The following is a 72,089-nucleotide window of genomic DNA, read 5'->3' as shown; positions in this document are numbered from 1 at the left end:
TTGTATAGTCTAATAAGGCATTATGGAATGATTGTATAGTCTAATAAGGCATTATGGAATGCTTGTATAGTCTAATAAGGCATTATGGAATGATTGTATAGTCTAATAAGGCATTATGGAATGATTGTATAGTCTAATAAGGCATTATGGAATGATTGTATAGTCTAACAAGGCATTATGGAATGACTGTATAGTCTAATAGGGCATTATGGAATGATTGTATAGTCTAACAAGGCATTATGGAATGATTGTATAGTCTAATAAGGCATTATGGAATGATTGTATAGTCTAATAAGGCATTATGGAATGATTGTATAGTCTAACAAGGCATTATGGAATGATTGTATAGTCTAATAAGGCATTATGGAATGCTTGTATAGTCTAATAAGGCATTATGGAATGCTTGTATAGTCTAATAAGGCATTATGGAATGATTGTATAGTCTAATAAAGCATTATGGAATGATTGTATAGTCTAATAAGGCATTATGGAATGATTGTATAGTCTAATAAGGCATTATGGAATGCTTGTATAGTCTAATAAGGCATTATGGAATGATTGTATAGTCTAATAAGGCATTATGGAATGATTGTATAGTCTAATAAGGCATTATGGAATGATTGTATAGTCTAATAAGGCATTATGGAATGATTGTATAGTCTAATAAGGCATTATGGAATGATTGTATAGTCTAATAAGGCATTATGGAATGATTGTATAGTCTAATAAGGCATTATGGAATGATTGTAGTCTAATAAGGCATTATGGAATGATTGTAATCTAACAAGGCATTATGGAATGATTGTATAGTCTAATAAGGCATTATGGAATGATTGTATAGTCTAATAAGGCATTATGGAATGATTGTATAGTCTAATAAGGCATTATGGAATGATTGTATAGTCTAATAAGGCATTATGGAATGCTTGTATAGTCTAATAAGGCATTATGGAATGATTGTATAGTATAATAAGTCATTATGGAATGCTTGTATAGTCTAATAAGGCATTATGGAATGCTTGTATAGTCTAATAAGGCATTATGGAATGATTGTATAGTCTAATAAGGCATTATGGAATGCTTGTATAGTCTAATAAGGCATTATGGAATGCTTGTATAGTCTAATAAGGCATTATGGAATGATTGTATAGTCTAATAAGGCATTATGGAATGCTTGTATAGTCTAATAAGGCATTATGGAATGCTTGTATAGTCTAATAAGGCATTATGGAATGCTTGTATAGTCTAATAAGGCATTATGGAATGATTGTATAGTCTAATAAGGCATTATGGAATGATTGTATAGTCTAATAAGGCATTATGGAATGCTTGTATAGTCTAATAAGGCATTATGGAATGCTTGTATAGTCTAATAGGGCATTATGGAATGATTGTATAGTCTAATAAGGCATTATGGAATGATTGTATAGTCTAATAAGGCATTATGGAATGCTTGTATAGTCTAATAAGGCATTATGGAATGATTGTATAGTCTAATAAGGCATTATGGAATGCTTGTATAGTCTAATAAGACATTATGGAATGCTTGTATAGTCTAATAAGGCATTATGGAATGCTTGTATAGTCTAATAAGGCATTATGGAATGCTTGTATAGTCTAATAGGGCATTATGGAATGATTGTATAGTCTAATAAGGCATTATGGAATGATTGTATAGTCTAATAAGGCATTATGGAATGCTTGTATAGTCTAATAAGGCATTATGGAATGCTTGTTTAGTCTAATAAGGCATTATGGAATGATTGTATAGTCTAATAAGGCATTATGGAATGCTTGTATAGTCTAATAAGGCATTATGGAATGATTGTATAGTCTAATAAGGCATTATGGAATGCTTGTATAGTCTAATAAGGCATTATGGAATGCTTGTATAGTCTAATAAGGCATTATGGAATGATTGTATAGTCTAATAAGGCATTATGGAATGATTGTATAGTCTAATAAGGCATTATGGAATGATTGTATAGTCTAATAAGGCATTATGGAATGCTTGTATAGTCTAATAAGGCATTATGGAATGCTTGTATAGTCTAATAAGGCATTATGGAATGCTTGTATAGTCTAATAAGGCATTATGGAATGATTGTATAGTCTAATAAGGCATTATGGAATGCTTGTATAGTCTAATAGGGCATTATGGAATGATTGAATAGTCTAATAAGGCATTATGGAATGATTGTATAGTCTAATAAGGCATTATGGAATGATTGTATAGTCTAATAAGGCATTATGGAATGATTGTATAGTCTAATAAGGCATTATGGAATGATTGTATAGTCTAATAAGGCATTATGGAATGCTTGTATAGTCTAATAAGGCATTATGGAATGCTTGTATAGTCTAATAAGGCATTATGGAATGCTTGTATAGTCTAATAAGGCATTATGGAATGATTGTATAGTCTAATAAGGCATTATGGAATGCTTGTATAGTCTAATAAGGCATTATGGAATGCTTGTATAGTCTAATAAGGCATTATTGAATGATTGTATAGTCTAATAAGGCATTATGGAATGCTTGTATAGTCTAATAAGGCATTATGGAATGATTGTATAGTCTAATAAGGCATTATGGAATGCTTGTATAGTCTAATAAGGCATTATGGAATGCTTGTATAGTCTAATAAGGCATTATGGAATGATTGTATAGTCTAATAAGGCATTATGGAATGATTGTATAGTCTAATAAGGCATTATGGAATGATTGTATAGTCTAATAAGGCATTATGGAATGCTTGTATAGTCTAATAAGGCATTATGGAATGCTTGTATAGTCTAATAAGGCATTATGGAATGATTGTATAGTCTAATAAGGCATTATGGAATGATTGTATAGTCTAATAAGGCATTATGGAATGATTGTATAGTCTAATAAGGCATTATGGAATGATTGTATAGTCTAATAAGGCATTATGGAATGATTGTATAGTCTAATAAGGCATTATGGAATGATTGTATAGTCTAATAAGGCATTATGGAATGATTGTATAGTCTAATAAGGCATTATGGAATGATTGTATAGTCTAATAAGGCATTATGGAATGATTGTATAGTCTAATAAGGCATTATGGAATGATTGTATAGTCTAATAAGGCATTATGGAATGATTGTATAGTCTAATAAGGCATTATGGAATGATTGTATAGTCTAATAAGGCATTATGGAATGATTGTATAGTCTAATAAGGCATTATGGAATGATTGTATAGTCTAATAAGGCATTATGGAATGATTGTATAGTCTAATAAGGCATTATGGAATGATTGTAGTCTAATAAGGCATTATGGAATGATTGTAGTCTAACAAGGCATTATGGAATGATTGTATAGTCTAATAAGGCATTATGGAATGATTGTATAGTCTAACAAGGCATTATGGAATGATTGTATAGTCTAATAAGGCATTATGGAATGATTGTATAGTCTAATAAGGCATTATGGAATGCTTGTATAGTCTAATAAGGCATTATGGAATGCTTGTATAGTCTAATAAGGCATTATGGAATGATTGTATAGTCTAACAAGGCATTATGGAATGATTGTATAGTCTAATAAGGCATTATGGAATGATTGTATAGTCTAATAAGGCATTATGGAATGATTGTATAGTCTAATAAGGCATTATGGAATGATTGTATAGTCTAATAAGGCATTATGGAATGCTTGTATAGTCTAATAAGGCATTATGGAATGATTGTATAGTCTAATAAGGCATTATGGAATGCTTGTATAGTCTAATAAGGCATTATGGAATGCTTGTATAGTCTAATAAGGCATTATGGAATGCTTGTATAGTCTAATAAGGCATTATGGAATGCTTGTATAGTCTAATAAGGCATTATGGAATGCTTGTATAGTCTAATAAGGCATTATGGAATGCTTGTATAGTCTAATAAGGCATTATGGAATGCTTGTATAGTCTAATAAGGCATTATGGAATGATTGTATAGTCTAATAAGGCATTATGGAATGACTGTATAGTCTAATAGGCATTATGGAATGATTGTATAGTCTAACAAGGCATTATGGAATGATTGTATAGTCTAATAAGGCATTATGGAATGATTGTATAGTCTAATAAGGCATTATGGAATGATTGTATAGTCTAACAAGGCATTATGGAATGATTGTATAGTCTAATAAGGCATTATGGAATGCTTGTATAGTCTAATAAGGCATTATGGAATGCTTGTATAGTCTAATAAGGCATTATGGAATGATTGTATAGTCTAATAAGGCATTATGGAATGACTGTATAGTCTAATAAGGCATTATGGAATGATTGTATAGTCTAATAAGGCATTATGGAATGCTTGTATAGTCTAATAAGGCATTATGGAATGATTGTATAGTCTAATAAGGCATTATGGAATGATTGTATAGTCTAATAAGGCATTATGGAATGATTGTATAGTCTAATAAGGCATTATGGAATGCTTGTATAGTCTAATAAGTCATTATGGAATGCTTGTATAGTCTAATAAGGCATTATGGAATGCTTGTATAGTCTAATAAGGCATTATGGAATGATTGTATAGTCTAACAAGGCATTATGGAATGATTGTATAGTCTAATAAGGCATTATGGAATGATTGTATAGTCTAATAAGGCATTATGGAATGATTGTATAGTCTAATAAGGCATTATGGAATGATTGTATAGTCTAATAAGGCATTATGGAATGCTTGTATAGTCTAATAAGGCATTATGGAATGATTGTATAGTCTAATAAGGCATTATGGAATGCTTGTATAGTCTAATAAGGCATTATGGAATGCTTGTATAGTCTAATAAGGCATTATGGAATGATTGTATAGTCTAATAAGGCATTATGGAATGCTTGTATAGTCTAATAAGGCATTATGGAATGCTTGTATAGTCTAACAAGGCATTATGGAATGATTGTATAGTCTAATAAGGCATTATGGAATGATTGTATAGTCTAATAAGGCATTATGGAATGATTGTATAGTCTAATAAGGCATTATGGAATGCTTGTATAGTCTAATAAGGCATTATGGAATGCTTGTATAGTCTAATAAGGCATTATGGAATGCTTGTATAGTCTAATAAGGCATTATGGAATGCTTGTATAGTCTAATAAGGCATTATGGAATGATTGTATAGTCTAATAAGGCATTATGGAATGCTTGTATAGTCTAATAAGGCATTATGGAATGATTGTATAGTCTAATAAGGCATTATGGAATGATTGTATAGTCTAATAAGGCATTATGGAATGATTGTATAGTCTAATAAGGCATTATGGAATGCTTGTATAGTCTAATAAGGCATTATGGAATGATTGTATAGTCTAATAAGGCATTATGGAATGCTTGTATAGTCTAATAAGGCATTATGGAATGATTGTATAGTCTAATAAGGCATTATGGAATGATTGTATAGTCTAATAAGGCATTATGGAATGATTGTATAGTCTAACAAGGCATTATGGAATGACTGTATAGTCTAATAGGGCATTATGGAATGATTGTATAGTCTAATAAGGCATTATGGAATGATTGTATAGTCTAATAAGGCATTATGGAATGATTGTATAGTCTAATAAGGCATTATGGAATGATTGTATAGTCTAATAAGGCATTATGGAATGATTGTATAGTCTAATAAGGCATTATGGAATGCTTGTATAGTCTAATAAGGCATTATGGAATGCTTGTATAGTCTAATAAGGCATTATGGAATGATTGTATAGTCTAATAAGGCATTATGGAACGATTGTATAGTCTAATAAGGCATTATGGAATGATTGTATAGTCTAATAAGGCATTATGGAATGCTTGTATAGTCTAATAAGGCATTATGGAATGATTGTATAGTCTAATAAGGCATTATGGAATGCTTGTATAGTCTAATAAGGCATTATGGAATGATTGTATAGTCTAATAAGGCATTATGGAATGCTTGTATAGTCTAATAAGGCATTATGGAATGATTGTATAGTCTAATAAGGCATTATGGAATGATTGTATAGTCTAATAAGGCATTATGGAATGATTGTAAGTCTAATAAGGCATTATGGAATGATTGTATAGTCTAACAAGGCATTATGGAATGATTGTATAGTCTAATAAGGCATTATGGAATGCTTGTATAGTCTAATAAGGCATTATGGAACGATTGTATAGTCTAATAAGGCATTGTGGAATGATTGTATAGTCTAATAAGGCATTATGGAATGCTTGTATAGTCTAATAAGGCATTATGGAATGATTGTATAGTCTAATAAGGCATTATGGAATGCTTTGTATAGTCTAATAAGGCATTATGGAATGCTTGTATAGTCTAATAAGGCATTATGGAATGCTTGTATAGTCTAATAAGGCATTATGGAATGCTTGTATAGTCTAATAAGGCATTATGGAATGCTTGTATAGTCTAATAAGGCATTATGGAATGATTGTATAGTCTAATAAGGCATTATGGAATGATTGTATAGTCTAATAAGGCATTATGGAATGCTTGTATAGTCTAATAAGGCATTATGGAATGCTTGTATAGTCTAATAAGGCATTATGGAATGATTGTATAGTCTAATAAGGCATTATGGAATGCTTGTATAGTCTAATAAGGCATTATGGAATGATTGTATAGTCTAATAAGGCATTATGGAATGCTTGTATAGTCTAATAAGGCATTATGGAATGATTGTATAGTCTAATAAGGCATTATGGAATGATTGTATAGTCTAATAAGGCATTATGGAATGCTTGTATAGTCTAATAAGGCATTATGGAATGATTGTATAGTCTAATAAGGCATTATGGAATGCTTGTATAGTCTAATAAGGCATTATGGAATGCTTGTATAGTCTAATAAGGCATTATGGAATGCTTGTATAGTCTAATAAGGCATTATGGAATGCTTGTATAGTCTAATAAGGCATTATGGAATGATTGTATAGTCTAATAAGGCATTATGGAATGATTGTATAGTCTAATAAGGCATTATGGAATGCTTGTATAGTCTAATAAGGCATTATGGAATGCTTGTTTAGTCTAATAAGGCATTATGGAATGATTGTATAGTCTAATAAGGCATTATGGAATGCTTGTATAGTCTAATAAGGCATTATGGAATGATTGTATAGTCTAATAAGGCATTATGGAATGCTTGTATAGTCTAATAAGGCATTATGGAATGCTTGTATAGTCTAATAAGGCATTATGGAATGATTGTATAGTCTAATAAGGCATTATGGAATGCTTGTATAGTCTAATAAGGCATTATGGAATGATTGTATAGTCTAATAAGGCATTATGGAATGATTGTATAGTCTAATAAGGCATTATGGAATGATTGTATAGTCTAATAAGGCATTATGGAATGCTTGTATAGTCTAATAAGGCATTATGGAATGCTTGTATAGTCTAATAAGGCATTATGGAATGATTGTATAGTCTAATAAGGCATTATGGAATGATTGTATAGTCTAATAAGGCATTATGGAATGATTGTATAGTCTAATAAGGCATTATGGAATGATTGTATAGTCTAATAAGGCATTATGGAATGATTGTATAGTCTAATAAGGCATTATGGAATGATTGTATAGTCTAATAAGGCATTATGGAATGATTGTATAGTCTAATAAGGCATTATGGAATGCTTGTATAGTCTAATAAGGCATTATGGAATGCTTGTATAGTCTAATAAGGCATTATGGAATGATTGTATAGTCTAACAAGGCATTATGGAATGATTGTATAGTCTAATAAGGCATTATGGAATGATTGTATAGTCTAATAAGGCATTATGGAATGATTGTATAGTCTAATAAGGCATTATGGAATGCTTGTATAGTCTAATAAGGCATTATGGAATGCTTGTATAGTCTAATAAGGCATTATGGAATGATTGTATAGTCTAACAAGGCATTATGGAATGATTGTATAGTCTAATAAGGCATTATGGAATGATTGTATAGTCTAATAAGGCATTATGGAATGATTGTATAGTCTAATAAGGCATTATGGAATGCTTGTATAGTCTAATAAGGCATTATGGAATGCTTGTATAGTCTAATAAGGCATTATGGAATGATTGTATAGTCTAATAAGGCATTATGGAATGCTTGTATAGTCTAATAAGGCATTATGGAATGCTTGTATAGTCTAATAAGGCATTATGGAATGCTTGTATAGTCTAATAAGGCATTATGGAATGCTTGTATAGTCTAATAAGGCATTATGGAATGCTTGTATAGTCTAATAAGGCATTATGGAATGCTTGTATAGTCTAATAAGGCATTATGGAATGATTGTATAGTCTAATAAGGCATTATGGAATGATTGTATAGTCTAATAAGGCATTATGGAATGATTGTATAGTCTAATAAGGCATTATGGAATGCTTGTATAGTCTAATAAGGCATTATGGAATGCTTGTATAGTCTAATAAGGCATTATGGAATGCTTGTATAGTCTAATAAGGCATTATGGAATGATTGTATAGTCTAATAAGGCATTATGGAATGATTGTATAGTCTAATAAGGCATTATGGAATGATTGTATAGTCTAATAAGGCATTATGGAATGCTTGTATAGTCTAATAAGGCATTATGGAATGCTTGTATAGTCTAATAAGGCATTATGGAATGCTTGTATAGTCTAATAAGGCATTATGGAATGATTGTATAGTCTAATAAGGCATTATGGAATGCTTGTATAGTCTAATAAGGCATTATGGAATGATTGTATAGTCTAATAAGGCATTATGGAATGATTGTATAGTCTAATAAGGCATTATGGAATGATTGTATAGTCTAATAAGGCATTATGGAATGATTGTATAGTCTAATAAGGCATTATGGAATGATTGTATAGTCTAATAAGGCATTATGGAATGCTTGTATAGTCTAATAAGGCATTATGGAATGCTTGTATAGTCTAATAAGGCATTATGGAATGCTTGTATAGTCTAATAAGGCATTATGGAATGCTTGTATAGTCTAATAAGGCATTATGGAATGCTTGTATAGTCTAATAAGGCATTATGGAATGATTGTATAGTCTAATAAGGCATTATGGAATGATTGTATAGTCTAATAAGGCATTATGGAATGCTTGTATAGTCTAATAAGGCATTATGGAATGCTTGTATAGTCTAATAAGGCATTATGGAATGATTGTATAGTCTAATAAGGCATTATGGAATGCTTGTATAGTCTAATAAGGCATTATGGAATGCTTGTATAGTCTAATAAGGCATTATGGAATGCTTGTATAGTCTAATAAGGCATTATGGAATGATTGTATAGTCTAATAAGGCATTATGGAATGATTGTATAGTCTAATAAGGCATTATGGAATGATTGTATAGTCTAATAAGGCATTATGGAATGATTGTATAGTCTAATAAGGCATTATGGAATGCTTGTATAGTCTAATAAGGCATTATGGAATGATTGTATAGTCTAATAAGGCATTATGGACCATGATTGTATAGTCTAATAAGGCATTATGGAATGATTGTATAGTCTAATAAGGCATTATGGAATGATTGTATAGTCTAATAAGGCATTATGGAATGCTTGTATAGTCTAATAAGGCATTATGGAATGATTGTATAGTCTAATAAGGCATTATGGAATGATTGTATAGTCTAATAAGGCATTATGGAATGCTTGTATAGTCTAATAAGGCATTATGGAATGATTGTATAGTCTAATAAGGCATTATGGAATGCTTGTATAGTCTAATAAGGCATTATGGAATGATTGTATAGTCTAATAAGGCATTATGGAATGATTGTATAGTCTAATAAGGCATTATGGAATGATTGTATAGTCTAATAAGGCATTATGGAATGCTTGTATAGTCTAATAAGGCATTATGGAATGCTTGTATAGTCTAATAAGGCATTATGGAATGCTTGTATAGTCTAATAAGGCATTATGGAATGATTGTATAGTCTAATAAGGCATTATGGAATGCTTGTATAGTCTAATAAGGCATTATGGAATGCTTGTATAGTCTAATAAGGCATTATGGAATGATTGTATAGTCTAATAAGGCATTATGGAATGCTTGTATAGTCTAATAAGGCATTATGGAATGCTTGTATAGTCTAATAAGGCATTATGGAATGCTTGTATAGTCTAATAAGGCATTATGGAATGCTTGTATAGTCTAATAAGGCATTATGGAATGATTGTATAGTCTAATAAGGCATTATGGAATGCTTGTATAGTCTAATAAGGCATTATGGAATGATTGTATAGTCTAATAAGGCATTATGGAATGATTGTATAGTCTAATAAGGCATTATGGAATGATTGTATAGTCTAATAAGGCATTATGGAATGATTGTATAGTCTAATAAGGCATTATGGAATGATTGTATAGTCTAATAAGGCATTATGGAATGATTGTATAGTCTAATAAGGCATTATGGAATGATTGTATAGTCTAATAAGGCATTATGGAATGATTGTATAGTCTAATACAATATGTATAGTCTAATTTATGACGTCTAAAAGGCATTATGAATGATTGTATAGTCTAATAAGGCATTATGGAATGATTGTATAGTCTAATAAGGCATTATGGAATGATTGTATAGTCTAATAAGGCATTATGGAATGATTGTATAGTCTAATAAGGCATTATGGAATGCTTGTATAGTCTAATAAGGCATTATGGAATGATTGTATAGTCTAACAAGGCATTATGGAATGATTGTATAGTCTAATAAGGCATTATGGAATGATTGTATAGTCTAATAAGGCATTATGGAATGATTGTATAGTCTAATAAGGCATTATGGAATGATTGTATAGTCTAATAAGGCATTATGGAATGCTTGTATAGTCTAATAAGGCATTATGGAATGATTGTATAGTCTAATAACGCATTATGGAATGCTTGTATAGTCTAATAAGGCATTATGGAATGCTTGTATAGTCTAATAAGGCATTATGGAATGCTTGTATAGTCTAATAAGGCATTATGGAATGCTTGTATAGTCTAATAAGGCATTATGGAATGCTTGTATAGTCTAATAAGGCATTATGGAATGCTTGTATAATCTAATAAGGCATTATGGAATGCTTGTATAGTCTAATAAGGCATTATGGAATGATTGTATAGTCTAATAAGGCATTATGGAATGATTGTATAGTCTAATAAGGCATTATGGAATGATTGTATAGTCTAATAAGGCATTATGGAATGCTTGTATAGTCTAATAAGGCATTATGGAATGCTTGTATAGTCTAATAAGGCATTATGGAATGCTTGTATAGTCTAATAAGGCATTATGGAATGATTGTATAGTCTAATAAGGCATTATGGAATGATTGTATAGTCTAATAAGGCATTATGGAATGATTGTATAGTCTAATAAGGCATTATGGAATGCTTGTATAGTCTAATAAGGCATTATGGAATGCTTGTATAGTCTAATAAGGCATTATGGAATGCTTGTATAGTCTAATAAGGCATTATGGAATGATTGTATAGTCTAATAAGGCATTATGGAATGCTTGTATAGTCTAATAGGCATTATGGAATGATTGTATAGTCTAATAAGGCATTATGGAATGATTGTATAGTCTAATAAGGCATTATGGAATGATTGTATAGTCTAATAAGGCATTATGGAATGATTGTATAGTCTAATAAGGCATTATGGAATGATTGTATAGTCTAATAAGGCATTATGGAATGCTTGTATAGTCTAATAAGGCATTATGGAATGCTTGTATAGTCTAATAAGGCATTATGGAATGCTTGTATAGTCTAATAAGGCATTATGGAATGATTGTATAGTCTAATAAGGCATTATGGAATGCTTGTATAGTCTAATAAGGCATTATGGAATGCTTGTATAGTCTAATAAGGCATTATTGAATGATTGTATAGTCTAATAAGGCATTATGGAATGCTTGTATAGTCTAATAAGGCATTATGGAATGATTGTATAGTCTAATAAGGCATTATGGAATGCTTGTATAGTCTAATAAGGCATTATGGAATGCTTCTATAGTCTAATAAGGCATTATGGAATGATTGTATAGTCTAATAAGGCATTATGGAATGATTGTATAGTCTAATAAGGCATTATGGAATGATTGTATAGTCTAATAAGGCATTATGGAATGCTTGTATAGTCTAATAAGGCATTATGGAATGCTTGTATAGTCTAATAAGGCATTATGGAATGATTGTATAGTCTAATAAGGCATTATGGAATGATTGTATAGTCTAATAAGGCATTATGGAATGATTGTATAGTCTAATAAGGCATTATGGAATGATTGTATAGTCTAATAAGGCATTATGGAATGATTGTATAGTCTAATAAGGCATTATGGAATGATTGTATAGTCTAATAAGGCATTATGGAATGATTGTATAGTCTAATAAGGCATTATGGAATGCTTGTATAGTCTAATAAGGCATTATGGAATGCTTGTATAGTCTAATAAGGCATTATGGAATGATTGTATAGTCTAACAAGGCATTATGGAATGATTGTATAGTCTAATAAGGCATTATGGAATGATTGTATAGTCTAATAAGGCATTATGGAATGATTGTATAGTCTAATAAGGCATTATGGAATGCTTGTATAGTCTAATAAGGCATTATGGAATGCTTGTATAGTCTAATAAGGCATTATGGAATGATTGTATAGTCTAACAAGGCATTATGGAATGATTGTATAGTCTAATAAGGCATTATGGAATGATTGTATAGTCTAATAAGGCATTATGGAATGATTGTATAGTCTAATAAGGCATTATGGAATGATTGTATAGTCTAATAAGGCATTATGGAATGCTTGTATAGTCTAATAAGGCATTATGGAATGATTGTATAGTCTAATAAGGCATTATGGAATGCTTGTATAGTCTAATAAGGCATTATGGAATGCTTGTATAGTCTAAAAAGGCATTATGGAATGCTTGTATAGTCTAATAAGGCATTATGGAATGCTTGTATAGTCTAATAAGGCATTATGGAATGCTTGTATAGTCTAATAAGGCATTATGGAATGCTTGTATAATCTAATAAGGCATTATGGAATGCTTGTATAGTCTAATAAGGCATTATGGAATGATTGTATAGTCTAATAAGGCATTATGGAATGATTGTATAGTCTAATAAGGCATTATGGAATGATTGTATAGTCTAATAAGGCATTATGGAATGCTTGTATAGTCTAATAAGGCATTATGGAATGCTTGTATAGTCTAATAAGGCATTATGGAATGCTTGTATAGTCTAATAAGGCATTATGGAATGATTGTATAGTCTAATAAGGCATTATGGAATGCTTGTATAGTCTAATAGGGCATTATGGAATGATTGTATAGTCTAATAAGGCATTATGGAATGATTGTATAGTCTAATAAGGCATTATGGAATGATTGTATAGTCTAATAAGGCATTATGGAATGATTGTATAGTCTAATAAGGCATTATGGAATGATTGTATAGTCTAATAAGGCATTATGGAATGCTTGTATAGTCTAATAAGGCATTATGGAATGCTTGTATAGTCTAATAAGGCATTATGGAACGATTGTATAGTCTAACAAGGCATTATGGAATGATTGTATAGTCTAATAAGGCATTATGGAATGATTGTATAGTCTAATAAGGCATTATGGAATGATTGTATAGTCTAATAAGTTATTATGGAATGCTTGTATAGTCTAATAAGGCATTATGGAATGCTTGTATAGTCTAATAAGGCATTATGGAATGATTGTATAGTCTAACAAGGCATTATGGAATGATTGTATAGTCTAATAAGGCATTATGGAATGATTGTATAGTCTAATAAGGCATTATGGAATGATTGTAGTCTAATAAGGCATTATGATTTAAGGCATTTTCCATTTCATTATTATTAAATTCTAAGTCTTTAAAAAATAAATAACAATAATTCTCTACAGCCTAAATGCTACAGTCATATGCATGATATTGCTGAGTGCTCCTGACAGCCTGTAACTGTCCCAATGGATTTCTTAAATGGCTACAGCCTTGAAATAATAATATTATACAGTGGGGAAAAAAGGATTTGATCCCCTGCTGATTTTGTACGTTTGCCCACTGACAAAGAAATGATCAGTCTAATTTTAATGGTAGGTTTATTTGAACAGTGAGAGACAGAATAACAACAAAAAAATCCAGAAAAACGCATGTCAAAAATGTTATAAATTGATTTGCATTTTATTGGGGGAAATAATTATTTGACCCCTGTAGTCTACAATCATCTCCTTTGTCTTGATCACGTTGAGGGAGAGGTTGTTGTCCTGGTACCACACTGCCAGGTCTCTGACCTCCTCCCTGTAGGCTGTCTCATCGTTGAGGGAGAGGTTGTTGTCCTGGCAACACACTGCCAGGTCTCTGACCTCCTCCCTGTAGGCTGTCTCATCGTTGAGGGAGAGGTTGTTGTCCTGGCACCACACTGCCAGGTCTCTGACCTCCTCCCTGTAGGCTGTCTCATCGTTGAGGGAGAGGTTGTTGTCCTGGCAACACACTGCCAGTTCTCTGACCTCCTCCCTGTAGGCTGTCTCATCGTTGAGGGAGAGGTTGTTGTCCTGGCACCACACTGCCAGGTCTCTGACCTCCTCCCTGTAGGCTGTCTCATCGTTGAGGGAGAGGTTGTTGTCCTGGCACCACACTGCCAGGTCTCTGACCTCCTCCCTGTAGGCTGTCTCATCGTTGAGGGAGAGGTTGTTAATAATAATAATAATAATAAGCCATTTAGCAGACGCTTTTATCCAAAGCGACTTACAGTCATGTGCGCATACATGTTTACGTATGGGTGGTCCCGGGGATCGAACCCACTACCCTGGCGTTACAAGCGCCATGCTCTACCAATTGAGCTACAGAGGACCATCCTGGCACCACACGGCCAGGTCTCTGACCTCCTCCCTATAGGCTGTCTCATCGTTGTCGGTGATCAGGCCTACCACCGTTGTGTCGTCAGCAAACTTAATGATGGTGTTGGAGTCGTGCCTGGCCACGCAGTCGTGGGTGAACAGGGAGTACAGGAGGGGACTGAGCACGCACCCCTGAGGGGCCCCTGTGTTGAGGATCAGCGTGCCGGATGTGTTGTTGCCTACCCTTACCACCTGGGGGCGGCCCGTCAGGAAGTACAGGATCCAGTCGCGGACCGTTTTAAACTAATTCTGGGTCTCTAATTATTGCTTTGATAACAATACGTTGTTCAGTCATGTTACCTAGCTAGCTAACATCCTGGTAACTTCACAGTAGGTTTAGGCACATCTGATTGGCTCAGGAATAAAGGACAAGGGTCTGCTACTCATGTGCTTCAAAGGTAGGATTCATACGTAAGTCTAAACATCTCTTTCTGGTGGTCTTTAAATTCTGTCTGGTGCCTAATGTTTTAAAAGTTGGGAGCAGTGTGTGTATGTGGGAGAGAGAGTGTGTGTTTATGAGAGTAAGGGAGACAGAGAATGTGTGAGGAAGAGAGAGGGACCCTAACTGAAGAGTAAATATTTCATGTAGTGTTTTCCCCACAAAAGTCAAAGGTTTGGACACACCTACTTATTCAAGGGTTTTTCTTTATTTTTACATTGTAGAATAATAGTGAAGACATCAAACTATGAAATAACACATGTAATCATGTAGTTTGCATTCTGGCGATGCAAGACTTCAACCACTAGAAACTGACGCAAGAGGACAAGGACATTCTCATGAAGTTCAGTTTTTATAATTGCTATTTCTTGCGTAGAAACTGGCACATGCATATTTTGTGCATATGCAACGTTTATAAAGGAGGCTCTGGTTCTGAACGTGAACACAGCCAACCCCTACCAGTGTGTGAGGGGAGGGGGGAGACGCAGGGGGAACCCCAGCCGTACCCCGACCACCCGGACCTCTTCACCCGCTGGGCCCAGGTGCTGTGTGGAGGGGGTCTGTCTGAGCAGACTGGGTTTGGGGCTCCAGAGTGGCGCAGTGGTCTAAGGCGCTGCATCGCAGTGCTAGCTGTGCCATTAGAGATCCTGGTTCGAATCCAGGCTCTGTCGCAGCCGGCCGCGACCGGGAGACCCATGGGGCGGCGCACAATGGGAGGGGCGGCCAGGAAGGGGTGTCTATAAGGGGCATAGCAGAGGTAGGGCTTTCCCCTCTCTGGGCTTTTACTAGTCCTGTATTAGTGGACTGATATAGCCGTCTGTAGTGCAACAACAACAAAATTCTGCCACTACCACCCCAAACATCTTCCCACGGCTGTATAGAGGTCTGCTACAGAGACATGAGACGGCAACAGTAAGATGGGACACGATCCCCGGTCCTAGACTGGTCCCCAATCCCCGGTCCTAGACTGGTCCCCAATCCCCGGTCCTAGACTGGTCCCCAATCCCCGGTCCTAGACTGGTCCCCAATCCCCGGTCCTAGACTGGTCCCCAATCCCCGGTCCTAGACTGGTCCCCAATCCCCGGTCCTAGACTGGTCCCCAATCCCCGGTCCTAGACTGGTCCCCAATCCCCGGTCCTAGACTGGTCCCCAATCCCCGGTCCTAGACTGGTCCCCAATCCCCGGTCCTAGACTGGTCCCCCTCCGGCTGCTATGTGCACCATGCTGAGAACAGCTGAACCGTCCCCAGGTCCAACTGGGTAGGAGTTTACCTGGACCACCAAGCACAGAGCCTGGCCTTCTCCTCAGACCCGCTTTACCCTGGTTCTGGGTCGGACTGGGGTCCACACTCTGTCATCACCAACCATCTGACTGAATGGTTCACTCTAGCGCTTTGTGTCAATGACTTTAACATATACATTTGATATTAATACGATTAAGCTTTGTGTCTTGTTCATGTTATACCATTCAATACACTGGAATGCATTTGACAAATTTATTTAAAGTGGATTTCACTAGACTGATCATTTTCCTGGTGGAAGCATGATTGAGGATACATTAGAAGAGAAAAATACATAAAAAAATATACTGTACATGTTTCCCTCCATTCAGACAAACAGACAGACAGGTGTTTGTGCTTAAAGCTCTATGTTTTATTAGTAACCGTGCAAGCAGAGAGCACCAGCAACACTTTGGATGACTGGAGAGGAGAAGGGAGGAGGGGAAGGGGAGGGTGAGGTAGAGGAGGAGAAGGGAGGAAGGGGAGGGTGAGGTAGAGGAGAGGAGAAGGGAGGAAGGGGAGGGTGAGGTAGAGGAGAGGCTTAGATCTTGTTGAAGGCAGCCACGTCGACACTCTGGACCTGAAATAGAAGAGCCATGCTCAGATCAGGGTAACTTCACTAACATGTCCTAAGACGACTATAATAAACTCAGCAGAAATAGAAACGTCCCCTTTTCAGGACCCTGTCTTTCAAAGATAATTCGTAAAAATCCAAATAACTTCACAGATCTTCATTGTAAAGGGTTTAAACACTGTTTCCCATGCTTGTTCAATGAACCATAAACAATTAATGAACATGCACCTGTGGAACGGTCGTTAAGACACTAACAGCTTACAGACGGTAGGCAATTAAGGTCACAGTTATGAAAACTTAGGACACTAAAGAGGCCTTTCTACTGACTCTGAAAAACACCAAAAGAAAGATGCCCAGGGTCCCTGCTCATCTGCGTGAACGTGCCTTAGGCATGCTGCAAGGAGGCATGAGGACTGCAGATGTGGCCAGGACAATACATTGCAATGTCCGTACTGTGAGACACCTAAGACAGCGCTACAGGGAGACAGGACGGACAGCTGATCGTCCTCGCAGTGGCAGACCACGTGTAACAACACCTGCACAGGATCGGTACATCCGAACATCACACCTGTGGGACAGGTACAGGATGGCAACAACAACTGCCTGAGTTACACCAGGAACGCACAATCCCTCCATCAGTGCTCAGACTGTCCGCACAGGCTGAGAGAGAGGCTGGACTGAGGGCTTGTAGGCCTGTTGTAAGGCAGGTCCTCACCAGACATCACCGGCAACAACGTCGCCTATGGGCACAAACCCAACGTTGCTGGACCAGACAGGAAGTGCTCTTCACTGACGAGTCGCGGTTTTGTCTCACCAGGGGTGATGGTCGGATTCGCGTTTATCGTCAAAGGAATGAGCGTTACACCGAGGCCTGTACTCTGGAGTGGGATCGATTTGGAGGTGGAGGGTCCGTCATGGTCTGGGGCGGTGTGTCACAGCATCATCGGACTGAGCTTGTTGTCATTGCAGGCGATCTCAACGCTGTGCGTTACAGGGAAGACATCCTCCTCCCTCATGTGGTACCCTTCCTGCTGGCTCATCCTGACATGACCCTCCAGCATGACAATGCCACCACGCACAGAACGAGCAGTATGGCTGATTCCTGCAAGACAGGAATGTCAGTGTTCTGCCATGGCCAGGGAAGAGCCCGGATCTCAATCCCATTGAGCACGTCTGGGACCTGTTGGATCGGAGGGTGAGGGCTAGGGCCATTCCCCCCAGAAATGTCAGGGAACTTGCAGGTGCCTTGGTGGAAGAGTAAAGTAACCTTTCACAGCAAGAACTGGCAAATCTGGTGCAGTCCATGAGGAGGAGATGCACTGCAGTACTTAATGCAGCTGGTGGCCACATCAGATACTGACTGTTACTTTTGACCCCCCCTTTGTTCAGGGACACATTATTCCATTTCTGTTAGTCACATGTCTGTGGAACTTGTTCAGTTTATGTCTCAGTTGTTGAATCTTATGTTCATACAAATATTTACATGTTAAGTTTGCTGAAAATGAACGCAGTTGACAGTGAGAGGACGTTTGTTTTTTTGCTGAGTTTATTATTCGTTCTCTCTAGGGTTAACGGGGTTCATGATTGTGTTTTAAGCAGTGAGTTATCTACAGTGTGTAATGGGTTCTAAGCAGTGAGTTATCTACAGTGTGTAATGGGTTCTAAGCAGTGAGTTATCTACAGTGTGTAATGGGTTCTAAGCAGTGAGTTATCTACAGTGTGTAATGGGTTCTAAGCAGTGAGTTATCTACAGTGTGTAATGGGTTCTAAGCAGTGAGTTATCTACAGTGTGTAATGGGTTCTAAGCAGTGAGTTATCTACAGTGTGTAATGGGTTCTAAGCAGTGAGTTATCTACAGTGTGTAATGGGTTCTAAGCAGTGAGTTATCTACAGTGTGTAATGGGTTCTAAGCAGTGAGTTATCTACAGTGTGTAATGGGTTCTAAGCAGTGAGTTATCTACAGTGTGTAATGGGTTCTAAGCAGTGAGTTATCTACAGTGTGTAATGGGTTCTAAGCAGTGAGTTATCTACAGTGTGTAATGGGTTCTAAGCAGTGAGTTATCTACAGTGTGTAATGGGTTCTAAGCAGTGAGTTATCTACAGTGTGTAATGGGTTCTAAGCAGTGAGTTATCTACAGTGTGTAATGGGTTCTAAGCAGTGAGTTATCTACAGTGTGTAATGGGTTCTAAGCAGTGAGTTATCTACAGTGTGTAATGGGTTCTAAGCAGTGAGTTATCTACAGTGTGTAATGGGTTCTAAGCAGTGAGTTATCTACAGTGTGTAATGGGTTCTAAGCAGTGAGTTATCTACAGTGTGTAATGGGTTCTAAGCAGTGAGTTATCTACAGTGTGTAATGGGTTCTAAGCAGTGAGTTATCTACAGTGTGTAATGGGTTCTAAGCAGTGAGTTATCTACAGTGTGTAATGGGTTCTAAGCAGTGAGTTATCTACAGTGTGTAATGGGTTCTAAGCAGTGAGTTATCTACAGTGTGTAATGGGTTCTAAGCAGTGAGTTATCTACAGTGTGTAATGGGTTCTAAGCAGTGAGTTATCTACAGTGTGTAATGGGTTCTAAGCAGTGAGTTATCTACAGTGTGTAATGGGTTCTAAGCAGTGAGTTATCTACAGTGTGTAATGGGTTCTAAGCAGTGAGTTATCTACAGTGTGTAATGGGTTCTAAGCAGTGAGTTATCTACAGTGTGTAATGGGTTCTAAGCAGTGAGTTATCTACAGTGTGTAATGGGTTCTAAGCAGTGAGTTATCTACAGTGTGTAATGGGTTCTAAGCAGTGAGTTATCTACAGTGTGTAATGGGTTCTAAGCAGTGAGTTATCTACAGTGTGTAATGGGTTCTAAGCAGTGAGTTATCTACAGTGTGTAATGGGTTCTAAGCAGTGAGTTATCTACAGTGTGTAATGGGTTCTAAGCAGTGAGTTATCTACAGTGTGTAATGGGTTCTAAGCAGTGAGTTATCTACAGTGTGTAATGGGTTCTAAGCAGTGAGTTATCTACAGTGTGTAATGGGTTTTAAGCAGTGAGTTATCTACAGTGTGTAATGGGTTCTAAGCAGTGAGTTATCTACAGTGTGTAATGGGTTTTAAGCAGTGAGTTATCTACAGTGTGTAATGGGTTCTAAGCAGTGAGTTATCTACAGTGTGTAACCCTAACCCTAATACTCACATAGTCCTCAAACTTGGTGATCTCTTCCTCCAGTAGGTCTGTTCCCACCTTGTCGTCCTCGACAACACACCCGATCTGGAGCTTCTTTATGCCGTAACCCACGGGAACCAGCTTGGACTGACCCCACAGCAGACCGTCAGCTACAACAGACCTCACACACTCCTCCAACTTTGCCATGTCGGTCTCATCATCCCACTGAGAGAGAGAGAGGGGAGGTGGTAGGGAGAGAGAGTTGATGGAAGGAGGGAGAGTTGGTCAGAAAGCATTAGATACACCTTCTGCCTTTCAACATGTTTCAACTATTGACATACAGGTTTGACATCCAGCGGGATAGAGAGAGAGAGACAGAGAGAGAGAGAGAGAGAGAGAGAGAGAGAGAGAGAGAGAGAGAGAGAGAGAGAGAGAGAGAGAGAGAGAGAGAGAGAGAGAGAGAGAGAGACAGAGAGAGACAGAGAGAGACAGAGAGAGACAGAGAGAGAGACAGAGAGAGAGAGACAGAGAGAGAGAGAGAGACAGAGAGAGAGAGAGAGACAGAGAGAGAGAGAGAGACAGAGAGAGAGAGAGAGACAGAGAGAGGAGAGAGAGAGAGAGACAGAGAGAGAGAGAGACAGAGAGAGACAGAGAGACAGAGAGAGAGAGAGAGACAGAGAGAGAGAGAGACAGAGAGAGAGAGAGAGAGAGAGAGAGAGACAGAGAGACAGAGAGAGAGAGAGACAGAGAGAGAGAGAGACAGAGAGAGACAGAGAGAGAGAGAGAGAGAGAGAGAGAGAGAGAGAGAGAGAGAGAGAGAGAGAGAGACAGAGAGAGAGAGAGAGACAGAGAGACAGAGAGAGAGAGAGACAGAGAGAGAGAGAGACAGAGAGAGAGAGAGAGGACAGGGGAGAGAGGGGACAGAGACAGAGAGAGAGGGACAGAGACATGGAACAGAGAGGGACAACGTACTGGTTTGACGTCGAGCAGGATAGATGACTTGGCGATGAGCGCTGGTTTCTTGGACTTCTTGGCAGCGTAAGCAGCGATTCTCTCCTCCTTCAGCCTCTCTGCCTCTTCATCCTCCTCCTCATCACTCCCGAAGAGGTCCATGTCATCATCATCACCACCATTCTCCACCTTCACAGACTGAACAGTCACCACCTGGGAGGAGAGGGGGAGGAGGGAGAAATAATAAACATCTACAAAATATCATTCATAGACCACTGAACAAAATATAACGCAACATGCAACAATTTGAAATATTTTACTGAGTTACAGTTCATATAAGGAAAATCAGTCAATTGAAATAAATTCATTAGGCCCCAGAGATGCATCTGTTGGTCACAGATAGCAACAACAACAAAAAAGGTAGGGGTGTGGATTATAAAACCAGTCAGTATCTGGTGTGACCAGCATTTGCCTCATGCAGCGCGACACATCTCCTTCACATAGAGTTGATCAGGCTGTTGATTACGGCCTGTGGAATGTTGTTCCACTCCTCTTCAATGGCTGTGCGAAGTTGCTGGATATTGGCGGGAACTGGAACACGTCGATCCAGAGCATCCCAAACATGCTCAATGGATGACATGTCTGGTAGGTATGCAGGCCATGGAAGAACTGGGACGTTTCCAGCTTCCAGGAATTTTGTACAGATCCTTGCAACATGGGGCTGTGCATTATCATGCTGAAACATGAGGTGATCCTGGTGAGGACGACGAGCACGCAGATGAGCATCCTTGAGACTGTTTCTGACAGTTTGTGCAGAAATTCTTCGGTTGTGCAAACCCACAGTTTATTCAGCTGTCTGGTTGGCTGGTCTCAGATGGTCCTGCAGGTGAAGAAGCCGGATGTGGAGCTCCTGGGCTGGCGTGGTTACATGTGGTCTGCGGTTGTGAGGCCAGTTGGATGTACTGCCAAATTCTCTAAAATGACATTGGAGGCGGCTTATAGTAGAGAAATTAATATTCAATTCACTGGCAACAGCTCTGGTGGACATTCCTGCAGTCAACATGCCAATTGGACGCTCCCTCAAAAACTGCACATTTTAGAGTGGCCTTTTATTGTCCCCAGCACAAGGTGCACCTGTGTAATGATCATGCTGTTTAATCAGCTTCTTGATATGCCACACCTGTCAGGTGGATGGATTATCTTGGCAAAGGAGAAATGCTCACTAACAGGGATGTAAATCATAATAAATAAAATATTTTTGAGAAATAAGCTTTTTGTGCACATGGACAATTTCTGGGATCTTTTATTTCAGCACATGAAACATGGGACCAACAATTATGTTTTTGTTCAGTGTAGTTATAATGCCTAAATATCGTTCATAGACCACACCATTCTTGGTACAGAAAAATCCAAATGTACACCTTCAAGCTTCAACTGAATGTCCGCTCCAGTCTGCACAGAGTGCGGCGTCCACATCAGCGCATGCAGATGTGACGGACGTTTGAAATAGAATCATTTAGTTCGAACGGACTTCCTCTCTAAACCCACCTTGGTACAGGAAACAGCTGCAGCTGGGCTTCTCTCCAGAACCTGGACTCTAGACTCCAGCGTGAACAAGGCTGCTCTCAGATCCTCCACCACTACACACACACACACACACACACACACACACACACACACACACACACACACACACACACACACACACACACAAGCAAGTCATCATTATCGTCATAATCATTGTTTCTGTTGCCTGTGTATAATGGATCAATAAAGATCTATTCTACATCAGTATAGATCAGAATATGATCATTAACAAATGAAAGCCAGTCGTACCTTTGTGCAGTCCCTGGTTCTCCAACTCCAGACTCTTCATACGAGACACCAACTCCTGCTCCCCACTGGCTGAGGAAGACTACACACCCCCCCGGTGGTCAGAGGCTGCTGCATGGTAACATTAGCAGGCTGGCAGCGACACGCAGGTGTGGAAACCAGTATATCCAGTCTACCTCTACGTGTTCAGGTGTGGAAACCAGTATATCCAGTCTACCTCTACGTGTTCAGGTGTGTAAACCAGTATATTCAGTCTACCTCTACGTGTTCAGGTGTGGAAACCAGTATATCCAGTCTACCTCTAGGTGTTCAGGTGTGTAAACCAGTATATCCAGTCTACCTCTACGTGTTCAGGTGTGGAAACCAGTATATTCAGTCTACCTCTACGTGTTCAGGTGTGGAAACCAGTATATTCAGTCTACCTCTAGGTGTTCAGGTGTGTAAACCAGTATATTCAGTCTACCTCTACGTGTTCAGGTGTGGAAACCAGTATATTCAGTCTACCTCTACGTGTTCAGGTGTGGAAACCAGTATATTCAGTCTACCTCTAGGTGTTCAGGTGTGTAAACCAGTATATTCAGTCTACCTCTACGTGTTCAGGTGTGGAAACCAGTATATTCAGTCTACCTTCTACGTGTTCAGGTGTGGAAACCAGTATATCCAGTCTACCTCTAGGTGTTCAGGTGTGTAAACCAGTATATCCAGTCTACCTCTACGTGTTCAGGTGTGGAAACCAGTATATTCAGTCTACCTCTACGTGTTCAGGTGTGGAAACCAGTATATTCAGTCTACCTCTAGGTGTTCAGGTGTGTAAACCAGTATATTCAGTCTACCTCTACGTGTTCAGGTGTGGAAACCAGTATATTCAGTCTACCTCTAGGTGTTCAGGTGTGGAAACCAGTATATTCAGTCTACCTCTAGGTGTTCAGGTGTGTAAACCAGTATATTCAGTCTACCTCTACGTGTTCAGGTGTGGAAACCAGTATATTCAGTCTACCTTCTAGGTGTTCAGGTGTGGAAACCAGTATATTCAGTCTACCTCTAGGTGTTCAGGTGTGTAAACCAGTATATCCAGTCTACCTCTACGTGTTCAGGTGTGGAAACCAGTATATTCAGTCTACCTCTACGTGTTCAGGTGTGGAAACCAGTATATCCAGTCTACCTTCTAGGTGTTCAGGTGTGGAAACCAGTATATTCAGTCTACCTCTAGGTGTTCAGGTGTGTAAACCAGTATATCCAGTCTACCTTCTAGGTGTTCAGGTGTGGAAACCAGTATATCCAGTCTACCTCTACGTGTTCAGGTGTGGAAACCAGTATATCCAGTCTACCTCTACGTGTTCAGGTGTGGAAACCAGTATATTCAGTCTACCTCTACGTGTTCAGGTGTGGAAACCAGTATATCCAGTCTACCTCTACGTGTTCAGGTGTGGAAACCAGTATATCCAGTCTACCTCTACGTGTTCAGGTGTGGAAACCAGTATATCCAGTCTACCTTCTAGGTGTTCAGGTGTGGAAACCAGTATATTCAGTCTACCTCTACGTGTTCAGGTGTGGAAACCAGTATATCCAGTCTACCTCTACGTGTTCAGGTGTGGAAACCAGTATATCCAGTCTACCTTCTAGGTGTTCAGGTGTGGAAACCAGTATATCCAGTCTACCTCTACGTGTTCAGGTGTGACAGACAGGTGAGGTAGTGATATACAGGTCAGACAGACAATAGGTTGGTATCCCACCTAACTAACAGGTCAGACAGACAGACAATAGGTTGGTATCCCACCTAACTAACAGGACAGACAGACAGACAGACCAGATATTTAACTATAGGGTAGTCAGGGTTCCCCCCAAGTATTCTGAGCAAATTATTACTATTTTGGGGAATTTTCATTGTTGGACACAAGACTGTAAAAACACCAGGAAATCAGCTCCAAGTGATTTTAATTTTATAAATATGTTCAAGTATTCCCACACATAATAGAGAGACATGTGATCGTACACAAATGTAAGCAATGTTTGAAATGATCTTTTTGGGATTCTTGCGGTCAAATTGCAGTCTACAAATGATTTGTAATTATGTTCTGGCCGCCAACCTTCCGGTCAAGAAACAAATTGGTCCTTAGCTGAATCTAGTTGATGATCCATGGAGTAGAGGGCAGAGGACAGAGGGCAGAGGACAGAGTACAGAGAGGACAGAGAGGACAGAGGGCAGAAGACAGAGTACAGAGAGGACAGAGGGCTGAGAGGACAGAGTACAGAGAGGACAGAGTACAGAGAGGACAGAGAGGACAGAGAGGACAGAGGGCAGAGTACAGAGAGGACAGAGTACAGAGAGGACAGAGTACAGAGTACAGAGAGGACAGGGGACAGAGAGGACAGAGTACAGAGAGGACAGAGTACAGAGAGGACAGAGGGCAGAGGACAGAGTACAGAGAGGACAGAGTACAGAGAGGACAGGGGACACAGAGGACAGGGGACACAGAGGGCTGAGAGGACAGAGGGCTGAGAGGACAGAGGGCTGAGAGGACAGAGGGCTGAGAGGACAGAGGGCTGAGAGGACAGAGGGCTGAGAGGACAGAGGGCTGAGAGGACAGAGGGGGCTGAGAGGACAGGGGGCTGAGAGGACAGAGGGGGCTGAGAGGACAGAGGGGGCTGAGAGGACAGAGGGGGCTGAGAGGACAGAGGGGCTGAGAGGACAGAGGGGGCTGAGAGGACAGAGGGGGCTGAGAGGACAGAGGGGGCTGAGAGGACAGAGGGGGCTGAGAGGACAGAGGGGGCTGAGAGGACAGAGGGGGCTGAGAGGACAGAGGGGGCTGAGAGGACAGAGGGGGCTGAGAGGACAGAGGGCAGAGGGCTGAGAGGACAGAGGGGGCTGAGAGGACAGAGGGGACAGAGGGCTGAGAGGGCAGAGGGCTGAGAGGACAGAGGGCTGAGAGGACAGAGGGCTGAGAGGGCAGAGGGCTGAGAGGGCAGAGGGCTGAGAGGACAGAGGGCTGAGAGGACAGAGGGCTGAGAGGGCAGAGGGCTGAGAGGGCAGAGGGCTGAGAGGGCTGAGAGGACAGAGGGCTGAGAGGACAGAGGGGACAGAGGGCTGAGAGGACAGAGGGCAGAGAGAGAGGGCTGAGAGGACAGAAGCTGAGAGGACAGAGGGGACAGAGGGCTGAGAGGACAGAGGGCTGAGAGGACAGAGGGCTGAGAGGACAGAGGGCTGAGAGGACAGAGGGCTGAGAGGACAGAGGGCAGAGAGGACAGAGGGCAGAGAGGACAGAGGGCAGAGAGGACAGAGGGCAGAGAGGACAGAGGGCAGAGAGGACAGAGGGGGCAGAGGGCTGAGAGGACAGAGGGCTGAGAGGACAGAGAGGACAGAGGGCAGAGAGGACAGAGGGCAGAGAGGACAGAGGGCAGAGAGGACAGAGGGCTGAGAGGACAGAGGGCTGAGAGGACAGAGGGCTGAGAGGACAGAGGGGACAGAGGGCTGAGAGGACAGAGGGCAGAGAGAGAGGGCTGAGAGGACAGAGGGCAGAGAGGACAGAGGGCAGAGAGGACAGAGGGCAGAGAGGACAGAGGGCAGAGAGGACAGAGGGCTGAGAGGACAGAGGGCTGAGAGGGCAGAGAGGACAGAGGGCAGAGAGGACAGAGGGCAGAGAGGACAGAGGGCTGAGAGGACAGAGGGCTGAGAGGACAGAGGGCTGAGAGGACAGAGGGCTGAGAGGACAGAGAGGACAGAGGGCAGAGAGGACAGAGGGCAGAGAGGACAGAGGGCAGAGAGGACAGAGGGCAGAGAGGACAGAGGGCTGAGAGGACAGAGGGCTGAGAGGGCTGAGAGGACAGAGGGCTGAGAGGACAGAGGGCTGAGAGGACAGAGGGCTGAGAGGACAGAGGGCTGAGAGGACAGAGGGCTGAGAGGACAGAGGGCTGAGAGGACAGAGGGCTGAGAGGACAGAGGGCTGAGAGGACAGAGGGCTGAGAGGACAGAGGGCTGAGAGGACAGAGGGCTGAGAGGACAGAGGGCTGAGAGGACAGAGGGCTGAGAGGACAGAGGGCTGAGAGGACAGAGGGCTGAGAGGACAGAGGGCTGAGAGGACAGAGGGCTGAGAGGGCAGAGAGGACAGAGGGCTGAGAGGGCAGAGAGGACAGAGGGCTGAGAGGACAGAGGGCTGAGAGGACAGAGGGCTGAGAGGACAGAGGGCTGAGAGGACAGAGGGCTGAGAGGACAGAGGGCTGAGAGGACAGAGGGCTGAGAGGACAGAGGGCTGAGAGGACAGAGGGCTGAGAGGACAGAGGGCTGAGAGGACAGAGGGCTGAGAGGACAGAGGGCTGAGAGGACAGAGGGCTGAGAGGACAGAGGGCTGAGAGGACAGAGGGCTGAGAGGACAGAGGGCTGAGAGGACAGAGGGCTGAGAGGACAGAGGGCTGAGAGGACAGAGGGGGCTGAGAGGACAGAGGGGGCTGAGAGGACAGAGGGGGCTGAGAGGACAGAGGGCAGAGAGGACAGAGGACAGAGAGGACTGAGAGGGTAGAATTAGAGAGTGGGGGGGTTGAGGATTGGGTCAATGTGTCTGTGTTGTACACTCCATGCACCTCTCAGCCCTGGACAAGGCCCTCATAATGGGGACTTACATTCCTGTGCTGGCGCTTCTGGGGACGAGATCGTCCTCTACCTTGATGGAGGGCTGACTTTACCTGGTTAACATGGAGCGGGAGGACAGGAGAGAGACGGAGGACAGGACAGCGAAACAGCCATGAAGGACAGGAGGACAGTACAAAGGAGCAGAAAGAGAAAGATTGTAGGTCAGAAACAGATAGAGACTACAGACGAATACTACAGGAACAGACGTCAGGAAATAAGGGACTTGAAAACAGGAAAGATCTAAAGAATAGATTGTCAACCACATAATTTCAACTCCATTGTCTCTGTGACCTACACCGCTGATACATTACAGACAGTAACATCTGTTCCCAACACCAGATCACAGACAGGGCACGGTGATATCACCGTTATCAGGGCACGGCGATATCACCGATATCAGGGCACGGCGATATCACCGATATCAGGGCACGGCGATATCACCGATATCAGGGCACGGCGATATCACCGATATCAGGGCACGGCGATATCACCGATATCAGGGCACGGCGATATCACCGATATCAGGGCACGGTGATATAACCGATATCAGGGCACGGAGATATAACTTATCAGGGCACGGTGATATAACTTATCAGGGCACGGTGATATACAGTGGGGAAAAAAAGTATTTAGTCAGCCACCAATTGTGCAAGTTCTCCCACTTAAAAAGATGAGAGAGGCCTGTCATTTTCATCATAGGTACACGTCAACTATGAAAGACAAATTGAGAAAAAAAAATCCAGAAAATCCCATTGTAGGATTTTTAATGAATTTATTTGCAAATTATGGTGGAAAATAAGTATTTGGTCACCTACAAACAAGCAAGATTTCTGGCTCTCACAGACCTGTAACTTCTTCTTTAAGAGGCTCCTCTGTCCTCCACTCGTTACCTGTATTAATGGCACCTGTTTGAACTTATTATCAGTATAAAAGACACCTGTCCACAACCTCAAACAGTCACACTCCAAACTTCACAATGGCCAAGACCAAAGAGCTGTCAAAGGACACCAAAAACAAAATTGTAGACCTGCACCAGGCTGGGAAGACTGAATCTGCAATAGGTAAGCAGCTTGGTTTGAAGAAATCAACTGTGGGAGCAATTATTAGGAAATGGAAGACATACAAGACCACTGATAATCTCCCTCGATCTGGGGCTCCACGCAAGATCTCACCCCGTGGGGTCAAAATGATCACAAGAACGGTGAGCAAAAAATCCCAGAACCACACGGGGGACCTAGTGAATGACCTGCAGAGAGCTGGGACCAAAGTAACAAAGCCAACCATCAGTAACACACTACGCCGCCAGGGACTCAAATCCTGCAGTGCGAGACGTGTCCCCCCTGCTTAAGCCAGTACATGTCCAGGCCCGTCTGAAGTGCATTTGGATGATCCAGAAGAGGATTGGGAGAATGTCATATGGTCAGATGAAACCAAAATATAACTTTTTGGTAAAAACTCAACTCGTCATGTTTGGAGGACAAAGAATGCTGAGTTGCATCCAAAGAACACCATACCTACTGTGAAGCATGGGGTTGGAAACATCATGCTTTGGGGCTGTTTTTCTGCAAAGGGACCAGGACGACTGATCCGTGTAAAGGAAAGAATGAATGGGGCCATGTATCGTGAGATTTTGAGTGAAACCCTCCTTCCATCAGCAAGGGCATTGAAGATGAAACGTGGCTGGGTCTTTCAGCATGACAATGATCCCAAACACACCGCCCGGGCAACGAAGGAGTGGCTTCGTAAGAAGCATTTCAAGGTCCTGGAATGGCCTAGCCAGTCTCCAGATCTCAACCCCATAGAAAATCTTTGGAGGGAGTTGAAAGTCTGTGTTGCCCAGCGACAGCCCCAAAACATCACTGCTCTAGAGGAGATCTGCATGGAGGAATGGGCCAAAATACCAGCAACAGTGTGTGAAAACCTTGTGAAGACTTACAGAAAACGTTTGACCTGTGTCATTGCCAACAAAGGGTATATAACAAAGTATTGAGAAACTTCTGTTATTGACCAAATACTTATTTTCCACCATCATATGCCAATAAATTCATTAAAAATCCTACAATGTGATTTTCTGGAATTTTTTTTCTCATTTTGTCTGTCATAGTTGACGTGTACCTATGATGAAAATTACAGGCCTCTCTCATCTTTTTAAGTGGGAGAACTTGCACAATTGGTGGCTGACTAAATACTTTTTTTCCCCACTGTAACTTATCAGGGCACGGTGATATAACTTATCAGGGCACGGTGATATAACTGTTATCAGGGCACGGTGATATAACTGATATCAGGGCACGGTGATATCACTGTTATTAGTGATGTCTGAGTAGATGTCGTCAGGTGAGGTTGTGTCTCTCTCTGGCAGGAGGTAAGCTTGGCTTATATGGTGTAGAGTAAAGCTTAAACCATGTATTTAGATTGTAGTTCGGTATTGTAGGTAGTTATCGTAGGTTATTGTATGTAATTATTGTAGGTAAGTATTGTATTCGGCTGAGCCCGGTGAAGCACGAGGCTAGCTAACCCACTACCTGGACTAGCTAGCGGGTAGCTACTGGAACGACCTAGCGAATAGACGCGAACTGGCTGAGTCGATTCAGTGGCTAGCTTTGCACTTGGCTAGCTAACAGTAGCTGCTAGGGGTAAGTTATAACCTACATTTGGGTTTTGTTTTTACATACTGGTAGCCAGAGTCGTTCAAGGGAATTCGGGACATGGGTGACTAGTTAACGTTAGCTTGGCTCTCTGTGTGTTCGTGCCGTGAAAGGAGGGGTTTCTTCGTTGGCAGAAAGCAATGGCTAGCTAGTATGCTAACTATTCTAGCTAACTAACTGGCTGAATAAGTTGACGACGGACTCGCTCAAGCTGTCGGGACTAACCCACAACGTTAGACACGGACACGAATGATCTGCTTGGCGTGTTGACACACTGGTGGTTTGTTGTGGCCGAGTATTGGTGCTAAACCGTGTTGTTGGAGGCTGGCATTCTAGCTGGCTGTTACGTCATAGGACTAGGTGCCCTGGACGGTTTTCACGGAAGAATACTGTACCAAGTTAGCTAGCTGAATAAACTAAGTTAGTCTATTCCTAGAAAACATTGAACCGCTGTAGTTTACAACAATTATAGTTTCTAAGGTGGAAGTTGGGAGAGTTATATTTGGGTGTTTCAGTGAAACGTAAGTGAGGGAGGCCCCGCTCTCTCGCTTTCCCAGATGTTTAGTTCATTTCATTCCGATCTCCTCTGCATTATTGTATTTTCTGCAGCCTGTCAACTATGCCTCTGTCTATCCCTGTTCTCTCCTCTCCGCACAGGCTATACAAACGCCTCACACCGCGTGGCTGCTGCCTCTCTAACCTGGTGGTCCCTGCACGCACGACCCACCTGGAGTTCCAGGTCTCCAGCAACCTCTGGAACTGCCGTTCTGCGGCCAACAAGGCAGAGTTCATCTCAGCCTATGCTACCCTCCAGTCCCTCGACTTCTTGGCGCTGACGGAAACATGGATTACCACTGAAAACACTGCTACTCCTCCTGCTCTCTCCTCGTCTGACCATGTGTTCTCGCATACCCCGAGAGCATCTGGTCAGCGGGGTGGTGGCACAGGATTCCTCATCTCTCCCAAGTGGACATTCTCTCTTTTTCCCCTGACCCATCTGTCTATCTCCTCATTTGAATTCCATGCTGTCACAGTCACTAGCCCATTCAAGATTAACATCCTTGTCATTTATCGCCCTCCAGGTTCCCTTGGAGAGTTCATCAATGAGCTTGACAAGTTCCTTTCCTGAGGATGGCTCACCCCTCACAATTCTGGGTGACTTTAACCTCCCTACGTCTACCTTTGACTCATTTCTCTCTGCCTCCTTTCCACTCCTCTCCTCTTTTGACCTCACCCTCTCACCGTCCCCCCCTACTCACAAGGCAGGCAATACGCTTGACCTCATCTTTACTAGATGCTGTTCTTCTACTAATCTCACTGCAACTCCCCTCCAAGTCACCGACCACTACTTTGTATCCTTTTCTCTCTCGCTCTCCTCCAACACTACTCACTCTGTCCCTACTCAGATGGTAATGCGCCGTCGCAACCTTCGCTCTCTCCTCTTTCATCCTATCATTTCTTCCCTCTGCTCAATCCCTCTCCCTCCAATCTCCTGATTCTGCCTCCTCAACCCTCCTCTCCTCCCTTTCTGCATCCTTTGACTCTCTATGTCCCCTATCCTCCCGGCCGGCTCGGTCCTCCCCTCCTGCTCCGTGGCTTGACGACTTATTGCGAGCTCACAGAACAGGGCTCCGGGCAGCCGAGCGGAAATGGGGGAAAACTAGACTCCCTGCGGACCTGGCATCTTTTCACTCCCTCCTCTCTACATTTTCTTCCTCTGTTTCTGCTGCTAAAGCCACTTTCTACCACTCTAAATTCCAAGCATCTGCCTCTAACCCTAGGAAGCTCTTTGCCACCTTCTCCTCCCTGCTGAATCCTCCTCCCTCTCTGTGGATGACTTCGTCAACCATTTTGAAAAGAAGGTTGACGACATCCGATCCTCGTTTGTTAAGTCAAATGACACTGCTGGTCCTGCTCACACTGCCCTACCCTATGCTTTGACTTATTTCTCCCCTCTCTCTCCAGATGAAATCTTGCGACGGCTAGCCGCCCAACAACCTGCCCGCTTGACCCTATCCCCTCCTCTCTTCTCCAGACCATCTCCGGTGACCTTCTCCCTTACCTCACCTCGCTCATCAACTCATCCTTGACCGCTGGCTATGTCCCTTCCGTCTTCAAGAGAGCGAGAGTTGCACCCCTTCTCAAAAAACCTACACTCGATCCCTCCGATGTCAACAACTACAGTATCCCTTCTTTCTTTTCTCTCCAAAACTCTTGATTGTGCCGTCTTTAGCCAACTCTCTTGCTATCTCTCTCAGAATTACCTTCTTGATCCAAACCAGTCAGGTTTCAAGACTGGTCATTCAACTGAGACTGCTCTTCTCTGTGTCACGGAGGCTCTCCGCACTGCTAAAGCTAACTCTCTCTCCTCTGCTCTTGTCCTTCTAGACCTGTCTGCTGCCTTTGATACTGTGAACCATCAGATTCTCCTCTCCACCCTCTCCGAGTTGGGCATCTCCGGCGCGGCTCACTCATGGATTGCGTCCTACCTGACCGGTCGCTCCTACCAAGTGGCGTGGCGAGAATCTGTCTCCGCACCACGTGCTCTCACCACTGGTGTCCCCCAGGGCTCAGTTCTAGGCCCTCTCCTATTCTCGCTATACACCAAGTCACTTGGCTCGGTCATATCCTCACATGGCCTCTCCTATCATTGCTACGCAGACGACACACAACTAATCTTCTCCTTTCCCCCTTCTGATAACCAGGTGGCGAATCGCATCTCTGCATGTCTGGCAGACATATGAGTGGGGATGACGGATCACCACCTCAAGCTGAACCTTGGCAAGACGGAGCTGCTCTTCCTCCCGGGGAAGGACTGCCCGTTCCATGATCTCGCCATCACGGTTGTCAACTCCGTTGTGTCCTCCTCCCAGAGTGCGAAGAGCCTAGGCGTGACCCTGGACAACACCCTGTCGTTCTCCGCTAACATCAAGGCGGTGACCCGATCCTGCAACATTCAGAGAGTACGACCCTGCCTTACACAGGAAGCAGCACAGGTCTTAATCCAGGCACTTGTCATCTCTCGTCGGGATTACTGCAACTCGCTGTTGGCTGGGCTCCCTGCCTGTGCCATTAAATCCCTACAACTCATCCAGAATGCCGCAGCCCGTCTGGTGTTCAACCTTCCCAAGTTCTCTCACGTCACCCCGCTCCTCCGCACACTCCACTGGCTTCCAGTTGAAGCTCGCATCTGCTACAAGACCATGGTGCTTGCCTACGGAGCTGTGAGGGGAACGGCACCTCTATACCTTCAGGCTCTGATCAGTCCCTACACCCAAACGAGGGCATTGCGTTCATCCACCTCTGGCCTGCTGGCCCCCCTACCTCTCCGGAAGCACAGTTCCCGCTCAGCCCAGTCAAAACTGTTCCCTGCTCTGGCACCCCAATGGTGGAACAAGCTCCCTCACGACGCCAGGACAGCGGAGTCACTCACCACCTTCCGGAGACACTTGAAACCCCACCTCTTTAAGGAATCCTTCTATCCCCCCTTACCCCACCCCAAAGAAAAATAAATAAATTGTAAGTCGCTCTGGAGAAGAGCGGCTGCTAAATGACGTAAAGATCACTGTTATCAGGGCACGGTGATATCACTGTTATCAGGGCACGGTGATATCACTGTTATCAGGGCACGGTGATATCACTGTTATCAGGGCACGGTGATATCACTGTTATCAGGGCACGGTGATATCACTGTTATCAGGGCACGGTGGTGGAACTGATAAAGCGCAACATGGGTTGAAACTGGAGAGCTGGGCGGCAACGTTCCAGAATGTTACACCAGCCGTGAGTTACTAAGAGTTCCAGAATGTTACACCAGCCGTGAGTTACTAAGAGTTCCAGAATGTTACACCAGCCGTGAGTTACTAAGAGTTCCAGAATGTTACACCAGCCGTGAGTTACTAAGAGTTCCAGAATGTTACACCAGCCGTGAGTTACTAAGAGTTCCAGAATGTTACACCAGCCGTGAGTTACTAAGAGTTCCAGAATGTTACACCAGCCGTGAGTTACTAAGAGTTCCAGAATGTTACACCAGCCGTGAGTTACTAAGAGTTCCAGAATGTTACACCAGCCGTGAGTTACTAAGAGTTCCAGAATGTTACACCAGCCGTGAGTTACTAAGAGTTCCAGAATGTTACACCAGCCGTGAGTTACTAAGAGTTCCAGAATGTTACACCAGCCGTGAGTTACTAAGAGTTCCAGAATGTTACACCAGCCGTGAGTTACTAAGAGTTCCAGAATGTTACACCAGCCGTGAGTTACTAAGAGTTCCAGAATGTTACACCAGCCGTGAGTTACTAAGAGTTCCAGAATGTTACACCAGCCGTGAGTTACTAAGAGTTCCAGAATGTTACACCAGCCGTGAGTTACTAAGAGTTCCAGAATGTTACACCAGCCGTGAGTTACTAAGAGTTCCAGAATGTTACACCAGCCGTGAGTTACTAAGAGTTCCAGAATGTTACACCAGCCGTGAGTTACTAAGAGTTCCATCCTAACTGAACATTCCCAGCAGCACCAGTTGAATCATGGAGGACAGGACAGCTGCCAGAACTGACAGATGTTTTCAGCCCAGCTAATATAAGGTTAGGGTTGGGTAGAGCAGCACTGTGTGTGTGATGAAACAGAAACAACCCATGACTGACAGCTGTTGATGCCATGCAGCTGCTGTCATGGCAACAAGAGAGAAGACAGCATGGACACTGATGGACACAACACACGCAGAGAGGACTGTCTTTAAGGGTCTCAACTCAACCTTGTGGCAGTCTTTCAACTGATACTCCATCAGAACCTCATCACGGCACTATCACACCTGTTGATTCTCATTTCAAGTACATTCTTTAGTAAAGCAGGTAACTGGGGGAGAGAGAGTGTGTATCGTTACGTCAGTACCTGGGGGTGACTGAGTATCATTACGTCAGTACCTGGTGGTGACTGTGAGTGTGTATCGTTACGTCAGTACCTGGAGGTGACTGAGTGTGTATCGTTACGTCAGTACCTGGTGGTGACTGAGTGTGTATCGTTACGTCAGTACCTGGTGGTGACTGAGTGTGTATCGTTACGTCAGTACCTGGTGGTGACTGAGTGTGTGTATCGTTACATCAGTACCTGGTGGTGACTGAGTGTGTATCGTTACGTCAGTACCTGGGGGTGACTGAGTGTGTATCGTTACGTCAGTACCTGGAGGTGACTATCGTTACGTCAGTACCTGGTGGTGACTGAGTGTGTATCGTTAAGTCAGTACCTGGTGGTGACTGTGAGTGAGTGTATCGTTACGTCAGTACCTGGTGGTGACTGTGAGTGAGTGTATCGTTACGTCAGTACCTGGTGGTGACTGTGAGTGAGTGTATCGTTACGTCAGTACCTGGTGGTGACTGTGAGTGAGTGTATCGTTACGTCAGTACCTGGTGGTGACTGTGAGTATCGTTACGTCAGTACCTGGTGGTGACTGAGTGTGTATCGTTACGTCAGTACCTGGTGGTGACTGAGTGTGTATCGTTACGTCAGTACCTGGTGGTGACTGAGTGTGTGTATCGTTACGTCAGTACCTGGGGGTGACTGTGAGTGTGTGCATCGTTACATCAGTACCTGGGGGTGACTGAGTGTGTATCGTTACGTCAGTACCTGGAGGTGACTGTGAGTATCGTTACGTCAGTACCTGGTGGTGACAGAGTGTGTATCGTTACGTCAGTACCTGGGGGTGACTGAGTATCGTTACGTCAGTACCTGGTGGTGACTGAGTGTGTATCGTTACGTCAGTACCTGGTGGTGACTGAGTGTGTGTATCGTTACGTCAGTACCTGGGGGTGACTGAGTATCGTTACGTCAGTACCTGGTGGTGACTGTGGGTATCGTTACGTCAGTACCTGGTGGTGACTGAGTATCGTTACGTCAGTACCTGGTGGTGACTGAGTATCGTTACGTCAGTACCTGGTGGTGACTGAGTGTGTATCGTTACGTCAGTACCTGGTGGTGACTGAGTGTGTATCGTTACGTCAGTACCTGGTGGTGACTGAGTGTGTATCGTTACGTCAGTACCTGGTGGTGACTGAGTGTGGGTATCGTTACGTCAGTACCTGGTGGTGACTGTGGGTATCGTTACGTCAGTACCTGGTGGTGACTGTGGGTATCGTTACGTCAGTACCTGGTGGTGACTGTGGGTATCGTTACGTCAGTACCTGGTGGTGACTGTGGGTATCGTTACGTCAGTACCTGGTGGTGACTGTGTATCGTTACGTCAGTACCTGGTGGTGACTGTGAGTGAGTGTATCGTTACGTCAGTACCTGGTGGTGACTGTGAGTATCGTTACGTCAGTACCTGGTGGTGACTGAGTGTGTATCGTTACGTCAGTACCTGGGGGTGACTGAGTGTGTGTATCGTTACGTCAGTACCTGGGGGTGACTGTGAGTGTGTGCATCGTTACGTCAGTACCTGGTGGTGACTGAGTATCGTTACGTCAGTACCTGGTGGTGACTGAGTGTGTATCGTTACGTCAGTACCTGGTGGTGACTGAGTGTGTATCGTTACGTCAGTACCTGGGGGTGACTGAGTGTGTATCGTTACGTCAGTACCTGGAGGTGACTGTGAGTATCGTTACGTCAGTACCTGGGGGTGACTGAGTGTGTATCGTTACGTCAGTACCTGGGGGTGACTGAGTATCGTTACGTCAGTACCTGGTGGTGACTGAGTGTGTATCGTTACGTCAGTACCTGGTGGTGACTGAGTGTGTGTATCGTTACGTCAGTACCTGGTGGTGACTGAGTGTGTGTATCGTTACGTCAGTACCTGGGGGTGACTGTGGGTATCGTTACGTCAGTACCTGGTGGTGACTGAGTATCGTTACGTCAGTACCTGGTGGTGACTGAGTGTGTATCGTTACGTCAGTACCTGGTGGTGACTGAGTGTGTATCGTTACGTCAGTACCTGGTGGTGACTGAGTGTGTATCGTTACGTCAGTACCTGGTGGTGACTGAGTGTGGGTATCGTTACGTCAGTACCTGGTGGTGACTGAGTGTGGGTATCGTTACGTCAGTACCTGGTGGTGACTGTGGGTATCGTTACGTCAGTACCTGGTGGTGAGTGTGTATCGTTACGTCAGTACCTGGTGGTGACTGAGTGTATCGTTACGTCAGTACCTGGTGGTGACTGAGTGTGTATCGTTACGTCAGTACCAGGGGGTGACTGAGTGTGTATCGTTACGTCAGTACCAGGGGGTGACTGAGTGTGTATCGTTACGTCAGTACCAGGGGGTGACTGAGTGTGTATCGTTACGTCAGTACCAGGGGGTGACTGAGTGTGTATCGTTACGTCAGTACCAGGGGGTGACTGAGTGTGTATCGTTACGTCAGTACCAGGGGGTGACTGAGTGTGTATCGTTACGTCAGTACCTGGGGGTGACTGAGTGTGTATCGTTACGTCAGTACCAGGGGGTGACTGAGTGTGTATCGTTACGTCAGTACCAGGGGGTGACTGTGAGTATCGTTAAGTCAGTACCTGGTGGTGACTGAGTGGGTATCGTTACGTCAGTACCTGGTGGTGACTGAGTATCGTTACGTCAGTACCTGGAGGTGACTGTGAGTGTGTGTATCGTTACGTCAGTACCTGGGGGTGACTGTGAGTGTGTATCGTTACGTCAGTACCTGGTGGTGACTGTGAGTATCGTTACGTCAGTACCTGGTGGTGACTGTGAGTGAGTGTATCGTTACGTCAGTACCTGGTGGTGACTGTGAGTGTGTGTATCGTTACGTCAGTACCTGGGGGTGACTGAGTGTGTGTATCGTTACGTCAGTACCTGGGGGTGACTGAGTGTGTATCGTTACGTCAGTACCTGGGGGTGACTGAGTGAGTGTATCGTTACGTCAGTACCTGGGGGTGACTGAGTGTGTGCATCGTTACGTCAGTACCTGGTGGTGACTGAGTGAGTGTATCGTTACGTCAGTACCTGGGGGTGACTGAGTGTGTGCATCGTTACGTCAGTACCTGGTGGTGACTGAGTATCGTTACGTCAGTACCTGGTGGTGACTGAGTGAGTGTATCGTTACGTCAGTACCTGGGGGTGACTGAGTGTGTGCATCGTTACGTCAGTACCTGGGGGTGACTGAGTGTGTATCGTTACGTCAGTACCTGGGGGTGACTGAGTATCGTTACGTCAGTACCTGGGGGTGACTGTGAGCATCGTTACGTCAGTACCTGGGGGTGACTGTGAGCATCGTTACGTCAGTACCTGGGGGTGACTGTGAGTGCATCGTTACGTCAGTACCTGGTGGTGACTGAGTATCGTTACGTCAGTACCTGGAGGTGACTGTGAGTGTGTGTATCGTTACGTCAGTACCTGGGGGTGACTGTGAGTGTGTATCGTTACGTCAGTACCTGGTGGTGACTGTGAGTATCGTTACGTCAGTACCTGGGGGTGACTGAGTGTGTGCATCGTTACGTCAGTACCTGGTGGTGACTGAGTGTGTGTATCGTTACGTCAGTACCTGGTGGTGACTGAGTGTGTGTGTATCGTTACGTCAGTACCTGGGGGTGACTGAGTGTGTGTATCGTTACGTCAGTACCTGGTGGTGACTGAGTGAGTGTATCGTTACGTCAGTACCTGGGGGTGACTGAGTGAGTGTATCGTTACGTCAGTACCTGGGGGTGACTGAGTGTGTGTATCGTTACGTCAGTACCTGGGGGTGACTGAGTGTGTATCGTTACGTCAGTACCTGGTGGTGACTGAGTGTGTGTATCGTTACGTCAGTACCTGGTGGTGACTGAGTATCGTTACGTCAGTACCTGGGGGTGACTGAGTATCGTTACGTCAGTACCTGGGGGTGACTGAGTGTGTATCGTTACGTCAGTACCTGGTGGTGACTGAGTGTGTGCATCGTTACGTCAGTACCTGGTGGTGACTGAGTGTGTGTATCGTTACGTCAGTACCTGGTGGTGACTGAGTGTGTATCGTTACGTCAGTACCTGGGGGTGACTGAGTGAGTGTATCGTTACGTCAGTACCTGGGGGTGACTGAGTGTGTGTATCGTTACGTCAGTACCTGGTGGTGACTGAGTATCGTTACGTCAGTACCTGGGGGTGACTGAGTATCGTTACGTCAGTACCTGGTGGTGACTGAGTATCGTTACGTCAGTACCTGGGGGTGACTGAGTGTGTATCGTTACGTCAGTACCTGGGGGTGACTGAGTATCGTTACGTCAGTACCTGGTGGTGACTGAGTATCGTTACGTCAGTACCTGGTGGTGACTGAGTATCGTTACGTCAGTACCTGGGGGTGACTGAGTGTGTATCGTTACGTCAGTACCTGGGGGTGACTGAGTATCGTTACGTCAGTACCTGGGGGTGACTGTGAGTGCATCGTTACGTCAGTACCTGGGGGTGACTGAGTATCGTTACGTCAGTACCTGGGGGTGACTGTGAGTGCATCGTTACGTCAGTACCTGGGGGTGTGAGTGTGTGGAGGGCCCGTTGGCTCCCTCGTAGAAGCGTCTCTCAGCCTCGTCGTAGCGGGGCTTCTCAAACCAGATGTTATCTTCACCAAGGCACTGTAGACCAGACATGATGATACTGATGGAGGAGATGGAGAGAGAAGAACACAGAGGAACAGAGAGAAAGTGAGAGAGGTCATGAGCTCCTGAGTTCTTCCGCAAATGAAAATAGAGTTGAGTTTGATAAATGTAGATAAACTTTGATTTTTTCCCGCAAGGACTTATACAGGACAATACCCTCTACATCAAAACTTTCACTCCAAATCCAAATTCCAAACCTACAACCTTCTTACTACCAAGGACTATCAAGAAAAAATGTATAGCAAACCAAAACCTTCAGAAGAAACACAGCAAAAACCTGGAAATACCATCCAACACAAAACTGAGTGAGTAATGTTCAGTCTGAAGCTAGTTCTGAAGCAGAAAAGTAAAATACAATAATCTCTAGGTAATGTTGTTATATAAAGCTAAGTACATAAGGCTACTAAGCCAGCTACTAAGCCAGCTACTCTTCCTGGGGTTTATTATGGATCCCCATTAGTTCCTGCCAAGGCAGCAGCTACTCTTCCTGGGGTTTATTATGGATCCCCATTAGTTCCTGCCAAGGCAGCAGCTACTCTTCCTGGGGTTTATTATGGATCCCCATTAGTTCCTGCCAAGGCAGCAGCTACTCTTCCTGGGGTTTATTATGGATCCCCATTAGTTCCTGCCAAGGCAGCAGCTACTCTTCCTGGGGTTTATTATGGATCCCCATTAGTTCCTGCCAAGGCAGCAGCTACTCTTCCTGGGGTCCAGCAAAATTAAGGCAGTTATACAATTTTAAAAACATTACAATAAATTCATAACGGCAGGTAGCTTAGTGGTTAAGAGCGTTGTGCCAGTAACCGAATCTGTCGATGTGCCCTTGAGCAAGGCACTTAACCCTAATTGCTCCTGTAAGTCGCTCTGGATAAGAGCGTCTGCTAAATGACCCAAATGCAAATGAAAATAACAGATTTCACAACATATTAAGTGTGTTCCCTCAGGCCACTACTCTACTACCACATATCTCCGTGTGTATGTTACCGTGTGTGTGTGTGCATGTGTCTATGTTTGTGTTGCTTCACAGTCCCCGCTGTTCCATAAGGTGTTTTTTAATCTGTTTTCATGGCTCTATGTAGTGTATCCTGGGGCCGACGAAGATGGCGGCCTCGCGACTAGCTCTCAGGAAACCTTTATGTATTATTTTTTACATTATTAGCTCAGAAAGTGTTTTGCATCATTACATACAGCCGGTAAAAACTATTGGATATCAGAGCAGCGGTAACTCACCAGCATTACGACCAGGAATACGACTTTCCCGAAGCAGATCCTTTGTTTGCTCTCCCCAGGGCAACTGAACTGATTCCTGCGGCTGACCCAAAACATCGCCGGCGGAGGAGAAGCACTCGGAGCGGCCTGCTGGTTCGACTTAGGAGGCGCGCACACCACCCACCGCTTCCAAGTATACTACTCGCTAATGTTCAGTCTCTGGTTAACAAGGTCAACGAACTACAGGCAAGGATTTCTTTCCAGAGAGACATCAAGGCCTGTAACATTCTCTGTTTCACTGAAACATGGCTCTCTGGGGATATTCTGTCGGAATCGGTCCAGCCAGATGGGTTCTCAGTTCATCGCGCAGACAGGAATAAATATCTCTCCGGGAAGCAGAAGGGCGGAGGTGTGTGTTTCATGATTAACGACTCATGGTGTAATTGTAGTAACATAGAGGAACTCGAGTCCTTCTGTTCACCCGACCTAGAATACCTCAATCAAATGCCGACCGTATTATCTCCCGAGAGAGAGAGAGAGAGAGAGGAATACAGAGAGAGAGAGAGAGAGAGGAACACAGAGAACGAGAGAGAGAGGAACACAGAGAACGAGAGAGAGAGGAACACAGAGAACGAGAGAGAGAGGAACACAGAACGAGAGAGAGGAACACAGAACGAGAGAGAGAGGAACACAGAGAACGAGAGAGAGAGGAACACAGAACGAGAGAGAGAGGAACACAGAGAACGAGAGAGAGAGGAACACAGAGAACGAGAGAGAGGAACACAGAGAACGAGAGAGAGAGGAACACAGAGAACGAGAGAGAGAGGAACACAGAGAACGAGAGAGAGAGGAACACAGAGAACGAGAGAGAGAGGAACACAGAGAACGAGAGAGAGAGAGGAACACAGAGAGAGAGAGAGAGGAACACAGAGAGAGAGAGAGGAACACAGAGCGAGAGAGAGGTACAAACTCTAGTTTTAGCAATTCGGTTAGGACATTACTTTGTAAGTCGCTCTGGATAAGAGTGTCTGCTAAATGACTTAAATGTAAATGTACTTTGTGCATGACAAGTAATTTTTCAGAAAATTGTTTACAGACAGATTATTTCACTTATAATTCACTGCATCACAATTCCAGTCGGTCAGAAGTTTACATACACTAAATGGACTGTGCCTTTAAACAGCTTGGAAAATTCCAGAAAATGATGTCATGGCTTTAGATAGGCAAATTGACATATTTTGAGTCAATTGGAGGTGTACCTATGGATGTATTTCAAGGCCTACCTTCAAACTCAGTGCCTCTTTGCTTGACATCATGGGAAAATCTAAAAATCATCCAAGACCTCCACAAGTCTGGTTCATCCTTGGGAGCATTTCCAAACGCCTGAAGGTACCACGTTCATCTGTACAAACAATAGTATGCAAGTATAAACACCATGGGACCACGCAGCCGTCATACCACTCAGGAAGGAGACGGGTTCTGTCTCCTAGAGATGAACGTACTTTGGTGCGAAAAGTGCAAATCAATCCCAGAACAACAGCAAAGGACCTTGTGAAGATGCTGGAGGAAACAGGTACAAAAGTATCTATATCCACAGTAAAACGAGTCCTATATCGACATAACCTGAAAGGCCGCTCAGCAAGGAAGAAGCCACTGCTCCAAAACCGCCATAAAAAAGCCTGACTAAGGTTTGCAAGAAATGTCCTCTGGTCTGATGAAACAAAAATAGAATTGTTTGGCCATAATGACCATCGTTATGTTTGGAGGAAAGGGGAACGCTTGCAAGCCGAAGAACACCATCACAAACACCCAGACATTTTACATTTGAGTCATTTAGCAGACGCTCTTATCCAGAGCGACTTACAGTTAAGTGAGTGCATACATTTTCATACTGGCCCCCCGTGGGAAACGAACCCACAACCCTGGCGTTGCAAGCGCCATGCTCTACCAACTGAGCTACACGGGGCTACTACTTGCATGTCCAAATGGACAATGACCCCAAGCATACTTCCAAAGTTGTGGCAAAATGGCTTAAGGACAACAAAGTCAAGGTATTGGAGTTGCCATCACAAAGCCCCGACCTCAATCCTATAGAACATTTGTGGGCAGAACTGCTAAAGGGTGTGCGAGCAAGGAGGCCTACAAACCTGACTCAGTTACACCAGCTCTGTCAGGAGGAATGGGCCAAAATTCACCCAACTTATTGTGGGAAGCTTGTGGAAGGCTACCTGAAATGTTTGACCCAAGTTAAACAATTTAAAGGCAATGCTACCAAATACTAATTGAGTGTATGTAAACTTCTGACCCACTGGGAATGTGATGAAATAAATAAAAGCTTCAATAAATCACTCTATTATTCTGACATTTCACATTCTTAAAATAAAGTGGTGATCCTAACTGACCTAAGACAGGGAATTTTTACTAGGATTAAATGTCAGGAATTGTGAAAAACTGAGTTTAAATATATTTGGCTAAGGTGAATGTAAACTTCCGACTTCAACTGTATCCACATCCTAATAGACCAATATTAATGCTTTTTCAAAAAAAGTAACTTCATGCTTAAAGAGTGACTGCTTTTAAAAAGCAAAGAATCCCTTTGAAAACGGCATGTGGCATTGATATTGAGACAGAAACAGTTAGTCTAGTGTGAAAATTGACTACAAAGTGTAAATAGGATAATTTTGGTCATTACGTCATTCTCGTCTAAAACTGAGTTTGGAACATCATGATGATTGCTATGCTATGATTGAAAATGTAAATGTAATGATTGCTCTCAATCCAATAGCATAGACAGTGAGACAGACCTGCCCATCAGCTCAGACAACACGTCACACATATTTTACTTGAGAAAAACTGCACCAAACACCTTTTAGTTTGATGTCAAATTGCGCGACTAAGACATCCTCGTCAAAAACTTCAATTAATTACAGATTTCCTAGATTCATTCTGGGGATTTGGAGGAAGTGAAATAGGCTTCCGCGTCTACAGTGTCTCATGGGGGACAAACATTAACCGAATGCGGAATCGGTCAGGAAACACACCTCCCAGACTTAAATCTAATTTTTCTAATGAGCAACAGAAAAACACAGGTGCCAATCGGCGTGTTCAGTGGCTCCAATACACGTAATTACAGTACTTCTACTTACGCTAAAATAAAGGGTATTTTTGTCAATTGCATTAAGATCAGGGATTTTAGTATTTTGCAAATCATTTGGGATTAACAAAATGTCAGTAAATGTATTATTGGGTTACTGAATCTCTAATAGAGATCAGTAGTTTTTCAAATGGCAAACTATGCAACACTCATTACCGAAACATGCACTCATCTCCGAAACCTATTTATCATTACCGTAATGCACTAATATTTAGGAAATATTAGGAAAATAAAACCTTTTGTAATTTTGGTTTAATCTGATAGTGCCATTCGTTCTTTATCCAAATATCTATAAAAATAACATTAATACACAAGTAATTTTGACAAGAAACAAGATTCAGAAAAGGTTGTGTTGAGGTAATGAGAAAGTGCTAAATACATTTGAATTTAAAATATATTTGCTTTCAGTGTTATGTTTAACTCAGGCCTTATCAATAGGTGATCAGTGTTTAACTCAGGCCTTATCAATAGGTGATCAGTGTTTAACTCAGGCCTTATCAATAGGTGATCAGTGTTTAACTCAGGCCTTATCAATAGGTGATCAGTGTTTAACTCAGGCCTCATCAATAGGTGATCAGTGTTTAACTCAGGCCTTATCAATAGGTGATCAGTGTTTAACTCAGGCCTTATCAATAGGTGATCAGTGTTTAACTCAGGCCTTATCAATAGGTGATCAGTGTTTAACTCAGGCCTTATCAATAGGTGATCAGTGTTTAACTCAGGCCTTATCAATAGGTGAGCAAAAAATATTAGAAATTGATTTGTTTATTACTTTTTTGGATTTCGAAAAACTGTTGGAAGTTGTGGAAATTGTGGTAAAATGCATAGTATCGGATGAATAAAATTAAGAAATAGATAAATACAGATCCTAGGATCCAAGAGGAATTATGGTGGAAAAGGCTTCATTTTTATTGTCAAGTGCCAGTTTCGTGAGAATCACCCATCTAGTGTTCATGGTTTCTTATAGCACACAGAGATGTGTACAAAGCTCTCCCTTGCCCTCCATTTGGCAAATATGACCATAATTATATCCTCCTGATTCCTGCTTACTAGCAAATACTAAAGCAGGAAGCACCAGTGACTCACTCAATAAAAAAGTGGTCAGATGAAGCAGATGCTAAGCTACAGGACTGTTTTGCTAGCACAGACTGGAACATGTTCCGAGATTCTTCAGATGGCATTGAGGAGTACACCACAACAGTCACTGGCTTCATCAATAAGTGCATCGATGACGTCGTCCCCACAGCGACTGTACGTACATACCCCAACCAGAAGCCATGGACTACAGGCAACATCCGCACCGATCTAAAGGGTAGAGCTGCCACTTTCAAGGAGCGGGACTCTAACCCGGACGCTTATAAGAAATCCCGCTATGCCCTCCGACGAACCATCAAACAGGCAAAGAGTCAATACAGGACTAAGATTGAATCGTACTACACCGGCTCTGACGCTCGTCGGATGTGGCAGGGCTTGAAAACTATTACAGACTACAAAGGGAAGCGCAGCCGCGAGCTGTCCAGTGACACGAGCCTACCAGACGAGCTAAATTACTTCTATGCTCGCTTCGAGGCAAGTAACACTGAAACATGCATGAGAGCATCAGCTGTTCCGGATGACTGTGTGATCACGCTCTCCGTAGCCGATGTGAGTAAGACTTTTAAACAGGTCAACATTCACAAGGCCACAGGGCCAGACGGATTACCAGGACGTGTACTCCGAGCATGTGCTGACCAACTGCCAAGTGTCTTCACTGACATTTTCAACCTCTCCCTGTCTGAGTCTGTAATACCAACATGTTTCAAGCAGACCACCATAGTCCCTGTGCCCAAGAACACTAAGATAACCTGCCTAAATGACTACCGACCCGTAGCACTCAAGTCTGTAGCCATGAAGTGCTTTGAAAGGCTGGTCATGGCTCACATCAACACCATTATTCCAGAAACCCTAAACCCACTCCAATTTGCATACCGCCCCAACAGATCCACAGATGATGCAATCTCTATTGTGCTCTACACTGCCCTTTCAAACCTGGACAAAAGGAACACTTATGTGAGAATGCTATTCATTGACTACAGCTCAGCATTCAACACCATAGTGCCCTCAAAGCTCATCACTAAGCTAAACACCTCCCTCTGCAACTGGATCCTGGACTTCCTGACGGGCTGCCCCCAGGTGGTAAGGGTAGGTAACAACACATCCGCCACGCTGATCCTCAACACGGGGGCGACCCTCAGGGGTGCGTGCTCAGTCCCCTCCTGTACTCCCTGTTCACTCATGACTGCATGGCCAGGCACGACTCCAACACCATCATTAAGTTTGCCGACGACAACAGTGGTAGGCCTGATCACCGACAACGACGAGACAGCCTATAGGGAGGAGGTCAGAGACCTGGCCGTGTGGTGCCAGGACAACAACCTCTCCCTTAACGTGATCAAGACAAAGGAGATGATTGTGGACTACAGGAAAAAAAAGAGGACTGAGCACGTCCCCATTCTCATCGACGGGGCTGTAGTGGAACAGGTTGAGAGCTTCAAGTTCCTTGGTGTCCACATCACCAACGAACTATCATGGTCCAAACACACCAAGACAGTCGTGAAGAGGGCACGACAAAGCCTATTCCCCCTCAGGAGACTGAAAAGATTTGGCATGGGTCCTCAGATCCTCAAAAGGTTCTACAGCTGCACCATCGAGAGAATCCTGACTGGTTGCATCACCGCCTGGTATGGCAACTGCTCGGCCTCCGACCGCAAGGCACTACAGAGGGTAGTGCGTACGGCCCAGTACATCACTGGGGCCAAGCACATCACTGGGGCCAAGCTTCCTGCCATCCAGGACCTCTATACCAGGCGGTGTCAGAGGAAGGCCCTAAAAATGGTCAAAGACTCCAGCCACCCTAGTCATAGACTGTTCTCTCTGCTACCGCACGGCAAGCGGTACCGGAGTGCCAAGTCTAGGTCCAAGAGGCTTCTAAACAGCTTCTACCCCCAAGCCATAAGACTCCTGAACAGCTAATCATGGCTACCCGGACTATTTGCACTGCCCCCCCACCCCCCTCTTTTACGCTGCTGCTACTGTTTATTATTTATGCATAGTCACTTTAATAATTCTACCTACATGTACATATTACCTCAACTAACCGGTGCCCCCACACATTGACTCGGTACCAGTACCCCTAGTATATAGCCTCGTTATTGTTATTTTTTTTACTGCTGGTCTTTATTTATTTGTTACTTTTATTACGTATTATTTTATATTGTATTTTTTTGTGTGATTTTTTTTTGGTATTTCTTAAAACTGCATTGTTGGTTAAGGGCTTGTAAGTAAGCATTTCACCGTAAGGTGAACTCTCAGATCCACCTCTACGCAGACGACACCATTTTGTATACATCTGGCCCTTCATTGGACACTGTGTTAACAAACCTCCAAACGAGCTTCAATTCCATACAACACTCCTTCAGTAGCCTCCAACTGCTCTTAAACACTAGTAATACTAAATGCATGCTCTTCAACCGAACGCTGCTTGCACCCGCCCACCCGACTAGAATCACTACTCTAGACGGGTCTGACCTAGAGTATGTGGACAACTACAAATATCTAGGTGTCTGGTTAGACTGTAAACTCTCCTTCCAGACTCACATTAAGCATCTCCAATCCAAAGTTACATCTAGAATCGGCTTCCTATTTCGCAACAAAGCCTCCTTCACTCATGCTGCCAAACATGCCCTCGTAAAACTGACTATCCTACCGATCCTTGACTTCGGCGATGTCATTTACAAAATAGCCTCCAACACTCTACTCAGCAAATTGGATGTAGTCTATCACAGTGCCATCCGTTTTGTCTCCAAAGCCCCATATAATACCCACCACTGTGACCTGTACGCTCTTGTTGGCTGGTCCTCACTACATATTCGTCGCCAAACCCACTGGCTCCAGGCCATCTATAAATCACTGCTAGGCAAATCCCCGCCTTATCTTAGCTCATTGGTCACCATAGCAACACCCACCCGTAGTCTGCGCTCCAGCGGGTATATCTCACTGGTCATCCCCAAAGCCAACACCTCCTTTGGCCGCAATTCCTTCCAGTTCTCTGCTGCCAATGACTGGAACAAATTGCAAAAATCTCTGAAGCTGGAGACACTTATCTCCCTCACTAACTTTAAGCATCAGTTGTCAGAGCAGCTTACCGATCACTGCACCTGTACACAGCCCATCTGAAATTAGCCCACCCAACTACCTCATCCCTATATTGTTATTTATTTTGCTCTTTTGCACCCCAGTATCTCTATTTGCACATCATCTCTTGCACATCTAGCATTCCAGTGTTAATACTAATTGTAATTATTTTGCACTATAGCCTATTTTATTGCCTTACCTCCATAACTTGCTAAATTTGCACACTGTATATTATATGTATTTCTGTTGTATTTTTGACTTTGTTTTGTTTTACCCCATATGTAACTCTGTGTTGTTGTTTTTATCGCACTGCTTTGCTTTATCTTGGCCAGGTCGCAGTTGTAAATGAGAACTTGTTCTCAACTGGCTTCCCTGGTTAAATAAAGGTGAAATAAAAAAATTAAAAAAGGTCTACTACACCTGTTGTACTCGGCGCATGTGACAAATACAATTTGATTTGATCATGGTACATCTAGTGTTCATGGTTTCCTATAGCATCATGGTACATCTAGTCTTCAGTTTCTCATGACAGACAATACATAAGATACATTTGAAACAATTCAGGATGAAAGAGCTTTGATCAATCTTACATTGGACTTGATTGTCATGCAAACGTTTTGTTGTCCCCTTGAAAGGATATTACTAGTTACCAACGAGCAAGTCGGCGCAAATAACTACTGGGGTAAAATGTAGCTGTGTGATGGCGTCTCAGTGCTGTGGTCTGATGGCGTCTCAGTGCTGTGGTCTGATGGCGTCTCAGTGCTGTGGTCTGATGGCGTCTCAGTGCTGTGGTCTGATGTGTGGAAGGGAAAAACTCTTGCCAGGTAACTTCAGCTGAAGTTTGGCATGCAGACAGTTGCTGCTGATTCGACCACGTGTCGATGAAATATTTCCCTTTAAACATGTTTTCTGCCTACATTAACATTCCACTCAACTATAGATACTTGGAGGTGTAAAAATAATCAGTTAGTTTGACTCACTGTGTTTTTATCGAGGTTTTAGAGTTGAGATGGAGTCGCCTGCGTGCTCTCCGCTGTAATCCGATGATCGAAAAGAAGTGGCCAGGATGGACGGAAAGTACTTGTACAGAAAGGAAGGGGGGACTTTAAAAAAAGTTTATGTCATGCGTGGCGGAACTATTAAACGATATAAAGAGTTAGTGACCACTATATGAAACTGTAGAGACCTATTAGTTTACGTTTTAGTTAGCAGTGAAAAGCTAGTTTATGTTTTTAACGACTTTTAAATGTACTTTCTCAGTTGGTACGCACCAACATTCAAAACTGCGTTTACCACGATGCACCGCGCTTAGGGTGTGTCCTGAAATTTGGTCCGGTAAGAAAAGAGGAGAGGAAAGTAAATGTTTTTAGCAACAACATAACAAGTAACTAGTCTTTCAAGTAGCTAGCTGTTTTGTAGAAAATCTGATTTAGGGATAGCTATTGGTTTTCGTTCTACATGGGGCCGTAGAATTGCATGCCTTTTTTCGAATAGTTTATCTGCTACATAACTAACCGTTGACAGATAGCTAGCTAGCCTGGTACCATAGATGGTAAAACCACAGAACTAACTATAGCAGAGATGGTATCCATCAACCCAGTGGACTCTGCTCCAGTCCTCGGGATCAACGTTGTGGTGAAGGATGAAGAGGGAGAGATAGTGGATTATTTAGCGGAACCCAGTAAGTTCTGATGGATCAATGTAGCTAAACTGTAAATTATTGGGATTATTTATTGTTATAGCCTATGTGTTTTTATTCTGTTGACACTAGGGCTGTCCTGGGGTGTGAAAGAGGAACAGGAAGAGGTACCGTGTCACCTTGGAGAACACGGTAAGTCTGGTGAGGTGACAATAGAGAGAAATAGTAATGGCGTCTTTTTGTAGGCACTAAAGCCGTCGTCAGCATGCTTCAGTGTACTGAACGAGTGTACTCGCATGGTCCCTAGAAAGACGTTCGCTTGAAAACTAAAAAAAATAAAGGGGAAAGCGGCAATATTACCCCGGGACTGTAGAGGGTGATGAGCTGGTAATAGCCATCTACAGCCAAACAAGGAAGTGAAGACACCCAAACAGGGAAGAAACGCGCGGGAGAAGATAATCAAAGACTTGTTTAACTATACCAAGATAGACCACAGCCTGTCGTTTCCAATGGGAACAAATTAGTCATATTGGGCAGAACAGACAAGGAGGTGGGCGGAGTAAAGTACGATTTAGCGAGATCTTATTGGCGCGTTCTGGCATTCATCTGCATATTTCCGTTAGGGACCGCCTATTATGAAGTGCGCTTGTGCAATAACTAAATTCTCCTTTGTACTCCTTCTAAACATCGCAATTTTTTAAAACTTTTACAAAAGGTAAAGTCTACAAAACGTAGTCCACTCTGTTCATAACATATTCTAGTTTTGGGAACAGAAAACTGTATTGAAATCAAATGTTTATTCGATGAGAAAATTTGCAGAATGTAGTTCCATCTTCTCCCACTGCCAGCCAGTGAGTGGAAACGCCAACCGGATGCTTCACATGTATACATCCGGTGAAATATCTGTCTCATTGTTCCATCTGTGATATAATAGTGGACACAGAGAAACACTTGACTGGCGAGAAAATGGAAGTTGTGCGAATTGCCCGGGATCTACTAGATATGATGTACCTAGCCACATATATAATAGGGATCTACTAGATTTGATGTACCTAGCAACACATATAATAGGGATCTACTAGATTTGATGTACCTAGCCACATATATAATAGGGATCTACTAGATGTGATGTACCTAGCAACACATATAATAGGGATCTACTAGATTTGATGTACCTAGTAACATATATAATAGGGATCTACTAGATTTGATGTACCTAGCAACATATATATAATAGGGATCTACTAGATTTGATGTACCTAGCAACACATATAATAGGGATCTACTAGATTTGATGTACCTAGCAACACATATAATAGGGATCTACTAGATTTGATGTACCTAGCAACACATATAATAGGGATCTACTAGATTTGATAGTACCTTGCAACACATATAATAGGGATCTACTAGATTTGATGTACCTAGCAACACATATAATAGGCGAGATACGGAAACAGAGGCTACAGGGTGGATGTAGGGGCATGCGGCCGAGAGAGCTATGGTCGAGTTTTTTAAGACCCTCGATTTACCACCGCCAGCTGTCCGGCACCGGTACCACAACACCAATTCCTTGTGTTTTCCTGGGAGATGCAGCTTTCCCCCTACATGAGAACCTCATGCGCCCTTATCCAGGTATGTTGATAATAGAATGTTGCAATCAACTGAACTTTTTCTGTTTCTAATTTCTAATGTATGCACCTCTGAGGAATGCCATTTTATCAAGGCTTTTGGAATATGGTTTCTGGAAAAAATCTCTGACGTGTATATATCTGACATATATTCTTGTTACCTCTCATTCACAGGTGTCCATCTTAATAAACCGGGGGTTACCTGAGTCAGAGAATGCATTCGGCATTATGGCTTCGATGAGGATTCTTGGTCGTCCAATCGACCCCTAAAAAGGCTAAGGGCATGTGGCCCTCCCCAACTACCTGTCCTCATGAGCCAAACACCAGATGCACTAAATGACCAAAAGTATGTGGACACCTGGTCGTTGAACATCTCATTCCAAAATGATTGGCATTAATATGGAGTTGGTCCCCCTTTGCTGCTATAACAGCCTCCACTCTTCTGGGAAGGCTTTCCACTAGATGTTGGAACATTGCTGCGGGGACTTGCTTCCATTCAGCCACAAGAGCATTAGTGAGATTGGGCACTGATATTGGGCGATTAGGCCTGGCTCGCAGTCGGCGTTCCAATTCATCCCAAAGGTGTTCGATGGGGTTGAGTTCAGGGCTCTGTGCAGGCCAGTCAAGTTCTTCCACACCAATCTCCACAAACCATTTTTGTATGGTCCTCGCTTTGTGCACAGGGGCATTTTCATGCTGAAACCGGAAAGGGCCTTCCCCAAACTGTTGCCACAAAGTTGGAAGCACAGAATCGTCTAGAACAGTGGTCACCAAACTACGGCCCGCGGGCCGGATACGGCCCGTCAGCACATTTGGCCCGGCCCTCTGAACAATACCAGAGACGCTATCGGATTTTTTTCCTATTTGGCCTCCAGAAAAAAAATCCTAGGCCCGGCCCTGTCAAAGAGAGAACGGAATAATGGCGAAAAGGTTAGGTAAGAGAAAAATTGATTCAGAATGCAGGGTATTTAACCTGCAGTGGACAAACGATTATTTTTTTGTTCAATGCAAAGAAAAGGCTGTTTGTCTCATCTGTCAAGAGACGGTGGCGGTATTCAAAGAATACAATCTTCGCCGACACTATGAATCCCGTCACAAAGACAAGTACGATAGCTTGCAAGGCCAAATACGAGCAGACAAGCACTGTGCTGCAAAGTGTTGACGTGGGATTCTGTAATGAAGGTTGTGGTGTCGTGCATAAACTTCATCAGAGCAAATGGACTTAAACACAGGCAGTTCCAAGAATTCCTGTCTGAACTGGAGTCTACGCACGGAGATGTGCTGTACTACACAGAGGTCCGATGGCTGAGCCGGGGCAGAGTTTTGAGGCGTTTTTACGAGCTGCTACCCGAAATTAACGCATTTCTTCATTTAAAGGACAAAACGGTCCCAGAGCTGATCGACCCAGAATGGAAATGGCACCTCGCATTTTTAACAGACGTGACAGAAATACTTAACAGCCTTAACTTGCAGCTACAAGGCGAGGGGAAACTCATTTGCGACATGTATTCACACATAAAAGCATTTGAGGTGAAATTAGCGCTGCTTTTGGAACAAGTGAAAAAGCGCAACTTCGTCCATCTTCCTGCTACCCAAAACCTGTCGACAGAGAACCCAGCGGTCCCGTTCCCAGCTGAAAAGTGCGTGGAAGCACTGGAAATGCTGAAGGCGGAGTTCGGTGTGCGATTCAGTGAACTACATGTTCATGCAAAAGAAATCCGTCTTTTTCAGAACCCCTTTGTTGCCGACATTGATGAAGCCCAGCCTTCATATCAGTTTGAGTTGGCTGAGTTACAGAACTGTGATGTTCTGAAAGACGCATTCAAGCCCAACAGTCTCATTGACTTCTATGCCGCCCTCCCAAACGACACATATCCAAACATCAAAAAACACGCAATGAAAATGTCCACAGTTTTTGGCAGCACGTATATCTGCGAGAAAACCTTTTCTCGCATGAAACTGCTGAAAACTCCGATGAGATCAAGATTGACAGATGAACATTTGCATCAGTGCTTGAGACTGGCTGTAACTAGAATGGAACCTGATATTCAACTTCTCACCAGCCAGATGCAGGCCCACAGTTCACACTGATGAACATACATAGGTAAGCTCACTTTTCTGACTTGAATGAGTCATTCTGAGCATAAACAAATATAATCATAATAAAATCTACTGGGATAAAATCCATCTTTACAACCATACTGGTAGTGAAATGTATTGTGCTGTGTAGGTGCTGTATCACTTAGTTCAGTTTCTCAACCTGCTTCCTTTGTGGTTTTCACAGGGAAGTTGATGAGAGAGAGCTGCAAACAGCGGTGTCTACAAGCCTACTGGAACCTACAAAAGGATTATAAGGAAGGAACACAAGAACTTTAAGAGACTGCTCATATGTGTCAGAGAGATTCTGCTCTGACAACTGAGCTGAACTTTTATCTGTTAAGATTGTGCATGGCACAACAGAAAGTTAATGTTCCATGGCTTTTTTTTTCTATGAAGAACCCAGAGAGTTATTTAGTTATTATTTATTTCATAAATAGTGTTATTTATTTCCTGTTTTTTCTGTGAAGAACTCAGAGAGGGTTATTTAGTTATTATTTATTTCATTAATAGTGTTATTATTTGTTTCCTGACTTTTTTTCTGTAAAGAACCTGGAAAGGGTTATTTGGTTATGTGTGGCTTTCTGGAAAACAATAAATTTTTTAAGCTCCCCTACGATCGTCACACTTTTTCTGTTACAAACTGACACCGGCCCCCCATCAGAGAAGGGAAAAGTTATGTGGCCCTCACAGGAAAAAGTTTGGGGACCCCTGGTCTAGAATGTCATTGTATGCTGTAGCGTTAAGATTTCCCTTCACTGGAACTAAGGGTCCTAGCCCGAACCATGAAAAACAGCCCCAGAACATTATTCCTCCTCCACCAAACTTTACAGTTGGCACTATGAATTGGGGCAGGTAGCATTCTCCTGGCATTCGCCAAACCCAGATTCGTCTGTTGGACTGCCAGATGGTGAAGCGTGATTCATCACTCCAGAGAACGCGTTTCCACTGCTCCAGAGTCCAATGGCAGCGAGCTTTACACCACTTCAGCCGACACTTGGCATTGCGCATGATGATCTTAGGCTTGTGTGCGGCTGCTCAGCCATGGAAACCCATTTCATGAAGCTCCCGACTAACAGTTATTATGTTGACGTTGCTTCCAGAGGCAGTTTGGAACTCAGTAGTGAGTGTTACAGACGATTTTTACCCACTACTCGCTTCAGCACTCAGCGGTCCCGTTTTGTGAGCTCGGCTGAGCCGTTGTTGCTCCTAGATGTTTCCACTTCACAATAACAGCACTTACATTTGACCGGGGCAGTTTTAGCAGGGCAGAAATTTGAAGAACTGACTTGTTGGAAAGGTGGCATCCTATGACTGTGCCACGTTGAAAGTTACTGAGCTCTTCAGTACGGGCCATTCTATTGCAGATGTTTGTCTATGGAGATTGCATGGCTGTGTGCTCGATTTTATACACCTGTCAGCAACGGTGTGGCTGAAATAGCCAAATCCACTAATTTGAAGTGGTGTCCACATACTTTTTTATATATAGTGTTCGTGCCGCCCGCATTTGCTGACAAACCACTCCCTTCATTTGCTGACAACCCCCCCCCCCCGTGGTTAGGAGAGGACAACTCAACCCAAAGCCAGCCAATCAAGAATAGGGCTTTGTTTGGACTGCTCACACACACTCCTTGATGGATGCACTGTGAACCAAAGTACTTTGTGCTAAAATGTAGACTTTTAATCTTGATTCTATGACGTCTCAGTGTCCAGTAATTTATGTTACATTGAACTACACCACCAGTAGTAGAAAGCCTGTCTAGTCTGCCACAGCTCTTCTCTTCTTCTCTACGTTGGCAGAACTTGATGTTCAAATAGAATGCATTGAAACCCCTTGTATTGTGATCAAGATGTGGTTGTCCCACTGGCTATCCTAAGTTGAATGCACCAATTTGTAAGTCGCTCTGGATAAGAGCGTCTGCTAAATGACTTAAATGTATTGAGATGAAGAAATGCCAACAGAGCCTTTTCGGCACACTAATAAACCTTTATTCTTGCTTCTGAACGTAAACCACAGTACAAACGTGTCTGCTGAGAACAGGCATGTGAACAAGTGTCTATGGAAGAAAATGTGTCAGAGTGTAGTTTATTTCTGAACAATAGTACAACAGTGTCTGCTTACTCTGCTATGAACAGACATGTGGATAACAGAAGTGTCTATGGAATAATGTCTGAACACAGAACAAGTTCATTTCACTGTGATTCCATCGAATTCCTCCTGGAGTTTTGGTGAGAGTTCATCCATGAAATCAGCTATAGGTGCCAGGACTCTGTGGAGAGGAGGGGGGACATTAGGAGTATCTGGAGAGCATGGTGAGGAGAGGAGGAGAGGAGGGGGGGCATTAGGAGTATCTGGAGAGCAGTGTGCATGGTGAGGAGAGGAGGGGGGGCATTAGGAGTATCTGGAGAGCAGTGTGCATGGAGAGGAGAGGAGAGGAGAGGAGGGGGGGCATTAGGAGTATCTGGAGAGCAGTGTGCATGGTGAGGAGAGGAGGAGAGGAGGGGGGACATTAGGAGTATCTGGAGAGCAGTGTGCATGGAGAGGAGAGGAGGAGAGGAGGTGGGACATTAGGAGTATCTGGAGAGCAGTGTGCATGGAGAGGAGAGGAGAGGAGAGGAGGGGGGATATTAGGAGTATCTGGAGAGCAGTGTGCATGGAGAGGAGAGAAGGGGGGACATTAGGAGTATCTGGAGAGCAGTGTGCATGGTGAGGAGAGGAGGAGAGGAGGGGGAGCATTAGGAGTATCTGGAGAGCAGTGTGCATGGTGAGGAGAGGAGGGGGGACATTAGGAGTATCTGGAGAGCAGTGTGCATGGTGAGGAGAGGAGGAGAGGAGGGGGGACATTAGGAGTATCTGGAGAGCAGTGTGCATGGTGAGGAGAGGAGGGGGGGCATTAGGATTATCTGGAGAGCAGTGTGCATGGTGAGGAGAGGAGGAGAGGAGGGGGGGCATTAGGAGTATCTGGAGAGCAGTGTGCATGGAGAGGAGAGGAGGAGAGGAGGGGGGACATTAGGAGTATCTGGAGAGCAGTGTGTATGGTGAGGAGAGGAGGAGAGGAGGGGGAGCATTAGGAGTATCTGGAGAGCAGTGTGCATGGTGAGGAGAGGAGGAGAGGAGGAGAGGAGGGGGGACATTAGGAGTATCTGGAGAGCAGTGTGCATGGTGAGGAGAGGAGGAGAGGAGGGGGGACATTAGGAGTAACTGGAGAGCAGTGTGCATGGAGAGGAGAGGAGGAGAGGAGGGGGAGCATTAGGAGTATCTGGAGAGCAGTGTGCATGGTGAGGAGAGAAGGGGGGACATTAGGAGTATCTGGAGAGCAGTGTGTATGGTGAGGAGAGGAGGAGAGGAGGGGGGACATTAGGAGTATCTGGAGAGCAGTGTGCATGGTGAGGAGAGGAGGAGAGGAGGGGGGGCATTAGGAGTATCTGGAGAGCAGTGTGCATGGAGAGGAGAGGAGGAGAGGAGGGGGGACATTAGGAGTATCTGGAGAGCAGTGTGTATGGTGAGGAGAGGAGAGGAGAGGAGGGGGGACATTAGGAGTATCTGGAGAGCAGTGTGCATGGAGAGGAGAGGAGGGGAGGAGGAGAGGAGGGGGGGCATTAGGAGTATCTGGAGAGCAGTGTGCATGGAGAGGAGAGGAGGAGAGGAGGGGGGACATTAGGAGTATCTGGAGAGCAGTGTGCATGGTGAGAGGAGGGGGGACATTAGGAGTATCTGGAGAGCAGTGTGCATGGAGAGGAGAGGAGAGGAGGAGAGGAGGGGGGACATTAGGAGTATCTGGAGAGCAGTGTGCATGGAGAGGAGAGGAGGAGAGGAGGGGGGACATTAGGAGTATCTGGAGAGCAGTGTGCATGGTGAGAGGAGGGGGGACATTAGGAGTATCTGGAGAGCAGTGTGCATGGTGAGACTACAATCGACTATATAATGTTGCATACGTTTGAGCAGAGATGACTGGATTTGCTACTGCAGTCTGCTCGTTTTGACTAGCTGGACCTTGGTACCAAACTTTGACTTTGGTGGGAAGCTTATGATTTTCTTTCTTTTCAAAATTATGTTTGATCAAAAGTTGTAAAGATCTTTAGTTTAGTTGGTTGGCTTGTTTTCCCTGGTTGGTAGCTTGGGGTTGTGAAGAGCAGAGAGCTTGTTTCCCTGGTTGGTAGCTTGGGGTTGTGGAGAGCAGAGAGCTTGTTTCCCTGGTTGGTAGCTTGGGGTTGTGGAGAGCAGAGAGCTTGTTTTCCCTGGTTGGTAGCTTGGGGTTGTGGAGAGCAGAGAGCTTGTTTCCCTGGTTGGTAGCTTGGGGTTGTGGAGAGCAGAGAGCTTGTTTCCCTGGTTGGGTTAGGGTTAGGGCTAGCTTGGGGTTGTGGAGAGCAATATGCTGCTACCGCTAGGCTAGCCACTATGCTAAACAGCTACTGCTAAACTCAGCAACAACAAAAACTATCTTTCCAAGATAATTAGTTACATTCCAAATAACTTCACAGATCTTCATTATAAAGGGTTTAAACACTGTTTCCCATGCTTGTTCAATGAACCATAAACAATTAATGAACATGCACCTGTGGAACGGTCGTTAAGACACTAACAGCTTACAGATGGTAGGCAATTAAGGTCACAGTTATGAAAACTTAGGACACTAAAGAGGCCTTTCTACTGACTCTGAAAAACACCAAAAGAAAGATGCCCAGGGTCCCTGCTCATCTGCGTGAACGTGCCTTAGGCATGCTGCAAGGAGGCATGAGGACTGCAGATGTGGCCAGGACAATACATTGCAATGTCCGTACTGTGAGACGCCTAAGACAGCGCTACAGGGAGACAGGACGGACAGCTGATCGTCCTCGCAGTGGCAGACCACGTGTAACAACACCTGCACAGGATCGGTACATCCGAACATCACACCTGCGGGACAGGTACAGGACGGCAACAACAACTGCCCGAGTTACACCAGGAACGCACAATCCCTCCATCAGTGCTCAGACTGTCCGCAATAGGCTGAGAGAGGCTGGACTAAGGGCTTGTAGGCCTGTTGTAAGGCAGGTCCTCACCAGACATCACCGGCACAAACCCACCGTCGCTGGACCAGACAGGACTGGCAAAAAGTGCTCTTCACTGACGAGTCGCGGTTTTGTCTCACCAGGGGTGATGGTCGGATTCGCGTGTATCTTCGAAGGAATGAGCGTTACACCGAGGCCTGTACTCTGGAGTGGGATCGATTTGGAGGTGGAGGGTCCGACATGGTCTGGGGCGGTGTGTCACAGCATCATCGGACTGAGCTTGTTGTCATTGCAGGCAATCTCAACGCTGTGCGTTACAGGAAAGACATCCTCCTCCCTCATGTGGTACCCTTCCTGCAGGCTCATGCTGACATGACCCTCCAGCATGACAATGCCACCACGCACAGAACGAGCAGTATGGCTGATTCCTGCAAGACAGGAATGTCAGTGTAGTAGTAGTAGTATTTTAATTAACATTGAAATTAGTATTATTTTAATTAAAATTCAAATTAGTAGTATTTTTAAAGGGTAAAATAAAACAAGTAACTGGTGCTTATTAATTTTATAAACATATTGTTCAATTGATCATTATTGTGATAGTCCAGTCAGTTTATTGTGATAGTCCAGTCAGTTTATTGTGATAATTCAGTCAGTTTATTGTGATGATTCAGTCAGTTTATTGTGATAATTCAGTCAGTTTATTGTGATAGTTCAGTCAGTTTATTGTGATAATTCAGTCAGTTTATTGTGATAGTTCAGTCAGTTTATTGTGATAATTCAGTCAGTTTATTGTGATGATTCAGTCAGTTTATTGTGATAATTCAGTCAGTTTATTGTGATAGTCCAGTCAGTTTATTGTGATAATTCAGTCAGTTTATTGTGATAGTTCAGTCAGTTTATTGTGATAATTCAGTCAGTTTATTGTGATAGTCCAGTCAGTTTATTGTGATGATTCAGTCAGTTTATTGTGATAATTCAGTCAGTTTATTGTGATAATTCAGTCAGTTTATTGTGATAGTCCAGTCAGTTTATTGTGATAATTCAGTCAGTTTATTGTGATAATTCAGTCAGTTTATTGTGATGATTCAGTCAGTTTATTGTGATAATTCAGTCAGTTTATTGTGATAGTTCAGTCAGTTTATTGTGATAATTCAGTCAGTTTATTGTGATAATTCAGTCAGTTTATTGTGATCGTCCAGTCAGTTTATTGTGATGATTCAGTCAGTTTATTGTGATAATTCAGTCAGTTTATTGTGATAATTCAGTCAGTTTATTGTGATAATTCAGTCAGTTTATTGTGATAGTCCAGTCAGTTTATTGTGATAATTCAGTCAGTTTATTGTGATAATTCAGTCAGTTTATTGTGATGATTCAGTCAGTTTATTGTGATAGTCCAGTCAGTTTATTGTGATAGTCCAGTCAGTTTATTGTGATAATTCAGTCAGTTTATTGTGATAGTTCAGTCAGTTTATTGTGATAGTTCAGTCAGGTTATTGTGATAATTCAGTCAGTTTATTGTGATAGTTCATTTTTATTTTTTTTATTTTTTTTATTTTTATTTAGCAGACGCTCTTATCCAGAGCGACTTACAGGAGCAATTAGGGTTAAGTGCCTTGCTCAAGGGCACATCGACAGATTTTTCACCTAGTCGGCTCGGGGATTAGAACCAGCGACCTTTCGGTTACTGGCACATCGCTCTTACCCACTAAGCTACCTGCCGCCCTGTTCAGTCAGGTTATTGTGATAATTCAGTCAGGTTATTGTGATAATTCAGTCAGTTTATTGTGATAATTCAGTCAGTTTATTGTGATAGTTCAGTCAGGTTATTGTGATATATCTTTCTGTCCATATCACCCAGCTGTAATAAGAGGATATGGATGCAATACGTACAAGGATCTCAGATATTGGGCAACATTTCAGAGAATCCAACGGAAAGGTATACAATTAAAAGTTTTTCATATATTTTATTTCTCTCCCCTAAGATTCCATAGGATGGGTTTGTCACAGGATGATGTGTGTTAGCGATGTGAAGGGGCAAAAGGAACCCTCCTACATGCACTGGGAAAGCCTGGTTGTGCGCCCCCTATGGGACAAAGCCTTACAGTGCATGGGAGACGGCCTTTGATCCCAGGTACCTAGGTCACCAAGACTGTGTCTGTTGAGTGACAAGTCTGAAATAAGAGGGATTAACCAGACAGGATTAAAAATATTATGTTGAAGTATTGTGTCAGTGTTAAGGCTGGTCCTGAAACATTGGAAAAGCTCTAATGAGCCAGTGTTCACGGAGTGGATGAATATGTTGATCACAACAACATCGTCTGAAATCATGTTAGCGAAGAGGCTGGAGAAAATAATACATACAAGAGATGGGAACAATTCCTGTGTTTCCTTAAGGGCATAACAGAATATCATGGCCATGAAATAGCAGATCATTTATCAGGAAAACATCTCCCTATGGATTTACAGTATGTGTTTTCTCTGGATTGATGTTTTGTATTAGTATTTTTTTGTTTAATTTGTTGGTTTGTGTTAAAGATGAAAAAATGCAATAAATTGTCTATATTAAAAAAACTGTAGATGATATTACATAAATATAAAGTTTAAAATGAATAAAATATCCTACACACAGCACTATGAAATAATGTCCCATTAATGCTGTTCCCCTCCTGTCCTGCAGGTGGCAGTATAGGCCAGGCTATAGACCCTTCAGAATCACTCCAGAAGAACCAGCAGTGTCACACCACTGAAACCAACTACCCTTGCTTAGCCTGTGGGAAGTATTTCTACAACTCATCAACCCTGCGGAGACACATGCGTACTCACACAGGAGAGAGGCCTTACCACTGCTCTGAGTGTGGGCGGAGCTTCAGTCACTCTGGCAACCTGAGGAGTCACCAGGTGATCCACACAGGAGAGAGACCGTACCACTGTCTGGTCTGTGGTAAGAGCTTCAGTCAGCCAGGAGGCCTCGCCAAGCACCAGAGAACACACACAGGAGAGAAGCCATTCCACTGCACTTTCACAGAGTGCGGCAAGAGTTTCTCCAAGCTAGAACACCTACAGACACACCACAGGACGCACACAGGAGAGAAGCCTTACCCCTGCTCTACCCCGGACTGTGGAAGGAAATTCTCCAACTCAGGCCAGCTGATCCAACACATGCGTACTCACACAGGAGAGAGGCCGTACCACTGCTCAGAGTGTCTGAAGACCTTCTCCCACCCAGGAGCTCTGAAAGACCACCAGAGGATTCACTCAGGAGAGAGACCCTACGTCTGCGCTGTCTCGGCCTGCGGTAAGAGGTTTATAAACTCTGGGGCTCTGAGGAAGCACAGCCAGACCCATACAGGGGAAAAACCTCACTGCTGCTCTGACTGTGGGAGAGGCTTCTCCCAGCTAGCTCACCTCCAGGCTCATCAGAGGACTCACACAGGGGAAAGACCCTATCATTGTTCCCTCTGTTGGAAGAGCTTCATTCAACAGGGGCATCTGGACAGGCATCGACGCATCCACCTAGCAGCGGACACACCTGAAGATCAGTTATCCCCTAGAATCAGTTCAGATCAGTACATTAGACCGATAGATGATTCACCTGACGTCTTTGATGAAGACACTGTGCCAGAACAACCTGTAGATGGTGAATTAATGAGTGAACTCGAATAATAATAATAATAATATGCCATTTAGCAGACGCTTTTATCCAAAGCGACTTACAGTCATGCATGCATAATTTTTTTTGTGTATGGGTGGTCCCGGGGATCGAACCCACTACCTTGGCGTTACAAGCGCCGTGCTCTACCAGCTGAGCTACAGAGGAATGATTGTATGATTGCATAATTCCAAATGTTGTGTAAATTTTTACACTTGTTTTTACTTGTATTTCACTGCTGCGTAAAACCATCGGTGTTGTTATTCTGTCAAATATTCTGCAATACATCATATGGATGGATGGATGGATGGATGGATGGATGGATGGATGGATGGATGGATGGATGAATGCTACAGCTAAACACAACATTTACACACTTTTCTTTAGTGTTTGTTTTCCCCCTCAGTGAATGTTGAACTTTTCATCCCAGTCTAGTTGATAACGGCACTACTGAATGTGTTGAACGTGTAAATGCTTTCATAAAACATTACAGTCAAATCACAGTTGTTCTACACTCAACCTTTGTTTAAAACATGGATTTAAAATGAGATAATATAATACATTGAGTTTGTAATAATATTTCAAGTACTATTATGAGTGAACTGCAAAACAAACTGCCTCAGCTGATCAGAGGAGGGAATGATGTGATGCAGGAGGCTTCTAATAATGATGTGATGCAGGAGGCTTCTAATAATGATGTGATGCAGGAGGCTTCTAATAATGATGTGATGCAGGAGGCTTCTAATAATGATGTGATCCAAGAGGCTTCTAATAATGATGTGATGCAGGAGGCTTCTAATAATGATGTGATCCAAGAGGCTTCTAATAATGATGTGATGCAGGAGGCTTCTAATAATGATGTGATGCAAGAGGCTTCTAATAATGATGTGATGCAAGAGGCTTCTAATAATGATGTGATGCAAGAGGCTTCTTATAATGATGTGATCCAAGAGGCTTCTAATAATGATGTGATGCAAGAGGCTTCTAATAATGATGTGATGCAAGAGGCTTCTAATAATGATGTGATGCAAGAGGCTTCTAATAATGATGTGATGCAAGAGGCTTCTAATAATGATGTGATGCAGGAGGCTTCTAATAATGATATGATGCAAGAGGCTTCTAATAATGATGTGATGCAAGAGGCTTCTAATAATGATGTGATCCAAGAGGCTTCTAATAATGATGTGATCCAAGAGGCTTCTAATAATGATGTGATGCAAGAGGCTTCTAATAATGATGTGATCCAAGAGGCTTCTAATAATGATGTGATGCAAGAGGCTTCTAATAATGATGTGATGCAAGAGGCTTCTAATAATGATGTGATGCAGGAGGCTTCTAATAATGATATGATGCAAGAGGCTTCTAATAATGATGTGATGCAAGAGGCTTCTAATAATGATGTGATGCAAGAGGCTTCTAATAATGATGTGATGCAAGAGGCTTCTAATAATGATGTGATGCAAGAGGCTTCTAATAATGATGTGATGCAGGAGGCTTCTAATAATGATATGATGCAAGAGGCTTCTAATAATGATGTGATGCAAGAGGCTTCTAATAATGATGTGATCCAAGAGGCTTCTAATAATGATGTGATCCAAGAGGCTTCTAATAATGATGTGATGCAAGAGGCTTCTAATAATGATGTGATCCAAGAGGCTTCTAATAATGATGTGATGCAAGAGGCTTCTAATAATGATGTGATGCAAGAGGCTTCTAATAATGATGTGATGCAAGAGGCTTCTAATAATGATGTGATCCAAGAGGCTTCTAATAATGATGTGATCCAAGAGGCTTCTAATAATGATGTGATCCAAGAGGCTTCTAATAATGATGTGATGCAAGAGGCTTCTAATAAAGATGTTATGTACAGTGAATGCGGAAAATATTCAGACCCCTTGACCCTTTCCACATTTTGTTATATACCCCATAATGACAAAGCAAAAAGTTTTTTTGAATTTTTTACAAATGTATTAAAAATAAAAAAATGAAATATCACATTTACATACAGTACCAGTCAAAAGTTTGGACACACCTACTCATTCCAGGGTTTTTCTTTATTTTTACTATTTTCTACATTGTAGAATAATAGTGAAGACATCAAAACTATGAAATAACACATATGGAATCATGTAGTAACCAAAAAAGTGTTAAACAAATCAAAATATATGCCGACCGCGAGCAGAACCTCCTCCATCTTAATTCCATTCTTGGGAACACACCTGAATCCATGGTAACGACAGCGTCTCCTCCGCGCTAGGCTGCGAAGCGATCGCTCACACCACACCACACCACACCGTTCAAAACCCTGATTCATGCAACTCTTGTATGTTGAGTCAGGGTGTGGAGTTCTATGTTGTATTTTCTATGTTCTCAGTCTAGGTGTTGTAATTCTATGTCTGGCCGGGTGTGATTCCCAATCAGAGGCAGCTGTCGCTCGTTGTCTCTGATTGGGGGTCATACTTAGGCAGCCTGTTGGCATCATTAGTTGTGGGATCTTGTTCTGTGTGTAGGCTTGTTTTGTGTTTAGCCTGAGGACTTCACGTTTCGTTGGTTTGTTGTTTTGTTCGTGTGTTTATAGTTGAAATAAACCATGTATGCATTTCACGCTGCGCCTTGGTCTGACCTGTCCTTAAACGAACGTGACAGGGTACCACTAAAACAAACAGTGCATTAACCCTCCACCATAGAAAAATGTAAAGAAAAGACCAAGGAAAGAATCAAAAAATAAGTTAGGAAAGAGCCCTCCACACCAAACACTGGAACTCCCAGCATGCACTGAGAGAGAGTAGAGAGAATAGGCCATGTACCATCACCATCTCATGTCTCTGAGCCATCATCAGTAGGCCACGTACCATCACCATCTCATGTCTCTGAGCCATCGTCAGTAGGCCAAAGTACCATCACCATCTCATGTCTCTGAGCCATCGTCAGTAGACTCATCTGTGCAGATCAAGATAGCTGATATCGCCACCATTCTCTGTTCCACCCGGCAATTCCTACATAGCTGAATTCTTGCTGATCGTAAAGACAGAAGGTCACATACTGTGGTCGCACCCAAGTGGCTCATTAATCTGTACGCTCAGATTTATGACTAAGTCACACAAGAGAGTTTGTATCAGTAAACAAATACTAGCGTATAACAATGGACAATCTTTAAGTAAAAAACAGCATAGTATGTCTATTTAAACAGTATAGTATGTCTAATTAAACAGTATAGTATGTCTAATTAAACAGTATAGTATGTCTAATTAAACAGCATAGTATGTCTAATTAAACAGCATAGTATGTCTAATTAAACAGCATAGTATGTCTAATTAAACAGCATAGTATGTCTAATTAAACAGTATAGTATGTCTAATTAAACAGTATAGTATGTCTAATTAAACAGCATAGTATGTCTAATTAAACAGTATAGTATGTCTAATTAAACAGTATAGTATGTCTAATTAAACAGCATAGTATGTCTAATTAAACAGTATAGTATGTCTAATTAAACAGTATAGTATGTCTAATTAAACAGCATAGTATGTCTAATTAAACAGTATAGTATGTCTAATTAAACAGTATAGTATGTCTAATTAAACAGTATAGTATGTCTAATTAAACAGTATAGTATGTCTAATTAAACAGCATAGTATGTCTAATTAAACAGCATAGTATGTCTAATTAAACAGTATAGTATGTCTAATTAAACAGCATAGTATGTCTAATTAAACAGCATAGTATGTCTAATTAAACAGTATAGTATGTCTAATTAAACAGTATAGTATGTCTAATTAAACAGTATAGTATGTCTAATTAAACAGTATAGTATGTCTAATTAAACAGTATAGTATGTCTAATTAAACAGCATAGTATGTCTAATTAAACAGTATAGTATGTCTAATTAAACAGTATAGTATGTCTAATTAAACAGCATAGTATGTCTAATTAAACAGTATAGTATGTCTAATTAAACAGTATAGTATGTCTAATTAAACAGCATAGTATGTCTAATTAAACAGCATAGTATGTCTAATTAAACAGCATAGTATGTCTAATTAAACAGTATAGTATGTAGTATGTAATTAATATTAATTTCCTCCATATATCCCCCCATTTGAGACCAAGTCTCAACCTCATAGGAAATTACTTACAAGCATTTTCATCAAACAAGCATTAACGTGAGGGGAAAGGACATATGAATTAAACATCAGTACATAGAAAGCAATCGCTTCGTTGACACTGTCCATAACTCTACCATGGGAGCATCATTTACAGAACCACCGCTTAGGGCCTATGGACATGCTGCACCATTAACTCAATGTTTACACCTTGGTGTTCTGGACACGCTGCACCATTAACTCAATGTTTACACCTTGGTGTTATGGACACGCTGCACCATTAACTCAATGTTTACACCTTGGTGTTCTGGACACGCTGCACCATTAACTCAATGTTTATACCTTGGTGTTATGGACACGCTGCACCATTAACTCAATGTCTATACCTTGGTGTTATGGACATACTGCACCATTAACTCAATGTTTACACCTTGGTGTTATGGACACGCTGCACCATTAACTCAATGTTTACACCTTGGTGTTATGGACACGCTGCACCATTAACTCAATGTTTATACCTTGGTGTTATGGACACGCTGCACCATTAACTCAATGTTTATACCTTGGTGTTATGGACACGCTGCACCATTAACTCAATGTTTACACCTTGGTGTTATGGACACGCTGCCCCATTAACTCAATGTTTATACCTTGGTGTTCTGGACACGCTGCACCATTAACTCAATGTTTACACCTTGGTGTTATGGACACGCTGCACCATTAACTCAATGTTTACACCTTGGTGTTATGGACACGCTGCACCATTAACTCAATGTTTATACCTTGGTGTTATGGACACGCTGCACCATTAACTCAATGTTTACACCTTGGTGTTATGGACACGCTGCACCATTAACTCAATGTTTATACCTTGGTGTTATGGACACACTGCACCATTAACTCAATGTTTATACCTTGGTGTTATGGACATGCTGCACCATTAACTCAATGTCTATACCTTGGTGTTATGGACATACTGCACCATTAACTCAATGTTTACACCTTGGTGTTATGGACACGCTGCACCATTAACTCAATGTTTACACCTTGGTGTTATGGACACGCTGCACCATTAACTCAATGTTTATACCTTGGTGTTATGGACACGCTGCACCATTAACTCAATGTTTACACCTTGGTGTTCTGGACACGCTGCACCATTAACTCAATGTTTATACCTTGGTGTTATGGACACGCTGCACCATTAACTCAATGTTTATACCTTGGTGTTCTGGACACGCTGCACCATTAACTCAATGTTTATACCTTGGTGTTATGGACACGCTGCACCATTAACTCAATGTTTACACCTTGGTGTTCTGGACATACTGCACCATTAACTCAATGTTTATACCTTGGTGTTATGGACACGCTGCACCATTAACTCAATGTTTACACCTTGGTGTTCTGGACACGCTAAACCATTAACTCAATGTTTATACCTTGGTGTTATGGACACGCTGCACCATTAACTCAATGTTTATACCTTGGTGTTATGGACACGCTGCACCATTAACTCAATGTTTATACCTTGGTGTTATGGACACGCTGCCCCATTAACTCAATGTTTTTACCTTGGTGTTATGGACACGCTGCACCATTAACTCAATGTTTATACCTTGGTGTTCTGGACACGCTGCACCATTAACTCAATGTTTATACCTTGGTGTTATGGACACGCTGCACCATTAACTCAATGTTTATACCTTGGTGTTATGGACATACTGCACCATTAACTCAATGTTTATACCTTGGTGTTATGGACACGCTGCACCATTAACTCAATGTTTATACCTTGGTGTTATGGACACGCTGCACCATTAACTCAATGTTTACACCTTGGTGTTCTGGACACGCTGCACCATTAACTCAATGTTTATACCTTGGTGTTCTGGACACGCTGCACCATTAACTCAATGTTTACACCTTGGTGTTCTGGACACGCTGCACCATTAACTCAATGTTTATATGCACGATTAACTCAATGTTTATACTTTGGTGTTATGGACATACTGCACCATTAACTCAATGTTTATACCTTGGTGTTATGGACACGCTGCACCATTAACTCAATGTTTACACCTTGGTGTTATGGACACGCTGCACCATTAACTCAATGTTTATACCTTGGTGTTATGGACACGCTGCACCATTAACTCAATGTTTACACCTTGGTGTTATGGACACGCTGCACCATTAACTCAATGTTTATACCTTGGTGTTATGGACACGCTGCACCATTAACTCAATGTTTATACCTTGGTGTTATGGACACGCTGCACCATTAACTCAATGTTTACACCTTGGTGTTCTGGACACGCTGCACCATTAACTCAATGTTTATACCTTGGTGTTATGGACATACTGCACCATTAACTCAATGTTTATACCTTGGTGTTATGGACACGCTGCACCATTAACTCAATGTTTACACCTTGGTGTTCTGGATACGCTGCACCATTAACTCAATGTCTACACCTTGGTGTTCTGGACACGCTGCACCATTAACTCAATGTCTACTCCTTGGTGTTATGGACACGCTGCACCATTAACTCAATGTTTATACCTTGGTGTTCTGGACACGCTGCACCATTAACTCAATGTTTACACCTTGGTGTTATGGACATACTGCACCATTAACTCAATGTCTATACCTTGGTGTTATGGACACGCTGCACCATTAACTCAATGTTTACACCTTGGTGTTATGGACACGCTGCACCATTAACTCAATGTTTACACCTTGGTGTTATGGACACGCTGCACCATTAACTCAATGTTTATACCTTGGTGTTATGGACATACTGCACCATTAACTCAATGTTTACACCTTGGTGTTCTGGACACGCTGCACCATTAACTCAATGTTTATACCTTGGTGTTATGGACACGCTGCACCATTAACTCAATGTTTATACCTTGGTGTTATGGACATACTGCACCATTAACTCAATGTTTATACCTTGGTGTTATGGACACGCTGCACCATTAACTCAATGTTTATACCTTGGTGTTATGGACACACTGCACCATTAACTCAATGTTTACACCTTGGTGTTCTGGACACGCTGCACCATTAACTCAATGTCTATACCTTGGTGTTATGGACACGCTGCACCATTAACTCAATGTTTACTCCTTGGTGTTATGGACACGCTGCACCATTAACTCAATGTTTACTCCTTGGTGTTCTGGACACGCTGCACCATTAACTCAATGTCTACACCTTGGTGTTATGGACACGCTGCACCATTAACTCAATGTTTACACCTTGGTGTTATGGACACGCTGCACCATTAACTCAATGTTTATACCTTGGTGTTCTGGACACGCTGCACCATTAACTCAATGTTTATACCTTGGTGTTATGGACACGCTGCACCATTAACTCAATGTTTACACCTTGGTGTTCTGGACATACTGCACCATTAACTCAATGTTTATACCTTGGTGTTATGGACACGCTGCACCATTAACTCAATGTTTACACCTTGGTGTTCTGGACACGCTGCACCATTAACTCAATGTTTATACCTTGGTGTTATGGACACGCTGCACCATTAACTCAATGTTTATACCTTGGTGTTATGGACACGCTGCACCATTAACTCAATGTTTATACCTTGGTGTTATGGACACGCTGCCCCATTAACTCAATGTTTTTACCTTGGTGTTATGGACACGCTGCACCATTAACTCAATGTTTATACCTTGGTGTTCTGGACACGCTGCACCATTAACTCAATGTTTATACCTTGGTGTTATGGACACGCTGCACCATTAACTCAATGTTTATACCTTGGTGTTATGGACATACTGCACCATTAACTCAATGTTTATACCTTGGTGTTATGGACACGCTGCACCATTAACTCAATGTTTATACCTTGGTGTTATGGACACGCTGCACCATTAACTCAATGTTTACACCTTGGTGTTCTGGACACGCTGCACCATTAACTCAATGTTTATACCTTGGTGTTCTGGACACGCTGCACCATTAACTCAATGTTTATACCTTGGTGTTATGGACACACTGCACCATTAACTCAATGTTTATACCTTGGTGTTATGGACACGCTGCACCATTAACTCAATGTTTACACCTTGGTGTTCTGGACACGCTGCACCATTAACTCAATGTTTATACCTTGGTGTTATGGACATACTGCACCATTAACTCAATGTTTATACCTTGGTGTTATGGACACGCTGCACCATTAACTCAATGTTTACACCTTGGTGTTCTGGATACGCTGCACCATTAACTCAATGTCTACACCTTGGTGTTCTGGACACGCTGCACCATTAACTCAATGTCTACTCCTTGGTGTTATGGACACGCTGCACCATTAACTCAATGTTTATACCTTGGTGTTCTGGACACGCTGCACCATTAACTCAATGTTTACACCTTGGTGTTATGGACATACTGCACCATTAACTCAATGTCTATACCTTGGTGTTATGGACACGCTGCACCATTAACTCAATGTTTACACCTTGGTGTTATGGACACGCTGCACCATTAACTCAATGTTTACACCTTGGTGTTATGGACACGCTGCACCATTAACTCAATGTTTATACCTTGGTGTTATGGACATACTGCACCATTAACTCAATGTTTACACCTTGGTGTTCTGGACACGCTGCACCATTAACTCAATGTTTATACCTTGGTGTTATGGACACGCTGCACCATTAACTCAATGTTTATACCTTGGTGTTATGGACATACTGCACCATTAACTCAATGTTTATACCTTGGTGTTATGGACACGCTGCACCATTAACTCAATGTTTATACCTTGGTGTTATGGACACACTGCACCATTAACTCAATGTTTACACCTTGGTGTTCTGGACACGCTGCACCATTAACTCAATGTCTATACCTTGGTGTTATGGACACGCTGCACCATTAACTCAATGTTTACTCCTTGGTGTTATGGACACGCTGCACCATTAACTCAATGTTTACTCCTTGGTGTTCTGGACACGCTGCACCATTAACTCAATGTCTACACCTTGGTGTTATGGACACGCTGCACCATTAACTCAATGTTTACACCTTGGTGTTATGGACACGCTGCACCATTAACTCAATGTTTATACCTTGGTGTTCTGGACACGCTGCACCATTAACTCAATGTTTATACCTTGGTGTTATGGACACGCTGCACCATTAACTCAATGTTTACACCTTGGTGTTCTGGACATACTGCACCATTAACTCAATGTTTATACCTTGGTGTTATGGACACGCTGCACCATTAACTCAATGTTTACACCTTGGTGTTCTGGACACGCTGCACCATTAACTCAATGTTTATACCTTGGTGTTATGGACACGCTGCACCATTAACTCAATGTTTATACCTTGGTGTTATGGACACGCTGCACCATTAACTCAATGTTTATACCTTGGTGTTATGGACACGCTGC

The 72,089-nt window shown here is 42.8% G+C and overlaps 3 protein-coding genes across 4 annotated transcripts; 2 read left to right on the top strand and 1 right to left on the bottom strand.

The window, feature by feature from the left end:
* Positions 1-17,008: 17,008 nt before the first annotated feature.
* Positions 17,009-49,605, bottom strand: eef1da (eukaryotic translation elongation factor 1 delta a (guanine nucleotide exchange protein)). Of its 2 annotated transcripts, XM_041842737.1 has the most exons (8): positions 49,511-49,605; positions 39,866-39,992; positions 27,779-27,841; positions 23,168-23,246; positions 22,880-22,971; positions 21,353-21,544; positions 20,411-20,605; positions 17,009-17,237 (listed from the first exon to the last, which is right to left on the bottom strand). In XM_041842737.1, the coding sequence occupies exons 2-8, from the start codon at positions 39,983-39,985 to the stop codon at positions 17,199-17,201; spliced, it is 780 nt and encodes a 259-aa protein (XP_041698671.1). In that variant the 5' UTR covers positions 39,986-39,992; positions 49,511-49,605; the 3' UTR covers positions 17,009-17,198. The 2 variants fall into 2 exon arrangements, with proteins under 2 accessions (XP_041698671.1, XP_041698672.1); XM_041842738.1 differs by lacking the exon at positions 27,779-27,841 and having other exon boundaries at positions 49,511-49,603.
* Positions 49,606-49,702: 97 nt separating this feature from the next.
* On the top strand, positions 49,703-62,610 carry LOC121535551 (zinc finger protein 436). The gene is made up of 3 exons (XM_041842736.1): positions 49,703-50,211; positions 50,302-50,361; positions 61,567-62,610. Exons 1-3 carry the CDS (start codon positions 50,112-50,114, stop codon positions 62,550-62,552), a joined length of 1,146 nt encoding a protein of 381 aa, XP_041698670.1. The 5' UTR covers positions 49,703-50,111; the 3' UTR covers positions 62,553-62,610.
* LOC121535553 (general transcription factor II-I repeat domain-containing protein 2-like) lies at positions 52,764-54,128 on the top strand. The gene is made up of 2 exons (XM_045205910.1): positions 52,764-53,904; positions 54,085-54,128. The coding sequence occupies exon 1, from the start codon at positions 52,977-52,979 to the stop codon at positions 53,889-53,891; it is 915 nt and encodes a 304-aa protein (XP_045061845.1). The 5' UTR covers positions 52,764-52,976; the 3' UTR covers positions 53,892-53,904; positions 54,085-54,128.
* Positions 62,611-72,089: the final 9,479 nt, after the last annotated feature.

Source organism: Coregonus clupeaformis, chromosome 21 (assembly GCF_020615455.1).
Source record: "Coregonus clupeaformis isolate EN_2021a chromosome 21, ASM2061545v1, whole genome shotgun sequence".
NCBI classification, from domain to species: domain Eukaryota; kingdom Metazoa; phylum Chordata; class Actinopteri; order Salmoniformes; family Salmonidae; genus Coregonus; species Coregonus clupeaformis.
The sequence above is the reverse complement of the archived record's forward strand: the minus strand, read 5'-3'. Positions and strand labels throughout refer to the sequence as shown.

Excerpts from the sequence above, each read along its gene's own strand:
- eef1da (XM_041842737.1), bottom strand. The coding sequence starts at position 39,985 with ATGTCTGGTCTACAGTGCCTTGGTGAAGATAACATCTGGTTTGAGAAG. Across the intron at positions 22,972-23,167 it reads GAACCAGGGACTGCACAAAG|TGGTGGAGGATCTGAGAGCA; the intron begins GTACGACTGGCT and ends GTGTGTGTGTAG. Across the intron at positions 20,606-21,352 it reads TCCTGCTCGACGTCAAACCA|TGGGATGATGAGACCGACAT; the intron begins GTACGTTGTCCC and ends TCTCTCTCTCAG.
- LOC121535553 (XM_045205910.1), top strand. The coding sequence starts at position 52,977 with ATGAAGGTTGTGGTGTCGTGCATAAACTTCATCAGAGCAAATGGACTT.
- LOC121535551 (XM_041842736.1), top strand. The coding sequence starts at position 50,112 with ATGGTATCCATCAACCCAGTGGACTCTGCTCCAGTCCTCGGGATCAAC. Across the intron at positions 50,212-50,301 it reads GGATTATTTAGCGGAACCCA|GGCTGTCCTGGGGTGTGAAA; the intron begins GTAAGTTCTGAT and ends TGTTGACACTAG. Across the intron at positions 50,362-61,566 it reads GTGTCACCTTGGAGAACACG|GTGGCAGTATAGGCCAGGCT; the intron begins GTAAGTCTGGTG and ends CCTGTCCTGCAG.